This window comes from Arachis ipaensis, chromosome B9 (genome assembly GCF_059453495.1).
Source record: "Arachis ipaensis isolate K30076 ecotype BB chromosome B9, ASM5945349v1, whole genome shotgun sequence".
Lineage (NCBI taxonomy): Eukaryota > Viridiplantae > Streptophyta > Magnoliopsida > Fabales > Fabaceae > Arachis > Arachis ipaensis.
The window spans coordinates 79,825,521-79,897,609 of record NC_142444.1 but is presented as its reverse complement, the minus strand read 5'-3'; the positions used below and the strand labels follow the sequence as shown (position 1 = coordinate 79,897,609).

Sequence of the window (72,089 nt, the reverse complement as noted above, 5' to 3'; positions counted from 1 at the left end):
CTCCTTCTATCCCTCTCCTTTCTTTTCTTTTGCTTGAGGACAAGCAAACCTCTAAGTTTGGTGTGTTTATCCGTGATCACTAAACCATACCCACTAAGATCATGGCTCCAAAAGGAAAACAACCCACTCCAAGAGGCAAGAAAGAGAGTGTTCCAAAACCACTTTGGAATCAAGGGAAGTTCTTAACTAAAGAACATTCAGACCATTATTACAAAATAATGGGTCTAAGATCAGTGATCCCGGAAGTTAGATTCGATCTGAAAGAAGACGAATATCCAGAGATCCAGGAGCAAATTCGAATCAGGAACTGGGAGATCCTAGCTAATCCTGAAACGAAAGTGGGTAGGAATATGGTCCAGGAGTTCTATGCTAATATGTGGCAAACAGACAAGCAAAGACTATCTGGATCTGCTCTCTATGACTATCGGACCTTGGTCAGAGGAAGGATTGTTCATACCCACCCTGACAAGATCAGGGAGATCTTAAAGCTACCTCAGCTGAAAGATGATCCAGACTCCTTCAATAGGAGAATGATGAGAACAGACAAGGGCCTGGATAAGATTCTAGAGGATATATGTATCCCTGGAGCCAGGTGGACCACCAGCACGAAGGGTATCCCAAATTAACTCAAAAGAGAAGATCTCAAACCAGTCGCCAGAGGATGGTTGGACTTCATTTGGCATTCTCTGCTGCCCACTAGCAACCGTTCTGAAGTCACTATTAGAAGAGCAGTGATGATCCATTGCGTCATGATGGGAAAAGAAGTGGAAGTTCATCAACTGATTTCAACTGAATTTTACAAAATTGCAAACAAAAATTCCAAAGATGCCAGGTTGGCTTATCCAAGCTTGATTTCTATGCTCTGCAAGGACGCTGGAGTAAGGATGGGAATAACTGAGTATATCTCAGTTGAGCGGCCAATCACCAAAGCATCAATGGAAAAACAACAAGCACAGGATGACCCCATCAAGAAGAGAACACAGAAAATTCTCCCAGAAATCCCTCAATCTGAAAACTGGGAGTATCTTGAAACATCTATTACCAAGATGCAAGAAGCTATAGAACAAATAAAGAAAGAACAGAAGGAACAAAGTAGCATTCTTTGCTATTTGCTTAAAGAACAGGAGGAGCAAGGGCGTGATTTAAGGGAATTGAAGCGCCAGAAATTATCTCTTGAAGGACCAAGCACCCCGCAGATTAGAGGAACATCCACTTCCCAGAACACAGGTTGTTAAATTCCAATCTTAGCCTTAACTCTGTGATAACTGTTTTTATTTTAGTTTTACCTTAGGAGTCATATATAGTAGTAATTAGTATCTATATTTTTGATTTTATCTCCAATTAAGCTATAATTTAATTTTATCATCATCATTAAACATGAATAAAATAGAAGAATTTCTTTAGAATAAGAGGCAATAAATTTCGAGTTTTTTTTTACAAGAAAAATTCTAATTATTTACATGTGGTGGCAATGCTTTCTGTCTCCTGAATGAATGCTCGAACAGTGCATATGTCTTTTGAATTTGATGTTTAAGACTGTTAAATATGTTGGCTCTTGAAAGAATGATGAACATGAGACATGTTATTGATAATCTGAAAAATCATAAAAATGATTCTTGAAGCAAGAAAAAGCAGTGAATACAAAAGATTGTAGAAAAAAAATAGAGAAAGAAAAAGAAAAAGCAAGCAGAAAAAGCCAAAGCTCTTAAAACCAAAAGGCAAGAGCAAAAAGCCAATAGCCCTTAAAACTAAAAGGCAAGGGTAAAAAGGATCCAAGGCTTTGAGCCTCAGTGGATAGGAAGGCCTAAAGGAATAAAATCCTGGCCTAAGCGGCTAAACCAAGCTGTCCCTAACCATGTGCTTTTGGCGTGAAGGTGTCAAGTGAAAACTTGAGACTGAGCGGTTAAAGTCAAGGTCCAAAGCAAAAAGAAGAGTGTGCTTAAGAACTCTGGACACCTCTAATTGGGGACTTTAGCAAAGCTGAGTCACAATCTGAAAAGGTTCACCCAATTATGTGTCTGTGGCATTTATGTATCCGGTGGTAATACTGGAAAACAAAGTGCTTAGGGCCACGGCCAAGACTCATAAAGTAGCTGTGTTCAAGAATCATCATACTGAAATAGGAGAATCAATAACACTATCTGCATTCTAAGTTCCTATAGATGCCAATCACTCTGAGCTTCAATGGATAAAGTGAGATGCCAAAACTATTCGGAAGCAAAAAGCTACTAGTCCCGCTCATCTAATTAGAATCTGAGCTTCACTCAAAAACTCTGAGATATTATTGCTTCTTGACTTATTAGTAGTTTATTTTATTTATCTAGTTGCTTGGGGACAAGCAACAGTTTAAGTTTGGTGTTGTGATGAGCGGATATGTTATACGCTTTTTGGGGTTACTTTCATATAGTTTTTAGTATGTTTTAGTTAGTTCTTAGTTTATTTTCATTAGTTTCTAGGCAAAATTCATATTTCTGGACTTTACTATGAGTTTGTGTGTTTTTCTGTAATTTCAGGTATTTTCTGGCTGAAATTGAGGGAGCTGAGCAAAAATCTTATTCGGCTGAAAAAGGACTGCTGATGCTGTTGGATTCTGACCTCTCTGCACTCGGAATGGAATTTCTGGAGCTACAGAAGTCCAAATGGCGCGCTTCCAATTGCATTGGAAAGTAGACATCCAGGGCTTTCCAGCAATATATAATATTCCATACTTTTCTCAAGGATAGATGACGTAAACTGGCGTTCAACACCAGTTCTATGTTGCAGTCTGGCGTCCAGCGCCAGAAACAAGTTACAAGTTGGAGTTCAACGCTAGAAATAGGTTACAACCTGGCGTTGAATGCCCAAAACAGCCCATGCACGTGAGAAGCTTAAGTCTCAGCCCCAGCACACACCAAGTGGGCCCCAGAAGTGGATTTCTGCACCATCTATCATAGTTTACTCATTTTCTGTAAACCTAGGTTACTAGTTTAGTATTTAAACAACTTTTAGAGATTTATTTTGTATCTCATGACATTTTAGATCTAAACTTTGTACCTTTTGACGGCATGAGTCTCTAAACTCCATTGTTGGGGGTGAGGAGCTCTGTTGTGTCTCGATGAACTAATGCAAGTATTTCTGTTTTCCATTCAAACATGCGTGTTCCTATCTAAGATATCCATTCGCACTTCAATATGAATGTGATGAACGTGACAATCATCATCATTCCTCCACGAACGCGTGCCTGATAACCACTTACGTTCCACTGTAGAATGAATGAATATCTCTTATATCTCTTAATCGAAATCTTCGTGGTATAAGCTAGATTGATGGCAGCATTCAAGAGAATCCGGAAAGTCTAAACCTTGTCTGTGGTATTCCGAGTAGGATTCAGGGATTGAATGACTGTGACGAGCTTCAAACTTGCGAGTGCTGGGCGTAGTGACAGACGCAAAAGGATAGTAAATTCTATTCCGGTACGATTGGGAACCTGCAGATGATTAGCCATGCGGTGACAGCGCACCTGGACCCTTTTCACTGGAAGGATGGATGGTAGCCATTGACAACGGTGATCCACCAACACATAGCTTGCCATAGGAGGACATGCGTGCGTGAATCAGAAACAGAGGAAAGCAGAATTTCAGAAGACAAAGCATCTCCAAAACTTCAACATATTCTCCATCATTGAATACATGTATAATTTGTGTTCTGCCCTTTTATTCCTTGCAATCAAATTTGATAAGTGAATTATTTTATTATTTTCCTTACTAAGAGTTACAAGATAACCATAGATTGCTTCAAGCCAACAATCTCCGTGGGATCGACCCTTACTCACGTAAGGTATTACTTGGACGACCCAGTGCACTTGTTGGTTAGTTGTGCGAATTTGTGAAGAACTGTGATTTCCAATTTCGTGCACCAACTACTTTGAGATGAGTTGTGCTGAATGTCAGTTAGAAAAGCATCAAAAAATGGGTAGAAGACAACCAAGAAGCTGGGCATGTGAAACTGGCGTGCCACTTGAAGAAAATGCCACAAAAATGCACTGGCGTGGCATGCCAGGAGCTGGGCGTGGCACGCCAGTACTAAACTCCAGATAAGAAGTCCAAGCATGCAAATGGGCGTTGCACGCCAAAAACTGGGCGTGGCACGCCAAGAACTGGGCGTGGCATGCTAGTACAAAATCCCAGAGAGCAAAATGGAGGACACAAAAGGGGCGTGGCACGCCAGGTTGGGTGTGGCATGCCTGACCCATCAACTACTATGGGCGTGCCACTTGAGCAAATGGGCGTGGCACGCCAACTTACCATTCCAAGAAGAACCTCCACTATGGCGTGCCACTTGGTATCGAAGGTGTGGCACGCCAGCTCCAAGAAGTCACTTGGGCGTGCTACTTGAGAACCCAGGCGTGGCATGCCAAGCTTGCAGAGTTCACAAATCCATGAGCGTCCCACTTGAGCAGCATGGCGTGGCACGCTGGTACAACAATCCAGAGAAGGGGCTGAAGGCAATTGAAAACTGGGCGTGCCACTTAGTATCGAAGGCGTGGCACGCCAACCTTAGCATTTCACTATGGCATGCCACTTGAAGGCTGAGGTGTGGCATGCCAACTACTGGAACCAAGATAAGATCATGGGCGTGGCACGCCAGCCTTTAGGCATGGCACGCTGGTATAAGTTTCCAGAGAGGATGAAGGAGGCCAATTACATGGGGCATGCCACTTGGTATCGAAGGCGTGGCATGCTACTCACCATTCTTCATTTAGGCGTGCCACTTGAGCAACCAGGCGTGGCACGCCAGTGTCATTCAGAGAGCAAAGAAGCATTGGGGCGTGCCACTTGAGTTCGTGGCATGGCACGCCAAACAGAGGAACCACTCACTCACAAAAAGGGCATGGCACGCCAGACCCTGGGCGTGCCACGGTAGTTCAACTTTCCAGAGAAGCCTAGTCAAGTATAGAGCAAGAGCGTGGCACGCTAGACCTTGGGCATGGTACGCCAGTTCAAGTTTCCAGAGGCAAAGAGAAGTGAGAAAGGCAAGGGGTGTGCCACTTGAGTTCAAAGGCGTGGAACGCCAAGGTTGTTAGAGGGACGAGCGTGCCACTTGAAGGATTGGGCGTGGCATGCCAAGCTAGAAATGAAGGGCACGTGACATGCCAGAAAAGTGCCAGCCACACGCCAGCTGAGAAGTCACGCTTATTGAGTGTTTTTTTTTCCCTTCAAAATGTAATTTTCCTTTTTCACTTTTATAATTCTTTTATTTTACTAGGAGTAGTATAAATACCCCCAAGGAGTACTGAAGAAGGGGGTTAAGCAGTCAGTTTTAGATCCACTTTTACACTTCACTTTTGAGTACTTTTTGAGCTATGAGTAGCTAACTTTCCTCTCATAGAGAGAGGGAGCTCTGCTGTACTTGATGAATTGATAATAGTGAAATTCTTCTTCTCTTTATCTTCTCTTTGATTTTCTAGAAGGAATTTCGTTCTTAATGCTTAGTGTTCAATCATCTTGGAAAAGAGATTGAATGCAATTGGGTTTCATGGGAACCTTGGGAAAGGAAACATGAAATCATGCTTGAAATCCCTTCTCACACTAGAGTAGAATCTGGGTTTTGGTGTTTGGATATGTGACATATAATCCTCCCTCTACTTGGACCTATAATGGTGTGTTGTATAATCAGGGACCAAGCATATCTCTCTTCATGAGAAATTAGACCAAGGAATTGGCTATTGATTAAGATCTGAGAGATTGAGTCACCAAGGGATTGGGGCTCAATCAATCATGATTGCCAAGAGGTCAATGAGTTGCATGATTGAAGAGGATATAAGCTGGATTAATCCAAAGAGACAACATCTCCCAATCTCAATGAATTTCCCCATTCTTATCTATCCATTTCTTTACAGCTTACTTTTACATTCAGCAATTTCCCATTTCCATTTACATTCAAGTCATTTATGATTCTGCACTTTATATTCTGCCATTTATATTCCTGCACTTTCTTGCTTTTCTTTATATTCTAGCCCTTTACATTTGTGTCATTTACAATTCCGCACTTCACAATCCTATTGATCCGCTTGACTAATTCATCAATTGATTAAAACTGCTCGAATTTGCCAATCTCTGTGGATACGATCCCACTCCATTGTAGGTTATTACTTGACGATAATTTTGGTGCGCTTGCCAAAAGAACTAATTCACCAATTTTGAATGGGGTGTGATTTAGACTCATCAAGTTTTATGGCGCCGTTGCCGGGGATTCGCTTAAATTTGACAGTGATTAAATCGATTGGAGAGCTAGATTAAGCAATTTAAATTCCTTGTTATTTTATTTAGCACCTTTTTATTTTCTTTTATTTTGAGTTCTATTTCTTTCTTCTTTGATTATTTTTATCATCCATATTTCCACTCTTTTAACTGTTTGTATAATTGCACCACTCACACTAACAACCACTCTAACAAGAGTGATTTGTTCATTCATCTTCTTTCTTGCTTTTTTTTTTGCCTTGTTGGTTGTATGACAGGTAAAAGAAGCGGTGCTTCAACTTCCTTTGATTTTGAACCTGAGAGGACCTTCCTCAGATTAAGGAGGGAAGCAAGAGAGAAAGGAATCGTTGGTGTTGAGGATGAGGAAGAGTATTTTGAAACAAACATGGAAGAAAACATGGAGAACCACCATGAAGAAGAAGCTCACAACCATGCCAGAGAAGGCCCAGTAAATCTTGATGGGCAAGAAAGGAGAGTCTTAGGCTCCTACATCAACTCAAACCCAGGAAATTGTGGCAGCAGCATCCTAAAGCCAACAATTCATGCCAATAATTTTAAGCTGAAACCTCAGCTCATCACACTTGTTCAGAAGAATTGCTCATATAGAGGAAGTGCCCAAGAAGACCCTAATCATAATCTCAGCACTTTCTTGAGGATATGTGATACTGTAAAATCCAACGGGGTACACCCAACATCTACAAACTACTCTTGAACAATGGACAAAACCAGCCAGCAACAAATACCATTCTTTCTTTGAACAATGGACAAAAATACTGGCTTAAAATACAACACCAAATCTGCCCAATGAACAGAGATAATGGATTCATGTAGCATGCTATTCATTGAATTCAATTTTCAAATACTATTCCAAGACAATAATCATTCCACTTGCAAGCAGCATGAATTCAAACAATTAAGCATGATTGAATCCAACAATGAAGTGCAAATTTAATCAGGAATTCAGCCAACAACACTCAGCAAAAGCAAATAACAAGGCAGCAGCATTCTTTCCTTTTATTGGACAAATAACAAGAAAAATAATGGCCTGAAAACATAGCACCAAAACAGTACAAGGAACAACAGTAATTGAATCAGTCAGCATTCCTTCCATTGAATTTAATAATCAATCACAAGTAGGCAGCATGAGTTTAACAATGACGCTCAAATTAAAACAGGAACTTAGCAGCAATAAGATCTTAAATTCAGAAATTGGTCAAGACTATCACTGCATAAGCAATCCAGCACTAGTGCCTTCCAATTAACAACCATCCACAAGGATAAAGCAGCAATAAAACTATGCAGCAGCATCAACAGATCAAATGAGCACAGGGCAAATCAATGAAATAGAATATTTCCAAACAGCAGCATTATTCAAAACAAACCTAAATCCACTATTCAGCCCAGATTTTCTAACCACCTAATCAACTAACATGCATTTCTAACTAAACTAAGCTAAGAAAAATTACTAACTAGCAAGAGTAAGGAAATGGAATGAAACAGGGGAAAGGGTATGGAATTGGAATGCAGAGGCAGAGAATGAGAGAATTTGGAAGAGGGAAGGGAAGAAGCAGCAGGACGGTGACGCTGCCCAGGAATGGTGGCGGCACAGTGGAGCTCGTGGCAGTGGGGCAGGTTGCTGGTGAGAGGGGACAGAGAAGAGACAGAGCAGGGGCAATGTGAGAAAGAGAGGAAAAAAAGAGAGAAGGAAGGAGGGAAGGAAGAGAGGGGGGCATGTGGCGACGGCGGGTGTTCGCCGAAGGTGGCCGATCGGTTGCTGGTAGCAGAGGCGATGGTGGTGGTTATGGGGGAAAGAAGAGGGAGAGACGTCGGGAAGGGGAGTGGTGCGGCTGCGCGAATGCGCTAGAGCTCTCGCGTCCCTGGGTAAGTGAAATTTTGAATCCACGCGTGCACGCACTGTGCACGTCCGCATGGATGAGAGGATAATGAAGTGGTGCGGAAGCGTCATATGCACCTGCGCATGGATGGGAGAATTGGGAATGGACACGGATGTGTACGGTGCGCGTCCGCGGGGGTGTGCTGGGCGAGAGGCACAAAATTGGCCCAGAGTTGGCAAAACTCTCTGATCTTTGGCCTGGGTGATGAAAGACTGCATTGACGTGCTTGCATACTATGCGCTTGCGCGTGGATGAGTTCAATGATGATAGGGCGCGGAGGCGCCAGGTGCACCTACGCGTGGGTAGGGGGACACAAAGGGACGCGGACACGTACAGCGTGCGTTCGCGTGGGTTAAGGCACAGAGTTGGCCCAAAAGTGGCACAACTCTCTGGTCCTTGGCCCAGAAAGCTCAGATGCACAGCCCACGCGCGCGCGCAATGTGCGCTTGCGCGTGCTTGGCTTTCTCCTTTTTTTTTCAAGAGCACCAAAAAGAGCTCATAATCCTCCCAATCTCCTCTAAGATTCTAAAACCAGCTAAGATGCAAAATTAAACATATTTTTGAATTTTTGGAGATTTTTCAAACAAATCAAGAGAACTTGCAATCCAAGCAAAAACTCAAATTCAAAGAATCATCCCTAATTAAGGCATAGAATCTATAAACACCTTAGCAAGCAAAGCAAAATATAATGAGAAGTAAAGAAATTATATACAATGGAACTCAATTCATTCATTCATTATATCTACAAGAGAATGGAAAGAGTTTACCATAGTGGGGTGTCTCCCACCAAGCACTTTTAGTTTAAGTCCTTAAGTTGGACATTTGGAAGGTTCCTTGTCAAGGTGGTTTATGCCTGTATTCATCCTTGAACCTCCAAGAGTGCTTGTCCTTCAATTGTTTGTCAGAAGTTCCAACCATTTTCACCAAGCTTTGGTGAGGTTCTTTCCAAGATATGAGCTCCCAGAATTGGTTCTCGTAGTGTGATTCAGGGTCCCATATCTTATCTTCGCGTCTTCTAGTTTATCACCTTGATTCTATCCGGGTGACAAGAAAGCAGAATTCTCATGAAAGTACCAAACTATCCTCCTAGACCCATTTAATTGAGTATGACACCAGCCTTTCCTCCTTGAAACTTCAACCATAATGAGCCTAGACTTACAACGCCAACTACTAAGCATCCTCCTCTTTCGCTTAATTCCACAAAGCGCCCTAAGTTGGCCATCCATCTCAAGAAAACCATACTCAAGAGGGATAATAAAGCGAAGAGTTAGAAGTTTTACCCACTCAAATGAAAGATTGGATGACAACCTAGGTGGAAGAGTTCCCTAAGATCCTGATAAAGCATGCTCTACTCCCATCCATCCTCTACTAGAGGCTTCCACCACTTGGCAAGGTTCTTCGAGATTTACCTCTCGTCAAGCTTCCTCAAGTTCACACTCTTCTTCACCAATTTCTTCTATCTCTTCCCCATCACTCTCATCATAGACAGGTTTAGTGAAGTCTACAGATGATCAGTTTTTCTACCGTAAAGAAATATAAAAATATAATCGCATTGTAAGTATAGCTTCTAAACCACCAGAAAATCCTTTCGTACAAACGTTTTGGTTGTCACAAGTAACAAACCCCTTTAAAATTGATAACCGAAGTATTTAAACCTCGGGTCGTCTTCTCAAGGAACTGCAGGGAGGTATGTTCTTATTAATGGTTATGAGTTTTGTAAATTGGGGGTTTTGAAAGTAAGGAACAAGTAATTTAAATGACAACTAAAATAAATAAATAACTGTAAAATAAACTCTTGGCAAGGTATGAAAATTCGGAAGTCCTATCCTAGTTACTCCTATGAGAATGGAAGTTAATCCCACTTAGTTAACCTTTACGAAAACAAAGAAAAGTCAAGTGAACTAATTAGTTAGATTCCCAAGTCCTAGCCAACTCCTAAGGAAAGACTAGAGTTAGTGGAATTCCAGTCAATTAGTCGACATAACAACCAATCACGATAAGTTGATAACTCAAGAGCTTCCAGTTAATCAATTAAAGCCAAGAATATAAAAAGCTAAGTAAGAATCATAAATCTGAATTACCTTAATTGCATTAATAAGAGAAAATCAATCTAAACATAAAGAGTTCATAAGCCAATTTGGCAACATAAGTAATTAAATGAGAGCATTAAAGTATCTGAAAGTAAAAGAAAAATATAAAATAAAAGGAATATTGAACCTGATGAAGAGTTGAAATCCTAAATCCTTTAAGAGGAATCCTAATCCTAAAACCTAAGAGAGAGGAGAGAACCTCTGTCCAAAAACTACATCTAAATCATGAAAAGTGAATAATTGAAGGCATCCTTATGAATGGATGCATTTGCCCACTTTATAGCCTCTAATCTGTGTTTTCCGGGCCAAAAACTAGGTCAAAAATAGCCCAAAAATCGCCCCCAGCATATTCTGCTACGTACAGGTCGCGGGAAAGTGACGCGGAAGTGTCGTCCACACGTTTGGGTGGATTGCGTTTCTGCGAGGTCACGCGTCCGCGTGATCCACGCGTTCGCGTCACTTGGCTTCAGGGCAGCTATGGCAAATTATATATTGTTGCGAAGCCCCGGATATTAGCTTTCCATTGCAACTGAAATCATCTCATTTAGATCTTTGTATCTCAAGTTATGATCGTTTGAGTGCGAAGGAGTCAGGCTGGACAGCTTAGAAACTTCTTCAACTTCTTGTATTCCTTCCACTTTTGCATGCTTCCTTTCCATCCTCTGAGCCATTCCTTGTCCTGTAATCTCTGAAAATACTTAACACACATATCAAGGCATCTAATGGTAATGAGAGAGGGTTAATATTAGCAAATATAAGGCGAAAAAAGCATGTTTTCAATCATAGCATAAAATTAGGAAGAAAAATATAAAACATGCAAATAGTATGAATAAGTGGGTAAAGATTGATAAAATCCACTCAATTGAGCACAAGATAAACCATAAAATAGTGGTTTATCAACCTCCCCACACTTAAACATTAGCATGTCCTCATGCTAAGTTCAAGAGAAGCTATAAGGGTGAATGGGGAAAGTAAGAAAGTATGAAATGCAACCTATCTATATGAATGCAACTACATGCAAAAAGTTTCTACCTACTTGGTTAAAAGTAAATAAATCTTTCAAGAACAAATATGAACTGGATTTCACTAATTCAAATCACAAAAATGAAGTACAAGTAAACTTGCAAAAGAAAATAGCTCGTGAAAGCCGGGAACAAAGAATCAAGTATCGAACCCTCACTGGAAGTGTATGTACTCTAATCGCTTAGGTGTTTAAGGTTCGATCTCTCAGTTCTCTGCTAATCTTGCTTTCCAAGGCTTGCTCTTCATCTAACAATCAACATAAATTTAATGCACAGATACACATATGAAGAGGTCTTTTAAGGGTTGTAATGGGGTTAGAGTCAAGGTAGGATTGTATTTGGCCAAGTGGACTAAAATCTGAATGCTCAATTAACTTAAACTTTCCACCTAACTTTAGACAATCCATGTAATCATAATACCACATCTAACTATCCATTAACCATGTTTTCCACATATTCATGCATTCTTAAGTACATATGCATTGCTTTCACTACTTACTTTGGGGCATTTTGTCCCCTTTTTGCTTAATTACTCTTTTTTTCTTTTCTTTTTCTCACTTCTTTCTTTTTTTTATATATATATATATTTTTTTCTTTTCTTTTATTTTTCTCAATGCATATGATTAAATTATTGGATGCATGAATCATGTCCTAAACATTTTTTTCACATTTTCAGAAAATTCTAACATACTCAATTCTCAAACCAAATATTTCCAAATTCAACTTTCCCCATACTTAATTCATGAGCGCTCTCACTAGTCTAAGCTGACCAAGGATTCAAATTAAGGATATTATTGTTTTCCGCTTAGAGTTAATGATGTGCTAAAGTAAAGAACAAAGGGGTATAATAGGCTCAACATTGGTTTACAAAGAATAATGAAAAGGTAAGGCCATATGGGTATGTAAGCTCAGTGAATCAAAGGCCTCAATCATGTAAGTGTATGCATACATCAAACCATGGAAATATAGAATTAAGCAAGACAAAGATCACAATTTTAGAGAGAAAAATACATACTAAAACAGAATTTTGGTTGATAAAATGCAACCAATCAAATAGGCTCAAAATTCTCACTGGTTTTGTATGTTCGAGCTCTAAACCATGTTTCAGTATAATATTTCTTCAAACAAGTTTAACATTAAATTTTATTCAAATTAGTGAAATACTTTAAAAAGTTTCTTGAAAAAAAAGAAAATATTACTTCAACCAAGTCGTCAAATATGCACAAAAATCAAACAAACATGCAAATGCAACAACTAACTACAAAGAAAATTTAGACATTGGTGTTGAGACAAGAAAGTACTAACCCATGGAGATCGGTATTGACCTCCCCACACTTAAAGATTGTACCGTCCTCGGTGCATGCTGAGATGTGCAGGTGGATGGGGGTTATGGTTCCTTAGCTGGGGCTCTTTTTGTTCCTTTCCTTGATGGTGGTTAGGGAGTAGCTTTCTCTTTACCCTTCTTGGTGGCCATACTGAAAAGGGAAAAAGAAAGTAACTTTTAAAGCTAAGGGTTAGAGCAAGGAAGAGAGCAGGAAAGGTGGTAATCAATGCACAATAAAGAAGAATGACGTTAACACATGGTCATGACTACATGTGAAAAGTTAATCAATGGAAATATAGCAAGTTCATGTAATAACAATTAAATGCAAGATGTTTATTAGCATGCTGGCAAAGGCATGTGTAGCATAGATCAAGCATTCAATGTCCAAGTTAGATTACCAACTCTTTAAAACTGATACTCTGTTTGTATTGACAATTATATTTAATCAATAAAACATGAAAGGGATTTTGAGAAAAATAACAGGCATTAGTAGTAGAATAATTTAAAATAGTGTTCAATGCCATACGGGCTTTTTCACAAACATAGAGCATGCATGCTGAATATGTTATTGAAAGTATTAAATTGAACATGCAAGCAACCCTTTAAGAAGTAATATGAATTGTCAAACAATTCCATAATAATCCACAAAAATATAGAAAATAATGAACCAAATAAATTTCTAACACCAATGAAAATAATGCAATGAATGAAAGTATGCAAATAAAGTAAATGAAATAGAATGAAAGTGAAGAGGGATGAGAAGTTTGAAGAGATGAAGAAGAAGAAAGTAAGAAAAGGAAGAAGAAATTAGGATTAGAAAAGAAAAGATAAGATAATTGGCGCTGATCTGGATAAGTTGTACGGCGCAGGCGACGCGGACGCGTGAGTGACGCGGTCGCGTGGTGCGCGATAAGGTCAGGTGACGCAGACGCGTGAGTCACGCGATCGGGTGGCCTGATTTGTGCGATTGGCACGAGTGCAGCCTCACGTTCGCGCAACTCTCTGTTTCAAACTCATTTTGCCAAAAATCTAGGTGACGCGGTCGCGTGGTTGACGCGATCGCGTGAATGGCCATTTTTGAAAAACGATGCGGATGCGTGGGGCACGTGTTCGTGTGGTATGGCTTCTGCTTCTAGCATGGTTCCAGCCCCATTCCAGCCCAACTTACTGCCTTACACCCTTTTACGTCGATTTCACAGGGCCAAGGGTTTGCGTGGGTGACGCGGACGCGTGGGAGGCATTTTTCCCACATGACGCGAACGCGTCAGCGACGCGGTCGTGTGGATCAATTTGTGCCAAAGGCACGCCTCTAGCCATGCTCTCGCGTGACTCTCTGTTCTCTTTTCTTCCTAATGCACTTGTGACGCGGACGCGTCTGCGACGCTTACGCGTCGCGTGCATTTTTTTTTATGCATAAAAAATGCAGACTGCAAAATGCAATGCTGATATGGATGTTATGAATAATTCCAGGTTCAACAAAATAGAATAAAACTAAAAACAAACAAAACAAAATAAAATTAAAATTGAGAAAGGAACGATCATACCATGGTGGGTTGTCTCCCACCTAGAACTTTTAGTTAAAGTCCTTAAGTTGGACATTTGGGGAGCTCTTTGTTATGGTGGCTTGTGCTTGTACTGATCCTTGAATCCCTACCAATGTTTGTAATTCCAATGGCCTCCGGGATCCCAAACTAGGCGTAGAAAGCCTTCAAGCAGGTTAAAGCAAGTGACAAGGCCCCAAGAGTGTTGATTGCCATAATGAATTCCAGGGTCCCAATCCTTGCTTTTGCACCCGTCTTCTTGTTGATCATTATGATTCCATCCGGGTAGCAAGCAATCTGAATTCTCACTAAAGCGGCCAAACAACTTCCTAGACCCATTCAGTTGAGCTTTACACTAACCCTTGCATTTAAACTTTGAGCACACAACCATGTTGAACCTTAGTTGACAACTCCAACCACTAACCATCTTCCTCTTACTCTTAATGCCACAAAGAGCTCTAAGTTGACCATCCATCTCCAGTAGCCCATATTCAAGTGGAATTAGAAAGCTAAGGGATATGAATTTTACCCACTTGAATATTGTGAAGGATGATGGCAACTTAGGGGAAAGTATTTCTAACGAATTTGCAGGCTCCACTCCCTTGTTCTCTTCTCTGACAACTTCCACCTCTTTGCAAGTTTCTTCAATATCAACCTCTTCCTCTCGGTAGCTTTCTTCCAATTCAATCTCTTCTTCATTCCTCACCAAGGGCATGGGAGGCTGTGCTTCTTCTTCTATAATCTCCATCTCCTGACCAACCTCTTCCAAGTCTTCAACTATGATATGCCTTGGAGGTTGTACACCCTCCTCGACATCAAATGCAATTGTCTTGGAAGGAGGCTCTATGTCTTGACTTTTCCATGGAGGTTCAGCATCTCCCAAGTCTTCAACCACTTCTTCCTCTGCAACTATTATGGCTTCCTCCACTTGTTTCAATACAAAGCCATGTTCCTCATTGTCCACCAAAGTTTCCAGTGTTTCCTTCATGCTACACTCTTCTTTTGATTCTCCACATGTAACCATGGGAGTACTTTGAGTGCTCAGATGTCAGGAAGCTATTATATTTACTACCTCGGTTAAGGCAGTAGTGAGTTCCAGTATACTCCTTTGCATCTTCGTTTCCCCTTGAAGAAGACCACGAAGTTTGTCATCCATTGGAGATTGGGGTGGATATGAGGGTTCATTATTTTGGAGAAAGGATTCATAATAGGAAGGTGGTTCTTCTTGATAAGGATATGGAGATGGTGAATATTGAGGTGGTGGTTCTGGGTGTAGTTCATATGGTGGTTGGTGTGGTGGATATAGGTTAGGGTCATATGGTGGTGTTTGGTGGTAAGGGGCTTGTGAGTATGGTGGTTCAAAGTTGTGTTGAGGAGATGGTTCATAAGCATATGGCGGGGCTTGTTGGTAACGACAAGGGGGTCCACCATATCTATTGTCTTGGCATGCATTGTAGGATGGTCGTTGTCCATAGTATCTTGGATGGTGATGTTGCCGAAAGGGTTGATCAGATCCTCGTGGCTCCTTCCATCTCTGATTGTTTTGACCTTGATGCATGTTCCTGTTATAATTTCCATTCCTTGCAACAGCATTGGGACCAAACTCAAAGCGATGGGGTGAGAACTCATAATAGCAAATAAAAATTAAAAACGAAAATAAAAACAAATTTAAATTAAAAAGTTTTTGAAATTTAAATTTTGAATTTTGAAATTTGATTTTTGAAAAAGTCAACAATATAAGATAAGGCTTTGAAAAAGATTCAAAATTTGAAAAGGTTTGATTTTTAAAATTTTAAATTTTAAATTTTAAATTTGGATTTTGAATTTTGGAATTTAAATATTGAAAATTGAAATTTGATTTTTGAAATAAGATAAGATAAGGTTTTGAAAATGATATGATTTTTGAAAAATATTTGAATTTTGAAATTTAAAACTAAGATAAGATAAGATAAAAATTTTAAAATCAAAATCTGAATTTTTTTTAATGGAAATTTCGAAAATTCAATAAAAATATAGAGAAAATATATTTTTGATTTAAATGAGGAAAGATAAAAACAATAAAATGACACTAAACTTAAAATTTTTAGATCAAAACGAAGAAAACAACTAAGAACAACTTGAAGGTTAAGATGAACACGAAGAACAAATTTTTGAAAAAATTTTTAATAACTAAATAAAAACCAATAACCTCTTAATTTATGAAAAAGCAAAAATAAAAAACAAAAATAAAAAAAAATAAACAAGCAAACAACAAATATTTACAATAACCAATAATAAGGCACACGTTTGCAATTCCCCAGCAACGGCGCCATTTTGACGATCAGTTTTTCTATCGGTAAAGAAATATAAAAATATGATCGCGTTGTAAGTATAGCTTCTAAATCAACTGAAAATCCTTTCGTACAAACGTTTTGGTTGTCACAAGTAACAAACCCCTTTAAAATTGATAACCGAAGTATTTAAACCTCCGGTCGTCTTCTCAAGGAACTACAGGGAGGTATGTTCTTATTAATGGTTATGAGTTTTGTAAATTGGGGGTTTTGAAAGTAAGGAACAAGTAATTTAAATGACAAGTAAAATAAATAAATAACTGTAAAATAAACCCTTGGCAAGGTATGAAAATTCGGAAGTCCTATCCTAGTTACTCCTATGAGAATGGAAGTTAATCCCACTTAGTTAACCTTTACGAAAACAAAGGAAAGTCAAGTGAACTAATTAGTTAGATTCCCAAGTCCTAGCCAACTCCTAAGGAAAGACTAGAGTTAGTGGAATTCCAGTCAATTAGTCGACATAACAACCAATCACGATAAGTTGATAACTCAAGAGCTTTTAGTTAATCAATTAAAGCCAAGAATATAAAAAGCTAAGTAAGAATCATAAATCTAAATTACCTCAATTGAATTAATAAGAGAAAATCAATCTAAACATAAAGAGTTTATAAGCCAATTTGGCAACATAAGTAATTCAATGAGAGCATTAAAGTATCTGAAAGTAAAAGAGAAATATAAAATAAAAGGAATATTGAACCTGATGAAGAGTTAAAATCCTAAATCCTTTAAGAGGAATCCTAATCCTAAAACCTAAGAGAGAGGAGAGAACCTCTCTCTAAAAACTACATCTAAATCATGAAAAGTGAATCATTGAAGGCATCCTTATGAATGGATGCATTTCCCCACTTTATAGCCTCTAATATATGTTTTTCGGGCCGAAACCTGGGTCAAAAACAGCCCAAAAATCGCCCCTAGCGTATTCTGGTACGTACAGGTCGCGGGAAAGTGACACGGAAGCGTCGTCCATGCGTTTGCGTGGATTGCGTTTCTGCCAGGTCACGTGTCCGCGTGATCCACGCGTTCGTGTCACTTGGCTTCGAGGCAGCTATAGAAAATTATATATCGTTGCGAAGCCCCAGATGTTAGCTTTCCAACGCAATTGAAACCATTTCATTTGGACCTCTGTAGCTCACGTTATGACCGTTTGAGTGCAAAGAGGTTAGGCTGGACAACTTAGCAACTTCTTCAACTTCTTGTATTCCTTCCACTTTTGCATGCTTCCTTTCCATCCTCTGAGCCATTCCTTGCCCTGTAATCTCTAAAAACACTTAACACACATATCAAGGCATCTAATGGTAATGAGAGAGGGTTAATATTAGCAAATGTAAGGCCAAAGAAGCATGTTTTCAATCATAGCTCAATTAGGAAGAAAAATATAAAACATGCAAATAGTATGAATAAGTGGGTAAAGATTGATAAAATCCACTCAATTGAGCACAAGATAAACCATAAAATAGTGGTTTATTATCTACCACGTCATCAATTCCAAGCACAGTGGGGAAGGACTCATCAAGCTCAAAAGGATCATATGTTGATTCGGAATCATCATAAATAGGAGGGCTTATTGCTTGGGACAATTCTTCCAATTCTTCATTCACAATATGCCTTGGAGGTTGCACGTCCTCCTCAACATTGCTTTTTAATTCACTGGAAGAAGGCTCAACAAGATCATCAAGGGGATTGATCAATGTGGACAAAAAATCACTAATGATGGAATCCACTTCTTGATCAATTTCCTTCGACTCTCTATCCACTTCTTCAACATTACTCTCCTCTTTAACATCCCTTCCAAACTTCGTGGAAGAGGGCTCTTCAACTTGAGATTCCTTTATGTGCTCAACATATCCTAAACATCCAACCACTACTTCCTTTGTTCACTAATTTCTACCTCCTCCTCTCATTGTACTTCTTGTTTTAACTCCTTCTCCTCACCATGGAGCTTCAAGTTCACTCCCTCACTAAGCTCTTTGGTTGCTTCTCCATATTCAACAATGGGAGCACCTTGATCGCATAGGTTTAGGCGAGATGAGACCATGTTACCAATGGCTTCTACCATGATAGCCATTTTTGCTCTTAACTCCGCAAACTTCTTTTCATCCTCCTCTTGTCGCCTTAAGATATGAGATTCGAGATCTCTCAATTCCAACAAGAGGGCTTCATCGGGAGGTGATGGTGGAAGAGAAGGTTCATTGTTTGAGGGAAAGTTGTTGTAATTGGAAGGTGGTTCATATTGGTGAAATTCTTGACGTGGTGTGTATGGACTTTGTGGTTCATGGGAGTATTGGTGTTAGAATGGTGGTGGTTCTAGATGTGGTTCATATGGTTGTTGGTATGGTGGGTATGGATTGGGGTCATATGGAGGTAAATGGTGGTAGAAAGCTTGTGAGTAAGGTGGTTTAAAATTATGTTGCAGAGGGGGTTCATATGCATGTGGTGGTTGTGGTTGACAATCACAATAAGGGTCATCACACACATTGGATTGGTATGCATTAGGATTAGGATTATACCCATAAGAGTTCGAAGGGGGTTGTTGCCAAGAAGGTTGTCCATAAGCTTGGGGCTCCTCCCATCCTTGATTTCCAAATCCTTGATGCACATCCTCATTGAAGCTTCCATTTCCTACAACATAGTTTGAAACACATTCATAGCCAAAGTGATGAGAATTCATGGTGATAAGAGAAGACAAACACAAAACTAACAAGAAATAAAGAAAACAAAGTCCTACAACTAGCAAAAGCCAACAAACAAACCAAAAATCAAGCTATTCACAATATATACAATAGCCAATAACATAGCACCATTGCTATCCCCGGCAACGGCACCATTAATTTGATGCTGGGATTTATACCGGTTTGGAATACCATAAAATAATTCCATTGTTAGTATAGTCCAAACCAATAGACAATCCTCAGATCAAATTAAATTTGGTTTTGTTACATGTACATACCCCAAATAAGAATTAACCGAAGTATTTAGACTCCGGGTCGTCTCAGGAGGATGGCAATGAAGTGGTCAATTATTGGCTATGAGAATGCAAGGGGGTTTGATTAATAAGAGGGCAAGAAATTAAATGACAAAATGCGTAAATCAAGCAAGTAATTAAAGGAAGCAAGATAAAGGACTGTTGGCTAAGACTTAAGTAATTGAGATCACTATCCTTGTCAACAATTCAAATATTGATAATTATGCGGAACCGAGTTCATTAGGTCTACTCATCAAAGCCTTAAGTACATAATGCCTACTCCTAGGCTTGGAGTACATCAAATGGCTTGATCAACATCAATCCATAAGTCTCAACCTAGCTGCTAATTAACTTAGTAGTAGGCTAGAGTTAATGGTTATCAAATTAATCCCCAAGGGTTTTGGAATTACCAATTCAATAAAGCCCAAGGACTCAAGATCACTCAATCCCCTTAGTCTAGGCCAAGGGTCAAGAGAACTACTCAAAAACTATAGGAAGTATTATATCAAACACCTAATGTGCAATAAAGGTAAACATCACAAACTGCTAAAATTAAGGAGACCCATAACTTTCATAAGCGAGAAACCAATAAAAGCAAGCAAGATCAACATAAAAGAAAGATAGAAACATGGAATTGCATTAAAAGGAAATTGGGTCTAACAATGTTCATCAACATACAAGAGAGAAAAATGAGAAATTGACTTTGCAACTAATGAAATCAAGATGTAGAAGTTAGAAATTGTAAAAGAAACAAGATGAAATCAAGTAATTAACTAAAGATCCAAGACAATTTAACCTAATCCTAACCTAATTCTAGAGAGAAGAGGGAGCTTCTCTCACTAGAAAACTAACTAAAGGCTCATGTTGACTAACCAATTGCTCCCCCTTTGCTTGGACTTCAATTCTGCATGAAATACACTCAGAAACAAGTTGGATTTGGGCGTGGACAGCTCAGAAATTGCCCTCAGCATTTTGCCTTTAAGTGAGTCACGTGCTGGTATCGGCGCGTATGCGCCATGTGTGCGTGCGTGTCGATTGGTTGTTTCTTCATCCGCGCTTACGCAGTATGTACGCGTGCACGTCTCCATGTGAAATCACTTATGCGCGTGTGCGCCCAAAGATGCGTTCCCAATTCTTGTTTCCTCATGCATTCTCTACTTTGTATGCTTTTCTCCTCATTTCTTCCTTCCAATATTTGCCTTATGAACCTGAAATCACTCAACAAACACATCAAGGAATCAAATAGAATTAAAGTGAGTTAAAATCACCAATTTAAGGACCTAAAAAGCATGTTTTTACACTTAAGTACAATTCAAGGGAGAATTACAAAACCATGCTATTTCATTGAATAAATGTGGGAAAAGGTGGTAAAATCCCCTAAAATAAGCACAAGATAAACCACGAAATCGGGGTTTATCAGCTCTCTGCTATGATCTGTGGGATGTTAATTTCTCCTCATCTGAGTATGTAATATGTTAGAATTGATCTCTTTATTGTGACCTTTGAGGTATTTCCAGTGGGGAGTATGGATCTTCTTACTATCTCATACCAACCTTTCGCTTCAGGTAAGAGATCAATCCTCTTCAAATCGCTTGGTTCTCCATCTGAATCCCTTTCCCAGTCTTTGCCTTCCAAGCATAAACCATTTAGTAGCTCATCAAGAACGTTTTCACCCTTCATTCTCTCATCAAAGCTAGGTTCTCTAAAGGGTATTACTCTTATCTGCAAGACCCTCATGATGGATTATGGGCTGAAATCCACATCAATCCCTCTAACATAGCTCTTGTAAGGAGGGCTGGTTTTGCTTGGCCTCACGGCATTTGCATAGAACTCTCTTATCATGGTTGCACTTATGTCAGTGAGAGGTTCACACAGGAGTTCCCACCTTCTCTATGTAACTATCCTTCTCATGATGGGGTATTCTCCTTCCCTCAATCGGAAACCAATCTCTGGGATAACTTCTTTTGCTTCCATCATCCTATGATATCGTGACTCATGAAATTGAGACTTAAATCTTTTGTCATCATAGGTTGGTGGTTTAGCTTCGACTGGTTGCTTCCCTTTCCTTCTTCTAAAACTTGATGAAGCCATTAATTAGGGAGGGATGAGGCCGAGTGGAGACTTGCAGAATGGTGAGGGAGAGATGATTTATGTGACTCTTAGAATGACTGTTTGGCTTACTAGTGAAGCAAGAAGAAAATATTAAGGAGACAAGATTGGTTTGGATCTCACAAAACACGGTTGCTAGGCCTTTTCCTAAGGGAACCGAAATATTTGTGTGGAAGCTTGAGTTATGTAGCATGGTTTAAATGAGGCTATTTATAACAAGCTTCAATGAAGGTTGGAGGGTCAGGATGGTTTATGGGGGGATTGGAATGGACGGTGTGCATGTAAGGAAGGATGAGGACAAGGACCACCTCTTCCTTGGGCATATGCTTCGGTCTCCTGGGTGCTGAACTTTGCAGATTTTTTTTGCTTCCCAAAAAGCAATTCCCAAGCACATGTGACTTACTTTTCCTCCTTGTGACACCCGTACTTGCATGGTGTTGTCCTTTCTTCAATTTTTTTGTTTTTCTTCATACCCATCCATTCCAATCAAGTCAATAGTGAGCTTAAAATTTGGATTTAACACGGTGGTGTTTATCAAGTGAAAAGTAAAAATAAAATTTGATACATATTCCTTGTTTATGAATAACCAACTATACCATTTTTGAATTTAAACAAAAAAAATTGGTCAACACCAAACTTGTTTTCTGCTATGGTTGGTATATTCATTACAAGGAACATTTTATTTTCTACCTTAGCAAAATAAATTCACAAGAACGATGCAGATATGATTTATCTTTCATAAACTTGAATCTCTAAGTAAAAGTGACTTTCCTGAAATTCATAGCATCTGTGGACACCAAACTTAATGTTTGGCTATATACTTTAATAGAATGACTGAGTGTATATTCTAAAATGGTTATATAATCAATATGCTCGAAAAACCATTTTAGAGTGCCTTTAGGCACACCAAACTTAGGAGTTAGACATATGCTTCAAAACAATATGTGCTGTAATCAAATTTTCCCATGAGTGTTCAAATTTATGCTAGAGAGACCATTAATTATTGAAATTAAAACAAAAGCAAGAACATTAAATCATGGGCTGCCTCCCATGGAGCGCTCTTTTATTGTCACTAGCTTGACATTGGTTCCTTGTTAGGGTGGATGATGATTATGGTGCCTCAACTTGTCCCCTCTCACTGTGAGCTTTCTTCCTGTAATTTGATGAACAATCTCTATATGCTCTAGCGAGAGTATCTTATTAACAGTATAATAATCATCAGATTGTGTGTCTGTCTCCAACTGTTGGTAGATCAATTTCACTTTGTCTCCTTCTGAGAATCCATCGGTTGGTATTTTCTTGTTTTTCCACCCTTGTGGAACCTGTTTCTTGCCCTTCTTTCCTTTCTTCAGTGGTCCACCCTTCTTGGTAGCAGTTTTTATATCAGGATCTTTCTTCCTAGTGTTCAACTTCTCTATCTCTCCCTGCCTTCTCTTCTCAGTCTTTGCTTCTTCATTCCCCTTTTGTTCTTCTCCACTGTTTGTCTTTTGCTTCAAAGGTGAGCTGATGATTGCCTCCTTGGGCTTTTCCTTCCAATTCAAGTCTTCTTTTTCAACTCTCATGTAGCTTTTCTCTTCAACAGTATGCTGGATTTCCTTAAAGACATTTAAAGTGATCTTCTCATCATATGCTCTCAGAGTCATTTCTCCCTTTTCCACATCGATGATGGCTTTTGCTGTGGCCAGGAAAGGTCTTCCCAATATGATGGAATCACCTTCCTCCTCATCTAGATATAAGATCACAAAATCTGCTGGAAATATGAACTTATCTACCTTGACCAAAAGGTTCTCAACCACTCCATTAGGGATGACCATTGATCTATCAGCAAGTTGCAAAGTCATCCTTATAGATTTCACTCCTTCTATGGACAGCTTCCTCATCATGGATAAGGGCATCCGATTGATGCTTGATTCTAGATCACACAATGCCTTATCAATGATGATATTGGCAATGGTGCTAGGCAGAAAGAAGCTCCCGGGATCTTTGAGTTTTGGAGGAAGGCCTTTTTGAATCCTGCACTGCACTCTTGTGTTAAGATCACTGTTTCTTTCTCATTCTAGCTCCTTTTTTTGTTGATGAGCTCCTTGAGGAATTTAGCATATAGAGGCATCTGCTCCAATGCTTTAGCAAGAGGGATATTAATTTCCAGCTTCTTAAAAACTTCCAGGAATTTAGAAAACTGTTGATCATTGAGCTCTCTTTGCAATCTTTGAGGGTATGGCTAATGAGGGATGTAGTGTTTAACTTCCTTCCTCTATTCTTGTGGATGCTCTATCATGATTTGTTTTCCCTTATTTGAAGCTTGTGACTCTTTATCTTTCTTTTTAAGCTCTTCCTGGTCCTTTTCTCTAGTTGTCGTATCTCCCTTGTTGTTGGCCTTATCATCTTCTGCTGGCTTCTTGTTAGCTTCTTTGTTATTCTCCAATGTCTTTCCACTCCTAAGCTGAATTGCTTTACAGACCTTTGGGTTGGGAATAGTATTGATAAACCATTATTTTATGATTTATATTGTGTTTAATTGTGTGATTTTATCAAATCTTTACCCACTTATTCATATGATTAGCATGTATTTACAATTCCTTCCCAAAATCATTCCATGGTTGAAAACTTGCTTCCTAGAGACTTTTAATTATGTATTTTAATTCTCCTTTATCCCATTCGATGCCGTGATCCGTGTGTTAAGTGTTTCAGGATTCATAGGGCATGAATGACATGGAAATTGGAGAGGAGGCTTGCAAAAATGGAAGAAACACAAGAAACTAAGGAGATGACCAGCGAGCAATGGCGCGAGCGCATGGCCCACGTAAATGCGTGAATTGGAAAATTCACAGCGACGCGAACGCGTGCCTGACGCAAATGCGTGGATTGGAGTCTGCACGAATTACACGAATGCGTGAACCATAGAACGCGTGACAAGGAAAATCGTTGAATGACGCGAACGCGTGGACGACACGTACGCGTGACCTGCGTGATCTGCAGAAATAACAGAATACGCAGGGGGCGATTTCGGGCCGCTGATGAGCGGATAATTTATACGCTTTTTGGCATTGTTTTTATATAGTTTTTAGTCTAATTTAGTTAGTTTTTAGTATATTTTTATTAGTTTTTAAATAAAAATCACATTTATGGACTTTACTATGAGTTTGTGTGTTTTTCTGTGATTTCAGATAATTTCTGGCTGAAATTGAGGGACTTGAGCAAAAATCTGATTCAGAGGCTGAAGAAGGACTGCAGATGTTGTTGGATTCTGACCTCCCTGCACTCGAAGTGGATTTTCTGGAGCTACAGAAACCCAATTGGCGCGATCTCAATTGTGTTGGAAAGTAGACATCCGGGTCTTTCCAGCAATATATAATAGTCCATACTTTGCACGCGTTTTGACGACGCAAACTGGCGTTCAAACGCCAACTCCCTGCCCTATTCTGGAGTTAAACGCCAGAAACAGGTTGCAAATCAGAGTTAAATGCCAGAAACAGGCTACAACCTGGCGTTTAACTCCAAAAAGAGTCTCTACACATGAAAGCTCAATGCTCAGCCCAAGCACACACCAAGTGGGCCCGGAAGTGGATTTCTACATCATTTACTTATCTTATGTAACCCTAGCTACTAGTTTAGTATAAAAACTACTTTTAGTGATTTATTTTACATCTCTAGTTAGTCTTTGACTAATTTTATGTTCTGAGATCACGTTTAGGGGGCTGGCCATTCGGCCATGCTTGAACCTTCATCACTTATGTATTTTCAACGGTAGAGTTTCTACACACTATAGATTAAGGTGTGGAGCTCTGCTGTTCCTCATCAATTAATGCAAAGTACTATTGTTTTCTTATTTAATTCAAGCTTATTCCTATTCTAAGATATTCGCTTGCACTTCAACATGATGAATGTGATGATCCATGACACTCATCACCATTCTCAACCTATGAACACCTACCTGACAACCACTTCCGTTCTACCTTGGATTAAGCGTTTATCTCTTATCCTCAATTTTGAAAGATCAGAGTCTTCATGGTATAAGCTAGAATTATTGGTGGCCATTCTTGAGATCCGGAAAGTCTAAACCTTGTCTGTGGTATTCCGAGTAGGATTTGGGATGGGATGACTGTGACGAGCTTCAAACTCGCGAGTGTTGGGCGTGTGATAGACGCAAAAGGATCAATGGATCCTATTCCAACATGATCGAGAACCGACAGATGATTAGCCGTGCGGTGACAGCGCATTTGGACCATTTTCACTGAGAGGACGGGAAGTAGCCATTGACAATGGTGATGCCCAACATACAGCTTGCCATGGAAAGGAGTTTGAATGATTGGATGAAAGCAGTAGGAAAGCAGAGGTTCAGAAGGAACAAAAGCATCTCCATACGCTTATCTGAAATTCTCACCAATGAATTGCATAAGTATCTCTATCCTATTTTATATTTTATATCATAATTATCAAAATCCCATAACCATTTGAATCTGCCTGACTAAGATTTACAAGGTGACCATAGCTTGCTTCAAGCCGACAATCTCCGTGGGATCGACCCTTACTCACGTAAGATTTATTACTTGGACGACCCAGTGCACTTGCTAGTTAGTTGTGCGGAGTTGTGACAAAGAGTTGAGATTACAATTGTGCGTACCAAGTTGTTGGCGCCATTGATGATCACAATTTCGTGCACCAAGTTTATGGCGCCGTTGCCGGGGATTGTTCGAGTTTGGACAACTGACGGTTCATCTTGTTGCTCAGATTAGGTAATTTTATTTTAATTTTAAGTTTTTTTATTATTTTTATTTTCAAAAAATTTTCAAAAAAAAATAAATTATGCTATGACTTCAGAATTTTTAAGAATGAATTTTAGAGTTTCATGGTGATATGCTGAATCCTGGCTGGCTGTTAAGCCATGTCTAATCCTTTGGACCGAGGTTTCAACTATCATTAGAAGAGCTTCTTTGTCTTTCTCAGCAATTTAGCTTTTGTATGTAATGATCTGCTAAAGCTTGGTTGGCCATTGGCCATGTCTAGTGTTTTGGACCGGAGCTTTCACTGAAAGCTTGGCTGGCTAGTAAGCCATGTCTAATTCCTGGACCGGAGTTTTAGACTAACATTGCATGATTCCTGGAATTCTTTTTAAAAATTTTGAATTTCCTTATTTTCCTTTTCCAAATAATTTTCAAAAAATACAAAAAAATTTTTAAAATCACAAAACCAAAAATAATTTGATGTTTCTTGTTTGAGTCTAGTGTCAATTGCATCTTTTTAATTTTTCTTTAAAATTTTCGAAGAACACCTGCATGAAACTATTCTTCATGATCTTCAAGTTGTTCTTGATGATCTTCTTTGTTTGATCTTTGCATTTTCATGTTTTGTGTCTTTTCTTATTTTTCATATCCATTTTCAATTTGTTAGCGTCTAAAGTTTGAAAATTTCGAATATTTGAGTTGACTTTTTCAAAAAATTTTCAAAATTTAGTTGTTTCTTATGAGTCAATCAAATTTTCAATTTAAAAATTCTATCTTTTTCAAATCTTTTTCAAAAATCAAATCTTTTTCATTTTTTCTTTCATATTTTCAAAAATTTCAAATTTATTTTCAAAAATCTTTTTCTTATTTTGTTTCATATTTTCGAATTCTTTGCTAGCACTTAATATTTTGATTCAAGAAAATTTCAAGTTGTTACTTGCCTATTAAGAAAGGATCAATCTTTAAATTTTAAAATCATATCATTTATTTTCTTGTTAGTCAAGTAATCAACTTTAATTTCAAAAATCAAATCTTTTTAAATTTCTTTTTTTCCAATCTTTTTCAAAATGATTTTCAATCATATCTTTTTAAAAAATCAGTTTCAAAATCTTTTCTAACTTCTCACCCTTTCAAATTTGATTTTCAAATCTTTTTCAATTAACTACTTGACTTTTTGGTTTATTTTTAAAAGTTTTCTATTTCAATCATATCTTTTTCAAAACCACCTAACTATTTCTCTCTCTCTAATTTTCGAAAATCACTAACACTTTTTCAAAATTCTTTTTAATTAACTAATTGTTTCAAATTTTAATTTTAATTTTATTTCTCTTTTTTATTTTTGAATTCTAACTACATTTTAAAATAAAAACAAAAATATTTTTCCTTTTAGTTTAAATTAAATTTGAATTTTCTCCCCCCCTCCTCTCTCATCTCCTTCTATTTACTTATTTATCTACTAACGCTTCTCTTCTACTCATAATTCAAACCCCATCTTCTTCTCTGTGTTCGAGTTTTTCTCTTCTCCTCCTTCTATTCTTCTCCTCTTATACTCACCTAAGGAATCTCTATACTGTGACATAGAGGATTCCATATTTTCTTTTCTGTTCTCTTCTTTTTCATATGAGCAGGAACAAGGATAAGAACATTCTTGTTGAAGCTGATCCTGAACCTGAAAGGACTCTGAAGAAGAAGCTAAGGGAAGCTAAAGCACAACTCTCTGGAGAGAACGTGACAGAAATTTTTGAAAAAGAAGGAGACATGGCCGAACCTAATAACAATGGTAGAAATTCAAGGAAGATGCTTGGTGACTTTATTGCACCCTCTTCCAAATTCTATGGAAGAAGCATCTCACTCCCTGCAATTGGAGCAAACAATTTTGAGCTTAAGCCTCAATTGGTTTCTCTAATGCAGCAGAATTGCAAGTTTCATGGACTTCCAATGGAAGATCCTCATCAGCTTTTAGCTGAATTCTTGCAAATCTATGACACTGTCAAGACCAATGGAGTTGATCCCGAGGTCTACAGGCTTATGTTTTTCCCTTTTGCTGTAAGAGACAGAGCTAGAACATGGTTGGATTCACAACCTAAGGATAGCCTGAACTCTTGGGATAAGCTGGTCAGTACTTTCCTGGCCAAATTCCTTCCACCTCAAAAGATGAGCAAGCTTAGAGTGGAAATCCAAACCTTCAGACAGAAGGAAGGAGAATCCCTCTATGAAGCTTGGGAAAGATACAAGCAACTGATCAAAAGGTGTCCTACTAACATGCTACCAGAATGGAGTATCATAAATATATTCTATGATGGTCTCTCTGAGTTGTAAAAAATGTCATTGGACCATTCTGTAGGAGGATCTCTTCATGTGAAAACCCCTGCAGAAGCTCAGGAACTCATTGAAATGGTTGCAAATAACCAGTACATGTACACCTCTGAGAGGAATCCTGTGAACAATGGGACGCCTCAGAAGAAGGGAGTTCTTGAAATTGATACTCTGAATGCCATATTAGCTCAGAACAAAATATTGACTCAGCAAGTCAACATGATTTCTCAGAGTCTGAATGGATTGCAAGCTGCATCCAACAGTACTAAAGAAGCATCTTCTGAAGAAGAAGCTTATGATCCTGAGAACCCTGCAATAGCAGAGGTGAATTACATAGGAGAACCCTATGAAAATACCTATAATCCTTCATGGAGAAATTATCCAAATTTCTCATGGAAGGACCAACAGAAGCCTCAACAAGGCTTCAATAATAATGGTGGAAGAAATAGGTTTAGCAATAGCAAGCCTTTTTCATCATCTTCTCAGCAACAGACAGAGAATTCTGAACAGAGCCATTCTGGCCTGGAAACCATAGTCTCTGATCTATCCAAGACCACACTATATTTTATGAATGAAACAAGGTCCTCCATTAGAAATTTGGAGGCACAAGTGGGTCAGCTGAGTAAGAAGATTACTGAAACTCCTCCCAGTACTCTCCCAAGCAATACAGAAGAAAATCCCAAGAGAGAGTGCAAGGCCATAACCTTACTTGGTGTGGCCGAATGCCCAGAGGAGGAGGAGGACGTGAATCCTAGTGAGGAAGACCTCATAGGACGCCCTTTGGACAGAAAGGAGTTTCCCTTTGAGGAACCAAAGGAATTTGAGGCTCATACAGAGACCATAGAGATTCCATTGAACTTCATTCTTCCATTCATGAGCTCTGATGAATATTCTTCCTCTGAAGAGGATGAAGACATCACTGAAGAGCAAGTTGCTAAATATCTAGGAGCAATCATGAAGCTGAATGCCAAGTTATTTGGTACTGAGACTTGAGAGGATGAACCCCCTTGTTTAACCAATGAACTGAATGCATTAATGAGGCAGACATTACCTCAAAAGAAACCGGATCCCAAAAAATTCTTCATACCTTGTACCATAGGCACTATGACCTTTGAGAATGCTCTATGTGACCTGGGGTCAGGGATAAACCTCATGCCCCTCTCTGTAATAGAGAAACTGGGAATCTTTGAGGTACAAGCTGCAAGAATCTTACTAGAGATGGCAGACAAATCTATGAAACTGGCTTATGGACTAGTAGAGGACGTGCTAGTGAAGGTTGAAAGCCTTTACATCCCTGCTGATTTCATAATCCTAGACACTGGGAAGGATGAGGATGAATCCATCATCCTTGGCAGACCTTTCCTGGCCACAGCAAAAACTGTGATTGATGTGGACAGAGGAAAGTTGGTCCTTCAGTTGAATGAGGACAACCTTGTATTTAAGACTCAAGGTTCTCTTTCTGTAACCATGAAGAGGAAGCATGAGAAGCTTCTCTGAGAACAGAGTCAAACAAAACCCCCACATTTAAACTATAAGTTTGGTGTTAGGAGGCCACATCCAAACTCTAAGTTTGGTGTTGAGGGGCCCCAAAATTGCTTTGATTTTCTGTGAGGCTCCATGAGAGCTCACTGTCAAGCTATTGACATTAAAGAAGCGCTTGTTGGGAGGCAACCCAATGTTATTTAATTATATCTATTTATTTTCCATTGCTATTTTATGTTTTCTTTAGGTTGATAATCATGTGAAGTCACAAAAACAACTGAAAAACAACATTAAAAATAGCTCACCCTGGAGGAAGAGCTTACTGGCATTTAAACGCTAGTAAGAAGCATCAAACTGCCGTTTAACGCCAGAAAGAAGCATCAAGCTGGCGTTAAACGCCAGAAACAAGCACCAGACTGGCGTTTAACGCCAGAACAGAGCATGGAATTGGCGTTTAACACCAAGAATGGGAGAAAAGATGGCGTTAAACGCCAAAAATAAGCAGCAAGCTGGCGTTTAACGCCAGACATGCATTCTAGGGGCGTTTTGCACGCCTAAATGGATATGTGGACCCCACAGGATCCCCACCTACCCCACCTCTTCTTATCTCCTCTTCACACCTTTTCATAACACTACTTCCCCCTTGGCTGAATACACTCTCCCACTCTATCTCCTCCATTTTCTTCTTCTTCTACTACTTTCTTTCTTCTTTTGCTCGAGGACGAGCAAACCTTTTAAGTTTGGTGTGGTAAAAGCATTGCTTTTTGTTTTTCCATAACCATTAATGGCACCTAAGGCCAGAGAAACCTCAAGAAAGAGGAAAGGGAAGGCAATTGCTTCCACCTCTATGTCATGGGAGATGGAGAGCTTCATCTCAAAGGTCTATCAAGACCACTTCGATGAAGTTGTGGCCAAGAAAAAGGTGATCCCTGAGGTCCCTTTTAAGCTCAAAAAGAGCGAGTATCCGGAGATCCAACAAGAGATTAGAAGAAGAGGATGGGAAGTACTCTCCAATCCTATATGTGTGGAAGGAGCTCAATGGAAAGTTGACTCAAGAGGTAACCCGGTTCGATTGAGAAGACCGGACCTTAAGCCTGTAGCTAGAGGATGGTTGGAGTTCATCTAACGCTTTAACATTCCTACTAGCAACCGTTCCGAAGTAACTGTGGATCGGGCCATCATGATCCATAGTATCATGATTGGGGAGGAAGTGGAAGTTCATGAGATTATACCTCAAGAACTCTACAAGGTGGCGGACAAGTCCTCCACTTTGGCAAGGTTAGCCTTTCCTCACCTCATTTGCCACCTCTGCAATTCGGCTGGGATTGACATAGAAAGAGATATCCTCATTGATGAGGACAAGCCCATCACTAATAAAAGGATGGATCAAACAAGAGATCATGGACCTCAACAAGAGCAAGAGGAAATTCCTCACCATGAAATCTCTAAGATGCCTCAAGGGATGCACTTTCCTCCATAAAACTATTGGGAGCAAATCAACACCTCCCTAGGAGAATTAAGTTCCAACATGAGACAACTAAGGATGGAACACCAAGAGCACTCCATCATTCTCCATGATAATAGAGAAGACCAAAAAGCTATGAGGGAGGAGCAAAAAAGACATGGAAGAGACATAGAGGAGCTTAAGAACACCATTGGTTCTTCAAGAGGAAGAAGATACCACCCTTACTAAGGTAGACCCGTTCCTTAATCTCCTTGTTCTTATTTTTCTGTTTTTTGGTTATTGAGCCTTATGTTTTATTTATGTTTGTGTCTTTACTAAATGATTACTAGTGTCTAAGTGTCTATGTCTTAAAGCTATGAATGTCCTATGAATCCATCACCTTTCTTAAATGAAAAATATTTTAATTACAGAAGAACAAAAAGTACATAAATTTCGAATTCATCCTTGAAATTAGTTCAATTATTTTGATGTGGTGGCAATACTTTTTGTTTTCTGAATGAATGTGATGAGCGGATAATTTATACGCTTTTTGGCATTGTTTTTACATAGTTTTTAGTATGATTTAGTTAGTTTTTAGTATATTTTTATTTGTTTTTAATTAAAATTCACATTTCTGGACTTTACTATGAGTTTGTGTGTTCTTCTATGATTTAAGGTATTTTCTGGCTGAAATTGAGGGACCTGAGCAAAAATCAGATTCAGAGGTTGAAGAAGGACTGCAGATGCTGTTAGATTCTGACCTCCCTGCACTCAAAGTAGATTTTCTGGAGATACAAAACACCAAATGGCGCGCTCTTAATTTCTTTGGAAAGTAGACATCCAGGGCTTTCCAGCAATATATAATAGTCCATACTTTGCCTGAGTTTAGATGACGCAAACTGGCGTTGAACGCCAGTTCCATGCTGCATTCTGGAGTTAAACGCCAGAAACAGGTTGCAAAGTGGAGTTAAATGCTAGAAACAGGTTACAAACTGGCGTTCAACTCTAAGAGAAGCCTCTACACGTGTAAAGCTCAATGCTCAGTCCAAGCACACATCAAGTGGGCCCCAGAAGTGGATTTCTGCATCATTTACTCAATTTTGTAAACCCTAGTAACTAGTTTAGTATAAATAGGACTTTTTACTATTGTATTTACATCTTTGGATTATCTTTTGATCCTTTGATCACATTTTGGGGGCTGGCCATTCGGCCATGCCTGGACCTTATCACTTATGTATTTTCAATGGTAGAGTTTCTACACTCCATAGATTAAGGTGTGGAGCTCTGTTGTTCCTCATGAATTAATACAAAGTACTATTGTTTTTCTATTCAATTCAAGCTTATTCCTATTCTAAGATATCGATTCGCACCCAAGAACATGATAAACGTGATGATTATGTGACGCTCATCATCATTCTCACCTATGAACACGTGCATGTCAAACACTTCCGTTCTACATGCAAACAAGCTAGAATGAGTATCTCTTAGATATCTAATACAGAAGACCGAGTCCGAGATATTATAATCTTCATGGTATAAGTTAGAACCCATGGATGGCCATTCTTCAGATCCGGAAAGTATAAACCTTGTCTGTGGTATTTCCAGTAGGATCTGGGAAGGGATGGCTGTGACGAGCTTCAAACTCGCGAGTGCTGGGCGTAGTGACAGACGCAAAAGGATAGTAAATCCTATTCCAGTATGATCGAGAACCGACAGATGATTAGCCATGCAGTGACAGCGCATTGGACCATTTTCACAGAGAGGATGGGATGTAGCCATTTACAACGGTGATGCCCTACATAAAGCTTGCCATGGAAGGAAGTAGGAATGATTGGATGAAGACAGCAGGAAAGTAGAGGTTCAAAGGAACGAAAGCATCTCTATGAATTATGTAATGACCCAATTTTCAGTACGCCTAGGACATACCGGAAGATGAGTGCTACCAATTTGTCATCCTAGTTATTATCTATTATTTATTATATGAGCCTGATTCGTTGTTAAAAGCATAGTTAGTTTGCGAGGTACATTTTTTTTGAAAACGTTTGAATTAATAAACAGAATCATTTATAATCAATTCACAAATAATAACAGATAAAACAGTTATAAACAACCACACATAAATGCATCACAAGTAGTTGACAACATTCGGTGATTTAGCCTTTATTAGAATATGGACTGTTAGTTAGAACACCCTAGATATAGCTAAATAATATCTATATACATATATATACATACAACATCCCAGGCCCTGACCTGTTCAAGAGGTCCCTAAGCTGGCACCTAGGCTAGCCTATACTCTATACTCACCTAGTCCCTCTAAACTACTAAAGCGAGGGAAAGTACGTTCTAGGTCTTCAAAACTCAAGTCAGGTGGAACGTCACCAAAAGGTAGAACATCATCTGCTACTCCTCTGCACGATCAGTCATTGCCACATGACGTCTCTCTGGTACCTCATCAAGTATCCACACAACAGGAGTCTCGTACATAGGATTTAGGTTAAAGTTCACGTACAAACGGGGTGCAGACATTGGCTAGTCTCACAGTATATACATATAAACAGAGAACGGGATTCACCCTAGACTCAGAAGACTACCTAGAGCGGAATCTTTTTTGCAAACGGTCGTCAGCGAACTACGGAAAGTAACTCTTGCTTCCATCTGAAGGGGGAAGGGAGAGAGAAGGGGTAAGAACTGGGGAGTTCTTAGTAGGGTCGGGGTTATTAGTTACGTTCATTAATTATATGTTGTTTTGCAAACGAATAGTAAAATACAGAAAGCAGTAAATAGAAGATGAAGATAAATGGAGGAAATAGAGAAAATAGAAAACAGAACACAAACAGAAGGATACAAGAAAATACAAAACAGACACAGAGAATAGAATACAAACAAGGAAAGCATACATTCATAACGCAATCATAACAAAGGAAATGCACAACAAGTATGATGCATGTCTAGCCCTAGTGCAGGTAATGAGCTCATTTGTCGGTTACATACCCGCTCCCGACGTTACCCGGAGTCCTTTGACCAGGTAAGGCTTCCCTGTTGGCAATGCCCCTCGCAAGAGTCCTTTGACTTACAGGGCGGCACTAGCAACCCACTGCAAGAGTCCTTTGACTTGCATGGCGGAGCTAGTTAACTTATATCTGCCCAACACACTCACTGTAAGAGTCCTTTGACTTACAGGAGCATACACACACTCTCACTGTAAGAGTCCTTTGACTTAGAGGAGCATACACACACTCTCACTGTAAGAGTCCTTTGACTTACAGGATTATATGCTAGTCGTGTGTTCTCGATACCTCTGTAAGAGTACTCTGACTTACAGAATAGCATTATAGCTAAGTATCCCAAGAAAGCACTCTCAGTGGTTGTACCACCATCTATCTGACTGCCTTCACGCAGCAGATCATCACATAATCATTTTCATTATCATCATTCATTATCATTCTCATTATTCATCATCACTTTCACATTCTTATGCAATACCTCTTTCTTTCTCTGTTCAATCATGCTATACACACTTTACTGCTTTTCCTTTTACAACATCGTAACTCAAACCATTTCTCTTTATCACATTACTCTTTTCTCTTTGTCTTTTTACTCTGCTCTGATTACTCTTTTCTCTGTATCTCTTTACTTTCTCTGGTTACTTTGTTCTCTGTGTTTTTTTACCCTGCTTTAATTTCTCTTCATAACATATGTATTTAAAGCTTATGTAAATTTCGGTATGAATAGTTAGCCTGTCCCAAGTATAGGTTCATTAAGTCTATACTGAAATAGTTTAACTTTTCATATAATACCTAATCCTAGTCGCAACTCAAAGACTAACTATGTTGCTCCTAGTTCGTTTACTAATCTCTGTCTGTTTTTCTGTCATTAAAATTTTACAGACTTGTTCTTTGGTTTTTATCTTTTCTTTAACTTTTTATCTTTTCTTTATCTTTGCCTAACTATCATGTTATTACCACTCCGTAAGTGTGTTATGAAGGTAATTATGAGATTCTGCACTTAAAGTTGTCTTTCTAAAGCTTTTACAGAAAACTGACTTTTCCGCATTATTTTATTATTTTTATTAAAATATTATTTTTAATTAAATATTATTATTTATTATTTTAATACTAAATTTTCGAAAATTAACTTACCTTTTATTTTTAACTTTTAAAATTCACTTTTTACCACCTGTAACTTTTAATATTTCTATTTTTACCACCCTAACTTCCAGAAATTACCATATAACCCCTTAAACACCAAAAAATTTACTTCCTTGCCCTTTCTAAGATCTAAAAGGTGTTCTTCAATGTTCTTCACCACACTCAAAGTGTTCTTCGTATATTCTTCAAATTCTTTCTCTATTTTTACCCTTTTTTCAGTCTTTTCAGCAACCGATTTTTACCAAAATTCAAAATAAATTTCCAGCCACTAAAATCCCATCTTTTCTACATGGTTTTAACACAAATTGAACCTCAATTTAAGCTCTAGGGTTTCGTTTTCCAGCAACCACAAGAACACACATTCATAGCTTGAATTTCATCAAATTTTCACCAAAATTTCAACAAGAATTACTCATACAAACAATCAATTTCAAGCACAGCCAAACCATATCATAATCACACAACTCAAACACAATCAATCAAGATTAAATTCATCAATCCCTACCTAGTTTTGCTGCTCCTAATTCAGTTAGACTTTCAGGTGATCCTTTAGCACTTTTTCCTCCTAAATCACATCAAGAACAACTTTAAATCCAGAAACCCTGAACTAACCAAATCTCCCTCAGCACATTAGGAGGTGATTTCTAACCTTACACTTGCTGGAAAATCACGTTTCTTGGCCCTCAAGTCAAGTTAAGCATGATTCCTAAGGAAGAACATCAAGAAAACACATGTTTAAGCATGTTTCCTTAAAAACCGAATTGAAAGGGGAAAGGAACAGCCATCTCACCTTATTTCCAGCCTTGATAAGTTACATGGTTATGTAGAGAAAGAAGATAGGATCATTTTGGTGAAATTGGAGTTTTGATTTGAGTTTTGGTTCAGAAGAAATTAAGCTTTGAAGATTAAGTGTTCATGAAGTTTTCTCTCTTTTCTCTCCTTTCAATTTTGGCCAAAGGGAGTAAATGACCAGCCTTGGAGTGTCTTGGGGGTGTAAGGTGAGTTCTGATTGGTTGGCTTGGAGGTGGGTTAAAATAGTATTAAAATATCTCAGGTGTATAACTACTGAAACTAGATGTATCGGAACACTTGTAAAAACATCTCTAAAAATTATTTTTTTAGCTACTAGCATAAATACAACTAGTAACATATTTATTATAAGAATAAAAGATTTATAATGAGGCCTTAGCATTGCTAAATTCATCAGAGAGTGCCGGTGCTAAGCTGCACCAGTAAACTGTGAAACCGGTTAAACCGATTTCCTGTTTTTAACTAAAACAGACCAGGTAACCTTATAATATCATTCAAGCATCTTTTAATACTAATATAATGATAATATTATACTATTATCTCTCTTCTCTCATGAGTCGAGTCTGGTTCGTCAAACTGAGACTATTTTACGAAAACTACAATCAGAATTCCTAACCGATACGGTTCAAAAACTAGGTTCTTCGCGATTGCGTTGTCGGGCTTGTCTAAATAAGGTTCTGAGTTAAACATAATATAATGACAATGAGGATTGAGATGCTTGATGATACAGAAGAGGTATTCCCTTTACTTATCTTTTGGAGAAATCCATGTCTTCAGAAATGATCTCGCGTACTCAAAAATTAGGGTTGTTACATTCTACCCTCCTAAAAGAAAATTTTGCCCTCAAAATTTCAGCCGCGTGCAAGAATTCATTTTCAAGCGGTCTATTTCCTTCAAGCCGTCCTAACGAAGAGATTGGTTTGTTCCTTACAGCACCCAAATCTCACATAGCCATAGCCATGAAGATCATAACAGCTATGAAGATAGTTGTGGCTCACGTCGATTCATCGTTCGGAGCTCGATTAAACCATGCCTATTCATAGCCATTGAGGTCTTATCCGCACCAAACAATCAACATTAAGGTGATCAGTCTTAATATCTCAAGTTAAGCACGAACATTCCTAAAATGAGCACTCATAGACATTCATGCCAAATGTATCTTGAAGATACCCTAACAGAATGGGACACACAATAGAGTATGCAATGAAGCATAGTCAGTCCACTCCCCAGGCTCTACTGGGAACGAACTACTTTGATACCAAATTGTAACGACCTAATTTTCAGTACGCCTAGGACATACCAGAAGCTAAGTGCTACCAATTTGTCATCTTAATTATTATCTATTATTTATTATATGAGCCTGATTCGTTGTTAAAAGCGTAGTTAGTTTGCGAGGTACTTTTTTTTTTTAAATGTTTGAATTAATAAACAGAATCATTTATAATCAATTCACAAATAATAACAGATAAAACAGTTATAAACAACCACACATAAATGCATCACAAGTAGTTGACAACATTCAGTGATTCAGCCTTTATTAGGATATAGACTGTTAGTTAGAACACCCCTAGATATAGCTAAATAATATCTATATACATATATATACATACAACATCCCAGGCCTTGACCTGTTCAAGAGGTCCCTAAGATGGAACCTAGGCTAGCCTAGACTCTATACTCACCTAGTCTCTCTAAACTACTAAAGCGAGGGAAAGTACGTTCTAGGTCTTCAAAACTCAAGTCAGGTGGAACATCACCAAAAGGTAGAACATCATCTGCTACTCCTCTACACGATCAGTCATTTCCACATGACGTCTCTCTGGTACCTCATCAAGTAGCCACACAACAGGAGTCTCGTACATATGATTTAGGTTAAAGTTCACGTACAAACGGGGTGCAAACATTGGCTAGTCTCACAGTATATACATATAAACAGAGAATGGGATTCACCCTAGACTCAGAAGACTACCTAGAGCGGAATCCTTTTTGCAAATGGTCGTCAGCAAACTACGAAAAGTAACTCTTGCTTCCATCTGAAGGGGGAAGGGAGAGAGAAGGGGTAAGAACTGGGGAGTTCTTAGTAGGGTCGGGGTTATTAGTTACATTCATTAATTATATGTTATTTTGCAAACGAATAGCAAAATACAGAAAGCAGTAAATTGAAGATGAAGATAAATAGAGGAAATAGAGAAAATAGAAAACAGAACACAAACAGAAGGATACAAGAAAATACAAAACAGACACAGAGAATAGAATACAAACAAGGAAAGCATACATTCATACCACAATCATAACAAAGGAAATGCAAAACCAAGTACGATGCATGTCTAGCCCTAGTGCAGGTAATGAGCTCATTTGTCGGTTACATACCTGCTCCCGACGTTACCTGGAGTCCTTTGACCAGGTAAGGCTTCCCTGTTGGCAATGCCCCTCGCAAGAGTCCTTTGACTTGTGAGGCAAACCACTGCAAGAGTCCTTTGACTTGTAGGGCGGCACTAGCAACCCACTGCAAGAGTCTTTTGACTTGCATGGCAGAGCTAGTTAACTTATATCTGCCCAACACACTCACTGTAAGTGTCCTTTGACTTACAGGAGCATACACACACTCTCACTGTAAAAGTCCTTTGACTTACAGGAGCATACACACACTCTCACTGTAGGAGTCCTTTGATTTACAGGAGTATATGCTAGTCGTGTGTTCTCGATACCTCTGTAAGAGTCCTCTGACTTACAGAATAGCATTATAGCTAAGTATCCCAAGAAAGCACTCTCAGTGGTCGTACCACCATCTATTTGACTGCCTTCACGCAGCAGATCATCACATAATCATTCTCATTATCATCATTCATTATCATTCTCATTATTCATCATCACTTTCACATTCTTATGCAATACCTCTTTCTTTCTCTATTCAATAATGCTATACAAACTTTACAGCTTTTACTTTTACAATATCGTAACTCAAACCATTTCTCTTTATCACATTACTCTTTTCTCTTTGTCTTTTTACTCTGCTCTGATTACTCTTTTCTCTGTATCTCTTTACTTTTCTCTGGTTACTCTGTTTTCTGTGTTTCTTTACTCTGCTTTGATTTCTCTTCATAACATATGTATTTAAAGCTTATGTAAATTTCGGTATGAATAGTTAGCATGTCCCAAGTATAGGTTCATTAATTCTATACTAAAACAGTTTAACTTTTCATATAATACCTAATCCTAGTCGCAACTCAAAGACTATCTATGTTGCTGCTAGTTCATTTACTAATCTCTGTCTGTTTTTCTGTCATTAAAATTTTACAGACTGTTTCTTTGGTTTTTATCTTTTCTTTAACTTTTAATCTTTTCTTTATCTTTGCCTCACTATCATGTTATTACCACTCTCTAAGTGTTTTATGAAGGTAATTATGAGATTCTGCACTTAAACTTGTCTTTCTAAAGCTTTTACAGAAAACTGCCTTTTTCGCATTATTTTATTATTTTTATTAAAATATTATTTTTAATTAAATATTATTATTTAATATTTTATTATTATTAATTATTTTAATACTAAATTTTCAAAAATTAACTTACCTTTTACTTTTAACCTTTAAAATTCACTTTTTACCACCCGTAACTTTTAATATTTCTATTTTTACTACCATAACTTCCAGAAATTACCATATAACCCCTTAAACACCAAAAACTTTACTTCCTTTTCCTTTCTAAGATCTAAAAGGTGTTCTTCAATGTTCTTCACCACACTCAAAGTGTTCTTCGTGTTCTTCGTATATTCTTCAAATTCTTTCTCTGTTTTTACCCTTTTTTTAGTCTTTTCAGCAACCGATTTTTACCAAAATTCAAAATAAATTTTCAGCCACTAAAACCCCATCTTTTCTACATGATTTTAACATAAATTGAACCTCAATTTAATCTCTACGGTTTCGTTTTCCAGCAGCCACAAGAACACACATTCATAGCTTAAATTTCATCAAATTTCATCAAATTTTCACCAAAATTTCAATAAGAATTACTCATACAAACAATCAATTTCAAGCACAGCCAAACCATATCATAATCACACAACTCAAACACAATCAATCAAGATTAAATTCGTCAATCCCTACCTGGTTTTGCTGCTCCTAATTCAGTTAGACTTTCAGGTGGTCCTTTAGCACCTTTTCCTCCTAAATCACATCAAGAACAACTTTAAATCCAAAAACCCTCAACTAACCAAATCTCCCTCAGCACATTCGGAGATGATTTCTATTCTTAGACTTGCTGGAAAATCACGTTTTTTGGCCCTCAAGTCAAGTTAAGCATGATTCCTTAGGAAGAACATCAAGAAAATACATGTTTAAGCATGTTTCCTTGAAAACCGAATTGAAAGGGGAAAGGAACAGCCATCTCACCTTATTTCCATCCTTGATAAGTTACATGTTTATGTAGAGGAATAAGAGAGGATCATTTTGGTGAAATTGGAGTTTTGATTTGAGTTTTGGTTCAGAAGAAATCAAGCTTTGAAGATTAAGTGTTCATGAAGTTTTCTCTACTTTCTCTCCTTTCAATTTCGGCCAAAGGGAGTAAATGACCAGCCTTGGAATGTCTTGGGGGTGTAAGGTGAGTTGTGATTGGTTGGCTTGGAGGTGGGTTAAAATAATATTAAAATATCTCAAGTGTATAACTACTGAAACTAGATGTATCAGAACACTTATAAAAACATCTCTAAAAATTATTTTTTGAGCTACTAGCATAAATACAACTAGTAACATATTTATTATGAGAATAAAAGATGTAAAATGAGGCCTTAGCTTTGCTAAAGTCATCAGAGAGTGCCGGTGCTAAGCTGCACCAGTAAACTGTGAACCCGGTTAAACCGATTTCCTGTTTTTAACTAAAACAGACCAGGTAACCTGATAATATCATTCAAGCATCTTTTAATACTAATATAATGATAATATTATACTATTATCTCTCTTCTCTCATGATTTGAGTCTGGTTCATCAAACTGAGACTATTTTACGAAAACTACAATCAGAACTCCTAACCGATACGGTTCAAAAACTAGGTTCTTCGCGATTGCGTTGTCGGGCTTGTCTAAATAAGGTCCTGAGTTAAAGATAATATAATGACAATGAGGATTGAGATGCTTGATGATACAGAAGAGGTATTCCCTTTACTTATCTTTTGGAGAAATCCATGTCTTCAGAAATGATCTCGCGTACTCAAAAATTAGGGTTGTTACATTCTACCCTCCTAAAAGAAAATTTTGCCCTCAAAATTTCAGCCGCGTGCAAGAATTCATTTTCAAGCGGTCTATTTCCTTCAAGCCGTCCTAACGAAGATATCGGTTTGTTCCTTACAGCACCCAAATCACACACAGCCATAGCCATGAAGATCATAACAGCTTTGAAGATAGCTGTGGCTCACGTCGATTCATCGTTCGGAGCTCGATTAAACCATGCCTATTCATAGTCATTGAGGTCTTATCCGCACCAAACAATCAACATTAAGGTGATCACTCTTAATATCTCAAGTTAAGCACGAACATTCCCAAAATGAGCACTCATAGACATTCATGCCAAATGTATCTTGAAGATACCCTAACAGAATGGGACACACAATAGAGTATGCAATGAAGCATAGTCAGTCCACTCCCCAAGCTCTACTGGGAACGAACTACTTTGATACCAAATTGTAACGACCTAATTTTCAGTACCCCTAGGACATACCAGAAGCTAAGTGCTACCAATTTGTCATCTTAATTATTATCTATTATTTATTATATGAGCCTGATTCGTTGTTAAAAGCGTAGTTAGTTTGCGAGGTACTTTTTTTTGGAAAACGTTTGAATTAATAAACAGAATTATTTATAATCAATTCACAAATAATAACAGATAAAACAGTTATAAACAACCACACATAAATGCATCACAAGTAGTTGACAACATTCGGTGATTCAGCCTTTATTAGGATATAGACTGTTAGTTAGAACACCCCTAGATATAGCTAAATAATATCTATATACATATATATACATACAACATCCCAGGCCTTGACCTGTTCAAGAGGTCCCTAAGCTGGCACCTAGGCTAGCCTAGACTCTATACTCAGCTAGTCCCTCTAAACTACTAAAGCGAGGGAAAGTACGTTCTAGATCTTCAAAACTCAAGTCAGGTGGAACATCACAAAAAGGTAGAACATCATCTGCTACTCCTCTACACGATCAGTCATTGCCACATGACGTCTCTCTGGTGCCTCATCAAGTAGCCACACAACAGGAGTCTCGTACATAGGAATTAGGTTAAAGTTCACGTACAAACAGGGTGCAGACATTGGCTAGTCTCACAGTATATACATATAAACAGAGAATGGGATTCACCTTAGACTCAGAAGACTACCTAGAGCGGAATCCTTTTTGCAAACGGTCGTCAGCGAACTACGAAAAGTAACTCTTGCTTCCATCTAAAGGGCGAAGGGAGAGAGAAGGGGTAAGAACTGGGGAGTTCTTAGTAGGGTCGGGGTTATTAGTTACATTCATTAATTATATGCTGTTTTGCAAATGAATAGCAAAATATAGAAAGCAGTAAATTGAAGATGAAGATAAATAGAGAAAATAGAAAACAGAACACAAACAGAAGGATACAAGAAAATATAAAACAGACACAAAGAATAGAATACAAACAAGGAAAGCATACATTCATACCACAATCATAACAAAGGAAATGCACAACCAAGTATGATGCATGTCTAGCTCTAGTGCAGGTAATGAGCTCATTTGTCGGTTACATACTCGCTCCCGACGTTACCTGGAGTCCTTTGACCAGGTAAGGCTTCCCTGTTGGCAATGCCCCTCGCAAGAGTCCTTTGACTTGTGAGGCAAACCACTGCAAGAGTCCTTTGACTTGTAGGGCGGCACTAGCAACCCACTGCAAGAGTCCTTTAACTTGCATGGCGGAGCTAGTTAACTTATATCTGCCCAACACACTCACTGTAAGAGTCCTTTGACTTACAGGAGCATACACACACTCTCACTGTAAGAGTCCTTTGACTTACAGGAGTATATGCTAGTCGTGTGTTCTCGATACCTCTGTAAGAGTCCTCTGACTTATAGAATAGCATTATAGCTAAGTATCCCAAGAAAGCACTCTCAGTGGTTGTACCACCATCTATCTGACTGCCTTCACGCAGCAGATCATCACATAATCATTTTCATTATCATCATTCATTATCATTCTCATTATTCATCATCACTTTCACATTCTTATGCAATACCTCTTTCTTTCTCTGTTCAATCATGCTATACAAACTTTACAGCTTTTACTTTTACAATATCGTAACTCAAACCATTTCTCTTTATCACATTACTCTTTTCTCTTTGTCTTTTTACTCTGCTCTGATTACTCTTTTCTCTATATCTCTTTACTTTTCTCTGGTTACTCTGTTCTCTGTGTTTCTTTACTCTGCTTTGATTTCTCTTCATAACATATGTATTTAAAGCTTATGTAAATTTCGGTATGAATAGTTAGCCTGTCCCAAGTATAGGTTCATTAAGTCTATACTGAAATAGTTTAACTTTTCATATAATACCTAATCCTAGTCACAACTCAAAGACTAACTATGTTGCTCCTAGTTCGTTTACTAATCTCTATCTGTTTTTCTGTCATTAAAATTTTAAAGACTTTTTCTTTGGTTTTTATCTTTTCTTTAACTTTTTATCTTTTCTTTATCTTTGCCTCACTATATTGTTATTACCACTCTCTAAGTGTTTTATGAAGGTAATTATGAGATTCTGCACTTAAAGTTGTCTTTCTAAAGCTTTTACAGAAAACTGCCTTTTCCGCATTATTTTATTATTTTTATTAAAATATTATTTTTATTAAAATATTATTTTTTATAAAATATTATTATTTAATATTTTATTATTATTTATTATTTTAATACTAAATTTTCAAAAATTAACTTACCTTTTACTTTTAACCTTTAAAATTCACTTTTTACCACCCGTAACTTTTAATATTTCTATTTTTACCACCCGAACTTCCAGAAATTACCATATAACCCCTTAAACACCAAAAATTTTACTTCCTTGCCCTTTCTAAGATCTAAAAGGTGTTCTTCAATGTTCTTCACCACACTCAAAGTGTTCTTCGTGTTCTTCGTATATTCTTCAAATTCTTTCTCTGTTTTTACCCTTTTTTTAGTCTTTTCAGCAACCGATTTTTACCAAAATTCAAAACAAATTTCCAGCCACTAAAACCCCATCTTTTCTACATGATTTTAACACAAATTGAACCTCAATTTAAGCTCTAGGGTTTTGGTTTTCCAGCAGCCACAAGAACACACATTCATAGCATAAATTTCATCAAATTTCATCAAATTTTCACCAAAATTTCAACAAGAATTACTCATACAAACAATCAATTTCAAGCACAGCCAAACCATATCATAATCACACAACTCAAACACAATCAATCAAGATTAAATTCGTCAATCCCTACCTAGTTTTGCTGCTCCTAATTCAGTTAGACTTTCAGGTGGTCCTTTAGCACTTTTTCCTCCTAAATCACATCAAGAACAACTTTAAATCCAAAAACCCTCAACTAACCAAATCTCCCTCAGCACATTCGGAGGAGATTTCTATCCTTAGACTTGTTGGAAAATCACGTTTTTTGGCCCTCAAGTCAATTTAAGCATGATTCCTAAGGAAGAACATCAAGAAAACACATGTTTAAGCATGTTTCTTTGAAAACCGAATTGAAAGGGGAAAGGAACAGCCATCTCACCTTATTTCCAGCCTTGATAAGTTACATGGTTATGTAGAGGAAGAAGAGAGGATCATTTTGGTGAAATTGGAGTTTTGATTTGAGTTTTGGTTCAGAAGAAATCAAGCTTTGAAGATTAAGTGTTCATGAAGTTTTCTCTCTTTTCTCTCCTTTCAATTTCGGCCAAAGGGAGTAAATGACCAGCCTTGGAGTGTCTTGGTGGTGTAAGGTGAGTTGTGATTGGTTGGCTTGGAGGTGGGTTAAAATAATATTAAAATATCTCAGGTGTATAACTACTAAAACTAGATGTATTAGAACACTTGTAAAAACATCTCTAAAAATTATTTTTTGAGCTACTAGCATAAATACAACTAGTAACATATTTATTATGAGAATAAAAGATGTATAATGAGGCCTTAGCATTGCTAAAGTCATCAGAGAGTGCCGGTGCTAAGCTGCACCAGTAAACTGTGAACCTGGTTAAACCGATTTCCTGTTTTTAACTAAAACATACCAGGTAACCTTATAATATCATTCAAGTATCTTCTAATACTAATATAATCATAATATTATACTATTATCTCTCTTCTCTCATGAGTCGGGTCTGGTTCGTCAAACTGAGACTATTTACGAAAACTACAATTAGAACTCCTAACCGATACGGTTCAAAAACTAGGTTCTTCGCGATTGCGTTGTCGGGCTTGTCTCAAATAAGGTCCTGAGTTAAAGATAATATAATGACAATGATGATTGAGATGCTTCATGACACAGAAGAGGTATTCCCTTTACTTATCTTTCAGAGAAATCTGTATCTTCAGAAGTGATCTCGCGTACTCGAAAATTAAGGTTGTTACAAATTACATAAGTATCTCTATCCTAGTTTATGTTTTATTTATCTTTTAATTATTAAAAATATATAACCTTTTGAATCCGCCTGAATGATATTTACAAGGTGACCATAGCTTGCTTCAAGGCGACAATCTCCGTGGGATCGACCCTTACTCACGTAAGGTTTATTACTTGGACGACCCAGTACACTTGCTGGTTAGTTGTATCGAAATTGCGAAAAAGAAATAAAATTATGAACGTGCGTATTAAGTTTTTAGCGTCGTTACCAAGGAATGAACGATCACGATTTCGTGCACCATGTTTTTGACGCCGTTGCCAGCGATTGTTCGAGTTTGGACAACTAACGGTTCATCTTGTTGCTCATATTAGGTAATTTTATTTTAATTTTAAGCTTTTTATTTCTTATTTTCGAAAAATACAAAAAAAATTTCTTCTTTTTTCATTTTTCCCAAAATAATTTTCGAAAAAACCAAAAAAATTTATAAAATCATAAAATCAAAAATATTTTTGTGTTTCTTGTTTAAGTCAAGAGTCAAGTTTTAAGTTTGGTGTCAATTGCATCTTTTTAATTTTCTAAAAAAAATTATTTTCGAAAATTTCATGCATTGCATTCTTCATGATCTTCAAGTTGTTCTTGGCCAGTCTTCTTGTTTGATTTTCATATTTTCTTGTTTTGTGTCTTTTCTTGTTTTTCATATGCATTCTTGAAACATTAATGCCTAAAGAATAAAAATTTTTAAGTTTGGTGTCTTGCATGTTTTCTTTTCTTGAAAACGTTTCAAAAATAAGTTCTTAGTGTTCATTGATGCCAGGGCATTTTGGCCAGTTTCACTGACCTTTTCTTTACTGTTTTTAGGTTAGTTTCATGCATTTCTTTAGGAAATAAGCTAGTTTTGGGTAAATATTCACTTATGCCTTCACTCAAGCATACATTGTGCATTTTACATGATTTCATGAGGATTTTGCATAAGTTTAGTGACAAATATTATGTTGCATTACTCATGACTTGGACTAGAGCTTTGATGCACTTTGTTGCTTGATTTCAGGACCAAAAAGGAGCAAGAAAAGGGGAGGTAACTTGCAAAGATTAATGAGAAAAGTGATTGCCAATAACACTCTCAAAAAGCCATCAATGCCCACGTTAGAGAGTCACGTTAACCAAGTTAACGTGAACTCTAACGTGGAGAAAAGAAGTTGAGCCAACGTTAGTGACACTCAACATTGTCACTAACGTTGGCAATCACTCATAAGTGGCCACGTTAGAAGCCACGTTAACCTAGTTAACGTGGCCTCTAACGTTAAGGGGGAGGGAGACAAGCCAACGTTAGTGACAGTCAACATTGTCACTAACGTTGGCCTATGGTGCTAAGTACCACGTTAACTCCCATGTTAACTTGGTTAACGTGGGAACTAACGTAGAGAATGAAGAGTTGTCGACAACGTTAGTGACACTCAACATTGTCACTAACGTTGAAGCAACCACACAACCCCCAAGAGTCACGTTAACTTCCACGTTAACTTAGTTAACGTGGAAGCTAACGATGAGAAATGAAAGATGAGCCAACGTTAGTGACACTCAACATTGTCACTAACGTTGGGATGGCTAAAAGATGGCCACGTTAGAAGCCACGTTAACCTAGTTAACGTGGACTCTAACGTGAGACCTAGGGGCACATTGGAACGTTAGTGACAATGTTGAATGTCACTAACGTTCTCGAAGGATGGCAAAGGCCACGTTAGAAGCCACGTTAACCTAGTTAACGTGAGCTTTAACGTGAAGCAAGAAGGGGCACACTGGAATGTTAGTGACAATGTTGAGTGTCACCAACGTTATCGAAGATTGACAAGGCAACGTTAAAAGCCACGTTAACCTAGTTAACGTGGGTTTTAACGTAAGGCAAAAGGGGTGCATTGGAACGTTAGTGACAATGTTAAGTGTCACTAACGTTCCCGAACTTGGACTTTCACTAAATGATTAACACTCCTTACGCCCTGAGCTTAAGTCTCTGCCCACTCCGCACTTTCTCTCTGCAAGTAAAGCCAAGCCCAAATAAAGAAAGGAACTGCTTCAAACTCAAGATCCAAAGGCCCAAGACTTGAAGAGTGAACTAGAAGTTGAGAAGAGTAGTATATATAGGAGTAGCTTTGAATTGTAAAATAGTTCTGGAGGCTAAAGAACCACTCTCTGTATTTTACTTTCTTTGCAATTTCTAGTTTATGATGTATTCTCCATCTTTGTTTTCATTTTCAAGAGCTATGAACAACTAAACCCCTTTCATTGGGTTAGGGAGCTCTGTTGTAATTTGATGGATCAATACTAATTTTCATTGTTCTTCTTCTATCTTTCCTCTTGATTTTACTTGAAAGCTTTCGATCTTCATCCAATTGAGTAGTTATCTTGGAAGAGAAGCTATTCAAACTTGGATCTCTTTTGAACCTTGGAAGAGGAATGAAGAGATCAAGCTAGAAATGCTTTCTCATGCTGGACCAAATTGGGTTTGGATGGGTATGTGACTGTAACCCTCTCAATACTTGGTTTGGGAAATGCATGTGGTATAATCAATGACCATACCTCATCTCTTCTCATGAGCAATTGACCAAGGAATTGGCTATTGATCAAGATTTGAGAGATTGAATTGCAAGGAATTTTTAATTCAATCACTTAAGATTGCCAAGGAGATCAATGAGTGCATTGATTGAGGAAGAGATGAAAATGAACTTGATCCGGAGAATTGCAACATCTCCTAAGCCCAATGAACTCCCCATCTCTAATCTCACCCATTCTTTTTAATTTCTGTGATTTACTTTTATGAGCAAATCCCCCATTCCCATTTACAATTCTGCAATTTATTTTCAGTCATTTACTTCCAGTCCTTTAGTTCTAACATTTACTTTTCTGTTATTTACATTCCCGCCATTTTATTTTCTGCAACTTTCAACCCAAATTCTGGATTCGCTCAACTAGAACATTCTTCTAATTAAAGTTGCTTGATCAATCAATCCCTGTGGGATTCGACCTCACTCTATTGTGAGTTTTTACTTGACGACAACTTCGGTACACTTGCCGATTCATCTTGACATTCAAAATGTTCTCGGTGTTCATCTTGACATTCATAGTGTTCTTGCATGCATCACATGTTTTGATCCAAAATTTTCATGCATTGAGTCTTTTTGATGTTTTTCTCTTTCATCATTAAAAATTCAAAAAATCAAAAAAATATCTTTCCCTTATTCTATCATAAAATTTCGAAAATTTAGGTTGACTTTTTAAAAAATTTTTCAAAATTAGTTGTTACTTATGAGTCAAATCAAATTTTCATTTTAAAAACTCTATCTTTTTCAAATCTTTTTAAAAAAAAATTAAATCTTTTTCATTTTTCTTTCATAATTTTTGAAAATTTCAAATTGATTTTCAAAAATGTTTTTCTTATTTCTATTTCATATTTTCGAATTTAATACTAACAATTAATGTGATTAATTCAAAAATATTAGGTTGTTACTTGCCTATTAAGAAAGGTTCAATCTTTAAATTTTAAAATCATATCTTTTAGTTTCTTGTTAGTCAAGTAATCAACTTTAATTTTCAAAATCAAATCTTTTTAAATTTCTTTTTCAAATATTTTTCAAAATAAATTTCAATCACATCTTTTTCAAAATCAATTTCAAAATCTTTTCTAACTTCTTATCTTTTCAAATTTGATTTTCAAATATTTTTCAATTAACCACTTAACTTTTTTATTGATTCTTATCTTCTTCAAAACTGCCTAACTAATTCTCTCTCTCTAATTTTCGAAAATCCCTTCCCTCTTTTTCAAAATTCCTTTTTTTAACTAATTGTTTTAATTTTTAATTTAATTTGATTTCAATTTTAATTTTCGAAATTTAACTTTAAATTTTATTTTTTAATTTAATTAATTTTTGAAATTCCCTCTCTCTCATCTCCTTCTATTTATTTATTCATCTACTAACACTTCTTTTCCACCCAAGATTCGAACCCCATCTTCCTCTCTGTGTTCGAATTTTACCTCTTCTCCTTCTTACATTCTTCTCTTCTTATACTTGCATAAGGAATCTCTATACTGTGACATAGAGGATTCCATATTTTCTTTTCTGTTTTCTTCTTTTTCATATGAGCAGGAACAAGGATAAGAACATTCTTGTTGAGGCTGATCCTGAACCTGAAAGGACTCTGAAGAGGAAGCTAAGGGAAGCTAAAGCACAATTCTCTAGAGAAAATCTGACAGAAATTTTCAAAAAAGAAGGAGACATGGTCAAAAATAATAACAATGCAAGGAAGATGCTTGGTGACTTTACTGCACCAAATTCCAATTTACATGGAAGAATCATCTCAATTCCTGCCATTGGAGCAAACAACTTTGAGCTTAAACCTCAATTAGTTTCTCTGATGCAACAGAACTGCAAGTTTCATGGACTTCCATTTGAAGATCCTTTTCAGTTCTTAACTGAATTCTTGCAGATCTGTGATACTGTTAAGACCAATGGGGTTGATCCCGAGGTCTACAGGCTTATGCTTTTCCCGTTTGCTGTAAGAGACAGAGCTAGAGTATGGTTGGACTCTTAACCTAAAGATAGCCTGAACTCTTGGGATAAGCTGGTCACGACTTTCTTAGCCAAGTTCTTTCCTCCTCAAAAGCTTAGCAAGCTTAGAGTGGATGTTCAAACCTTCAAACAAAAGGAAGGTGAGTCCTTCTATGAAGCTTGGGAGAGATACAAGAAACTGACCAAAAAGTGTGCTTCTGACATGCTTTCAGAATGGACCATCCTGGATAAATTCTATGATGGTCTGTCTGAGCTATCAAAGATGTCATTGGACCACTCTGCAGGTGGATCCATTCACCTTAAGAAAACGCCTGCAGAAGCTCAGGAACTCATTGACATGGTTGCAAATAACCAGTTCATGTACACTTCTAAAAGGAATCTTGTGAGTAATGGGATGCCTATGAGGAAGGGAGTTCTTGAAATTGATACTCTGAATGTCATATTGGCTCAGAACAAAATATTGACTCAGCAAGTCAATATGATCTCTCAGAGTCTGAATGGATTGAAGGAATCATCCAACAGTACTATAGAGGCATTTTCTGAAGGAGAAGCTTATGATCCTGAGAACCCTGCAGTAGTAGAGGTGAATTACATGGGTGAACCCTATGAAAACACCTATAATACCTCATGGAGAAATCATCCAAATTTCTCATGGAAGGATCAACAAAAGCCTCAACAAGGCTTTAATAATGGTGGAAGAAACAGGTTTAGCAATAGCAAGCCTTTTCCATCATCCACTCAGCAACAGACAGAGAGTTCTGAGCAGAATCCATCTAGCTTAGCAAATATAGTCTCTGATCTATCTAAGGCCACTGTAAGTTTCATGAATGAAACATGGTCCTCCATTAGGAATTTGGAGGCACAAGTGGGCCAGCTGAGTAAAAGAGTCACTGAAACTCCCCCTAGTACTCTCCCAAGCAATACAGAAGAAAATCCAAAGAAAGAGTGCAAGGCCATTGATTTAACCATCATGGCCGAACCTACAAGGGAGGAGGAGGATGTGAATCCTAGTGAGGAAGACCTCCTGGGACGTCCAGTGACCAATAAGGAGTTTCCCTTTGAGGAACCAAAGGAATCTGAGGCTCAATTAGAGGCCATAGAGATTCCATTGAACCTCCTTCTACCCTTCATGAGCTCTGATGAGTATTCTTCTTCTGAAGAGAATGAGGATGTTACTGAAGAGCAAATTGCCAAGTACCTTGGTGCAATCATGAAGCTGAATGCCAAGTTATTTGGTAATGAGACTTGGGAAGATGAACCTCCTTGCTCATCAATGAACTGAGTGATCTGGATCAACTGACATTGCCTCAGAAGAAACAGGATCCTGGAAAATTCTTAATACCTTGTACCATAGGCACCATGACCTTTGAGAAGGCTCTATGTGACCTTGGATCAGGGATAAACTTCATGCCACTCTCTGTAATGGAGAAACTGGGAATCTTTGAGGTGCAAGCTGCCAGAATCTCATCAGAAATGGTAGACAACTCAAGAAAACAGGCTTATGGACTGGTAGAGGATGTGCTAGTAAAGGTTGAAGGCCTTTACATCCCTGCTGATTTCATAATCCTAGACACTGGGAAGGAAGAAGATGAATCCATCATCCTTGGAAGACCCTTCCTAGCCACAGCAAGAGCTGTGATTGATGTGGATAGAGGAGAATTGATCCTTCAACTGAATGAGGATAACCTTGTGTTTAAAACTCAAGGATCTCCTTCCGTAACCATGGAGAGGAAGCATGAAAAGCTTCTCTCACTGCAGAGTCAACCAAAGCCCCCAAAGTCAAACTCTAAGTTTGGTGTTGGGAGGCCACAACCAAACTCTAAGTTTGGTGTTGAACCCCCACATTCAAACTCTAAGTTTGGTGTTGGGAGGTTCCAACAATGATCTGAACATCTGTGAGGCTCCATGAGAGCTCACTGTCAAGCTATTGACATTAAAGAAGCGCTTGTTGGGAGGCAACCCAATGTTATCTAATTATATCTATTTTATTTTCTCTTTGTTATTTCATATTTTATTAGGTTGATGATCATGTGGAGTCACAAAAACTACTGAAAAAAATCAAAAACAGAATGAAAAATATCATTAAAAATAGCACACCCTGGAGGAGAGGCATACTGGCATTAAACACCAGAAACAAGCATCTGTCTGGCATTTAACGCCAGAAACAAGCACCAAGCTAGCGTTTAACGCCAGAACCAAGCATCTACCTGGCGTTAAACGCCAGAAACAAGCTGCATTTGGGCGTTTAAAACCAGAAACAGGAAGCAGTCTGGCATTAAACACCAGGATTGCACAGCAAGGGCGTTTTACACGCCTAATTGGAGCAGGGATGTTAAGTCCTTGACCCCACTTGATCTGTGGACCCCACAGGATCCTCTCAGGATCTATGGACCCCACAGGATCTTCTCAGGATCTATGGACCCCACAGGATCCCCTCAGGACCTGTGGACCCTACAGGATCCCCACATCTTCTTCTCTCTCCTCTTCACACCTTTTCATAACTCTCTTCCCCAAATACCCTTCACCAATCAACTCAATCACTCTTCTCCATCACCTCTTCACCACTCACATCCATCCTCTCTTCCACAAAAATCCCACCCACCTTCAAAATTCAAACTATTTTCCCTCCCAAACCTAACCCTCCCCCCATTCCTATATAAACCCCTCATTCTTTCTTCATTTTCACACAACACAAACCTCTCTTCTCCCCCTTTGCCGAAACAACCTCTCTCTCCCTCTCCTCCATTTCTCTTCTTCTTCTCCTTCTTCTTTCTTTCTTCTTTTGCTCGGGGATGAGCAAAAATTTTAAGTTTGGTGTGGTAAAAAGCATTGCTTTTTGTTTTCCATAACCATCAATGGCACCTAGGGCCAGAGAAACCTCAAGGAAGAGGAAAGGGAAGGCAATTGCTTCCACCTTTGAGCCATGGAAGATGGAGAGATTCATCTCAAGGGTCCATCAAGACCACTTTTATGAATTTGTGGCCAAGAAAAAAGTGATCCCTGAGGTTCCTTTCAAGCTCAAAAAGAATGAGTATCCTAAGATCCGACTTGAGATCCAAAGAAGAGGTTGGGAAGTTCTCACCAACCCCATTCAACAAGTCAGATCCTAATGGTTCAAGAGTTCTATGCAAATGCATGGATCACTAGGAACCATGATCAAAGTGTGAACCCCAATCCAAAGCATTGGCTTACCATGGTTCGGGGGAAATTCTTAGATTTCAGTCCAGAAAATGTAAGGCTGGCGTTTAACTTGCCAATGATGGAAGAGAAGGCACGCCCCTACACAAGAAGGGTCATCTTTGATCAAAGGTTGGACCAAGTCCTCATAGACATATGTGAGGAAGGAGCTCAATGGAAAATTGACTCAAGAGGCAAGCCGGTTTAACTAAGAAGGCATGACCTCAAACTAGTGGCTAGGGGATGGTTAGAGTTCATTCAATGCTCAATCATTCCTACTAGCAACCGGTCTGAAGTTATTATAGACTGGGCCATCATGATCCATAGTATCATGATTGGAAAGGAGGTGGAAGTTTGGTGCACGAATTGTGAACCACACTTTTCACACTCGTACCACTAACCAGCAAGTGCACTGGGTCGTCCAAGTAATACCTTACGTGAGTAAGGGTCAAATCCCACGGAGATTGTTGGTTTGAAGCAATCTATGGTTATCTTGCAATTCTTAGTCAAGAAGTCAATTATATTTATCAGTTGAATTGCGAACAAACAAGAGAGCATGGATTAAAGGTTACTTGTTATGCAGTAATGGAGAATATGTTGGAGTTTTGGAGATGCTTTGTCTTCAGAATCTCTGCTTTCCTCTGTCTTCTGATTCACGCACGCACGTCCTCCTATGGCAAGCTGTGTGTAGGTGGATCACCGTTGACAATGGCTACCATCCATCCTTCCAGTGAAAAGGGTCCAAGTGCGCTGTCACCGCACGGCTAATCATCTGCAGGTTCTCAGTCGTACCGGAATAGGATTTACTATCCTTTTGCGTCTATCACTACGCCTAGCACTCGCGAGTTTGAAGTTCGTCACAGCCATCCAATCCCAGAATCCTACTCGGAATACCACAGACAAGGTTTAGACTTTCCGGATTTTCATGAATGCCGCCATCAATCCAGCTTATACCACGGAGATTTTGATTAAGGAATCTAAGAGATATTCATTCAATCTGATGTAGAACGGAGGTGATTGTCAGACACACGTTCATGGATTGAGGAAGGTGATGAGTGTCACAGATCATTACCTTCTCCATAGTTAGGCACAAATGGATATCTTAGGTAGGAACACGCATGTTTGAATGGAAAACAGAAATACTTGCATTAATTCATCGAGACACAGCAGAGCTCCTCACCCCTAACAATGGAGTTTAGAGACTCATGCCGTCAAAGAGTACAAAGTTCAGATCTAAAATGTCATGAGATACAAAATGAATCTCTAAAAGTTGTTTAAATACTAAACTAGTAACCTAGGTTTACAGAAAATGAGTAAACTATAATAGATAGTGCAGAAATCCACTTCTGGGGCCCACTTGGTGTGTGCTGAGGCTGAGACTAAAGCTTTCACGTGCCTGGGGCTGTTTTGGGCGTTCAACGCCAGCTTTGGATCCTTTTCTGGCGTTGAACTCTAACTTGCAACATGTTTCTGGCGCTGGACGCCAGATTTGGGCATAGAACTGGCGTTGAACACCCGTTTACGTCGTTTATCCTTGAGCAAAATATGGACTATTATATATTTCTGGAAAGCCCTGGATGTCTACTTTCCAACGCAATTGGAAGCATGCCATTTGGAGTCCTGTAGCTCCAGAAAATCCATTTTGAGTGTAGGGAGGTCAGAATCCAACAGAATCAGCAGTCCTTTTTCAGCCTGAATCAGATTTTTGCTCAGCTCCCTCAATTTCAGCCAGAAAATACCTGAAATTACAGAAAAATACACAAACTCATAGTAAAGTCCAGAAATGTGGATTTTGCCTAGAAACTAATGAAAATAAACTGAAAACCAACTAAAACATACTAAAATCTATATGAAATTGACCCCAAAAAGCGTATAAAATATCCGCTCATCACAACACCAAACTTGAACTGTTGCTTGTCCTCAAGCAACTAGACAAATAAAATAGAAGACTAATAAGTCAGGAAGCGATAATATCTCAGAGTTTTTGAGTGAAGCTCAGATTCTAATTAGATGAGCGGGACTAGTAGCTTTTTGCTTCCGAATAGTGTTGGCATCTCACTTTATCCATTGAAGCTCAGAGTGATTGGCATCTATAGGAACTTAGAATTCAGATAGTGTTATTGATTCTCCTATTTCAGTATGATGATTCTTGAACACAGCTACTTTATGAGTCTTGGCCGTGGCCCTAAGCACTTTGTTTTCCAGTATTACCACCGGATACATAAATGCCACAGACACATAATTGGGTGAACCTTTTCAGATTGTGACTCAGCTTTGATAAAGTCCCCAAATAGAGGTGTCCAGGGTTCTTAAGCACACTCTTTTTCTTGCTTTGGACCTTGACTTTAACCGCTCAGTCTCAAGTTTTCACTTAACACCTTCACGCCACAAGCACATGGCTAGGGACAGCTTGGTTTAGCCGCTTAGGCCAGGATTTTATTCCTTTAGGCCCTCCTATCCACTGATGCTCAAAGCCTTGGGATCCTTTTTATTACCCTTGCCTTTTGGTTTTAAGGGCTATTGGCTTTTTCTGCTTGCTTTCTCTTCTCTTTTTTTTTTTTTTTAATGGAAGCTTTGTTCTTTGCTGCTTTTTCTTGCTTCAAGAATCATTTTTATGATTTTTCAGATTATCAATAACATGTCTCATGTTCATCATTCTTTCAAGAGCCAACATATTTAACAGTCTTAAACAACAAATTCAGAAGACATATGCACTGTTCAAGCATTCATTCAGAAGACAGAAAGCATTGCCACCACATGTTACTAATTAGAATTTTTTTTCTTATTAAAAAAAACTCGAATTTTATTGCCTCTTATTCAAAAGATCTACTATTTTGTTCATGTTTGCTGATGATGAGAAAAATAGACTATAACTTAATTGGAGGTAAAATCAAAATAGACATTAATTACTACTATATGACTCCTAAGGTAAACTCTTATAACGACAACTATCACAGAGTTAAAGCAGAAATTAGAATTTAACAACCTTTGTTCTGGGAAGTGGATGTTCCTCGAATCTGTGGGGTGCTTGGTCCTTCAAGAGATAACTTCTGGCGCTTCAATTCCCTCAAGTCACGCCCTTGCTCTTCCTGTTCTTTAATCAAATAGCAAAGAATTTGACTGTGTTCCTTCTGTTCCTTTATTATTTGTTCCATAGCTTCTTGTATCTTGGTAACTGATGTTTCAAGATACTCCCAATATTCAGATTGAGGGATTTCTGGGAGAAATTCCTGTGTTTTCTTCTTGATGGGGTCATCCTGCACTTGTTGTTCTTCCATTGATGCTTTGGTGATTGGTTTCTCAATTGAGATATACTCAGTTATTCCCATCCTTATCCCAGCGTCCTTGCAGAGCAGAGAGATCAAGCTTGGGTAAGCCAACCTGGCCTCTTTAGAATTTTTATTAGCAATTTTGTAAAATTCAGTTGAAATTAGTTGATGAACTTCCACTTCTTTTCCCATCATGATGCAATGGATCATCACTGCTCTTTTAACAGTGACTTCAGAACGGTTGCTGGTGGGTAGCAGAGAATGCCCAATGAAATCCAGCCATCCTCTGGCGACTGGTTTGAGATCTTCCCTTTTGAGTTGATTTGGGACACCCTTCGTGCTAGTGGTCCACCTTGCTCCAGGGATACATATATCCTCTAGAATCTTATCCAGGCCCTTGTCTGTTCTCATCATTCTCCTGTTGAAAGAGTCTGGATCATCTTTCAGTTGAGGTAGCTTTAAGATCTCTCTGATCTTGTCAGGGATGGTATGAACAATCTTTCCTCTGACCATGGTCCGATATTCATAGAAAGCATTTCCAGATAGTTTTTGCTTGTCTGTCTGCCACATATTAGCATAGAACTCCTAGACCATATTCCTTCCCACTTTCGTCTCAGGATTAGCTAGGACCTCCCAGTTCCTGATTCAAATTTGCTCCTGGATCTCCGGATATTCGTCTTCTTTCAGATCGAATCTAACTTCCGGGATCACTAATCTTAGACCTATTATTTTGTAATAATGGTCTGAATATTCTTTAGATAAGAACTTCCCTTGATTCCAAAGTGGTTTTGGAACGCTCTCTTTCTTGCCTCTTGAAGTGGGTTGTTTTCCCTTAGGAGCCATGATCTTAGTGATCACGGATAAACACACCAAACTTAGAGGTTTGCTTGTCCTCAAGCAAAATAAAAGAAAGGAGAGGGATAGAAGGAGAGCTAGGTGCAATTGTTGATGGAGGGGGGTGAAGGCCGAACCCATATTTAAAGGGAGGGGGGGTGGGTTCGAAAATTTTAGGAAAGATATGATAAAAAAGATTGATTTGGAAAAGATAAGATAGAAGATATGATAAAAGAGGATATAGTTTAAAATTGAAAAGATATGAAAAATTTTTGAAAAAGATAACTCTAGATTTTGAAAAAGATAATGTGGAGATTTGAAAATGATATTAGTTGAAAAGATAGATTTGTTTTGAAAATTTGAAAAAGAGTTGAATTGAATTGAAAAAGAGGGTTTGTGCTTATGGATTAAGATACATTTGATATTTTTAAGGTAGGGTTTTTAGAAATTAGGGATTTTAGAAACCAGGGTTCTTAACATGTTTATGGAAGAAATCATGAATTAAAGCATGAAAATTAAGATTAGAATGAAAAAATATGAAGAAAAAATGAATTTACCCCCTCCCCACCATCCTAGCATTTGAACGCCCAAACGCTGCATGTTTTGGGCATTCAGTGCCCAAATGCTGCCTCTCCTGGGCGTTCAACGCCCAGCTACTGCTTCTTTCTGGCGTTGAATGCCAGAAAGTCTTTTGTTACTGGGCGTTTTTCTGAACGCACAGAATGCTGTAAATCTGGCGTTAAACGCCCAGATGGCTATCCTCACTGGCGTTCAACGCCCAGTAGATGCTTCTGTTGGTCGTTGAATGCCCAAAACAGACTTTTACTGGCGTTTTCTTGCCAGTGAGCTCTTTTTCTCTGTTTTGTGTGCAGAATCCTTCTGTAACCCTGTGAACTTATACAATTGACTCTTTACCTTAGGATCAGTGAACTTTATATAAACAAATAAAAATAAAAATAGGGCAAAATGCTTAGAGGATTGATGCCCCATGGCTGGGTTGCCTCCCAGCAAGCGCTTCTTTATTGTCTTTAGCTGGACCTTGCTGAGCTTTTAGTCTAGCTTCAGCCTTGAGCACTCTTGCTCAACATTGCCTTCAAGATAGTGCTTGATTCTCTGTCCATTGACAATGAACTTCTTATCAGAATCAATATCCTGAAGCTCCACATAACCATATGGTGATACACTTGTAATCACATATGGTCCCCTCCACCGGGACTTCAGTTTCCCGGGGAATAGCCTGAGCCTAGAGTTGAACAACAGAACCTTTTGTCCTGGTTTAAAGATTCTAGATGACAGCTTTCTGTCATGCCACTTTTTTTATTTTTCTTTATAAAGCTTGGCATTTTCGAAAGCAATGAATCTGAATTCCTCTAGCTCATTTAGCTGGAGCAATCTTTTTTCTCCAGCTAATTTGGCATCAAAGTTTAGGAATCTGGTTGCGCAATAGGCTTTATGTTCCAGTTCCACGGGCAGGTGACATGCCTTACCGTAGACCAGTTGGTATGGAGAGGTCCCTATAGGAGTCTTGAATGCTGTTCTGTATGCCCACAGAGCATCATCCAAGTTTTTTGCCCAATCCTTTCTACGGGTATTTACTGTCCGTTCTAGGATTCTTTTTAGCTCTCTGTTAGAGACTTCAGCTTGTCCATTAGTCTGTGGATGATATGGAGTCGCCACCTTGTGGCGAATCCTATACCGGACCATGGCAGAGTAAAGCTGTTTGTTGCAGAAGTGAGTGCCCCCATCACTGTTTAGTACTCTAGGGACCCCAAACCTGCTCAAGATATATTTCTGGAGGAACTTCAGCATTGTTTTAGTATCATTGGTGGGTGTGGCAATGGCCTCAACCCATTTTGATACATAGTCAACTGCCACCAGAATATAAGTGTTTGAGAATGATGGTGGGAAAGGTCCCATGAAGTCAATTCCCCATACGTCAAACAACTCAATCTCCAAGATTCCTTGTTGAGGCATAGCGTAACCATGAGGCAGATTACCAGCTCTTTGGCAACTGTCACAGTTACGTATAAACTCTCGGGAACCTTTATAGAGTGTGGGCCAATAGAACCCACATTGGAGGACCTTGGTGGCTGTTCGCTCACCTCCGAAATGGCCTCCATATTGAGATCCATGGCAATGCCATAGGATCCTCTGTGCTTCTTCTCTAGGAACACACCTACGGATTATTCCGTCTGCACATCTCTTAAAGAGATAGGGTTCATCCCACAAGTAGTACTTTGCATCAGTGATTAATTTTTTCTTTTGTTGCCTGTTGTACTCTTTGGGTATGAACCTTGCAGCTTTATAGTTTGCAATATCGGCAAACCATGGTGTTTCCTGAATGGCAAATAAATGCTCATCCGGAAAAGTCTCAGAGATCTCAAGAAAGGGAGGGGACGTCCCTTCTACTGGCTCTATCCGGGACAGATGATCAGCCACTTGGTTCTCTGTCCCTTTTCTGTCTCTTATTTCTATATCAAACTCTTGCAGAAGCAACACCCATCTGATGAGCCTGGGTTTTGAATCCTGCTTTGTGAGTAGATATTTAAGAGCAGCATGGTCAGTATACACAATCACTTTTGGTCCTACTAAGTATGACCTAAACTTGTCAATGGCATAGACCACTGCAAGTAATTCTTTTTCTGTGGTTGTGTAATTTTTCTGGGCATCATTTAAAATGCGACTAGCATAATAAATGACGTGTAGAAGCTTGTCATGCCTCTGTCCCAATACTGCACCAATGGCGTGATCATTGGCATCACACATTAGCTCAAATGGTAATGTCTAGTCTGGTGCAGAAATAACTGGTGCTGTGACCAGCTTAGCTTTTAGCATTTCAAACGCCTGTAGACACTCTGTGTCAAACACAAATGGCGTGTCAGCAGCTAGCAGATTGCTTAGAGGTTTTGCAATTTTTGAAAAATCCTTTATAAACCTCCTATAGAATCCTGCATGCCCCAGAAAGCTTCTGATTGCCTTAACATTGGCAGGTTGTGGTAATTTTTCAATTACCTCTATTTTTGCTTGATCCACCTCTATTCCCTTGTTTGAGATTTTATGCCCAAGGACAATCCCTTCAGTCACCATGAAGTGACATTTTTCCCAGTTTAAAACTAGGTTGGTCTCTTGGCATCTCTTCAGAACAAGTTTCAGGTGATCAAGACAGGAGCTGAATTAGTCTCCATATACTGAGAAGTCATCCATGAAGACTTTCAGAAATTTTTCCACCATATAAGAGAAAATAGAGAGCATGCATCTCTGGAAGGTTGCAGGCGTATTACATAGCCCAAATGGCATCCTTCTATAAGCAAACACTCCGGATGGACATGTGAATGCTGTTTTCTCTTGATCCTGGGGATCTACTGCAATCTGGTTATAGCCTGAGTAGCCATCAAAAAAGCAGTAATAATCATGACCTGCCAGTCTTTCTAGCATCTAGTCTATGAATGGTAAAGGAAAATGATCCTTTCTGGTGGCTGTATTGAGCCTTCTGTAGTCAATACACATGCTCCACCCTGTAACTGTTCTTGTTGGAACTAGTTCATTTTTTTCATTATGAATCACTGTCATGCCCCCCTTTTTTGGGACAATTTGGACAGGGCTCACCCAGGGGCTATCAGAAATAGGATAAATAATCCCGGCCTCTAGTAATTTGGTGACCTCTTTCTGCACCACTTCCTTCATGGCTGGATTTAGCCGCCTCTGTGGTTGAACCACTGGTTTAGCATTATCTTCCAATAAGATTTTGTGCATGCATCTAGCTGGGCTTATGCCATTAAGGTCACCTATGGACCACCCAAGAGCTGTCTTGTGTGTCCTTAGCACTTGAATAAGTGCTTCCTCTTCCTGTGGATTTAAAGCAGAGCTTATGATCACTGGAAAAGTGTCACCTTCTCCCAGAAATACATATTTCAGGGATGGTGGTAATGGTTTGAGCTCGGGTTTAGGAGGTTTTTCCTCTTCCAGAGGAAATTTCAGAGGCTCTTTCATCTCCTCTGAATCCTCCAAATCAGGCTGAACATCTTTAAAGATGTCTTCCAATTCTGATTCGAGACTCTCAGCCATGTTGATCTCTTCTACCAAAGAGTCAATAAGATCAACTTTCATGTAGTCTTTTGATGTGTCTGGATGCTGCATGGCTTTGACAGCATTCAACTTAAACTCATCATCATTGACTCTCAGGGTTATTTCCCCTTGTTGGACATCAATGAGGGTTCGTCCAGTTGCTAGGAAGGGTCTTCCTAGAATGAGAGTAGCACTCTTGTGCTCCTCCATTTCCAGTACTACAAAGTCAGTGGGAAAGGCGAAGGGCCCAACTCTGACAATCATGTCTTCAATCACGCCTGATGGGTATTTAATGGAGCCATCAGCAAGTTGGAGACATATCCGGGTTGGTTTAACTTCTTCAGTTAAGCCAAGCTTTCTGATAGTGGATGCAGGTATTAGGTTGATGCTTGCCCCAAGATCACATAAAGCTGTCTTGGTGCAATTACCTTCTAATGTGCATGGTATCAGAAAACTCCTAGGGTCTTTAAGCTTTTCAGGAAAGCTTTTTAGAATGACTGCACTGCATTCTTCTGTGAGGAGAACTCTTTCTGTTTCTCTCCAATCCTTTTTATGACTCAAGATCTCTTTCATGAACTTGGCATAAGAAGGTATTTGCTCAAGTGCCTCTGTAAATGGAATCTTTATTTCAAGAGTCCTGAGATAATCTGCAAAGCGAGCAAATTGCTTATCCTGCTCTTCTTTTCGGAGTTTTTGAGGATAAGGTATCTTTGCTTTATATTCCTCAACCTTAGTTGCTGTAGGTTTATTGCCTACAGAAGTGGTTGAAGAAGCCTTTTTAGAGGGGTTGTCATCAGCATTTGTGTGTGTCTGATCCCTCACTGGCAATTGAGTGCCAGAGTTAGGGGCTGGAGTGACGTTAGACGCCAACTCCTTGTTTGTTCCTAGCGTCTGAACGCCAGAACTGTGCCTATTTTGGGCGTTCAACGCCAGATCCTTGCTTGTTTCTGGCGTTGAACGCCAGTCCTTGTTTGTTACTGGCGTTGAACGCCAGTCTTGGCCATGGTCTGGGCGTTCAGCGCCATCCTTCCACCAGATTTCTGGCGTTTTAGTGCCAGAATTACTTTTCCTTGGGCTCTTACTGTCCTCAGGTGAATTTTGGGTGGTTTGCTCATTCCTTAGCTCTTTGCTGCCTTGAGGTGGGGTATTTAATGTTTTCCCACTTCTTAATTGAACTGCTTGGCATTCTTCTGTTATTTGTCTTGACAGCTGCTGCTTTGTTTGCTTCAATTGTTCTTCCATGTTTATATTAGCCATCCTTGTCTCTTGTAGTTTATCCTTGAATTCGGCTAACTGCTTTGTTAGAAAGTCCAATTGCTGATTGAATTCAACAGCTTGTTTTACAGGACTGAGTTCAGCAGTTACTATTTTAACCTCTTCTTTCATGGAAGGGTCACTGCTTAGGTACAGATGCTGATTCCTGGCAACTGTATCAATGAGCTCTTGAGCCTCTTCAATTGTCTTTCTCATGTGGATAGATCCACCAGCTGAGTAATCTAGAGACATCTGAGCTCCTTCTGCAAGCCCATAATAGAAGATGTCTAGCTGAACCCACTCTGAAAACATTTCAGAGGGGCATTTTCGTAGCATCTCTCTATATCTCTCCCAGGCATCATAAAGAGATTCATTATCTCCTTGTTTAAAGCCTTGGATGTCCAGCCTTAGCTGTGTCATCCGTTTTGGGAGAAAGTATTGATACAGGAATTTTTCTGTCAGCTGTTTCCATGTCCTTATGCTGGCCTTAGGTTGGTTATTTAATCACCTCTTAGCTTGATCTTTTACAGCAAACGGAAATAGTAATAGTCTGTAGACATCCTAATCTATTTTCTTATCATGTATTGTGTCAGCAATTTGTAAAAATTGTGCCAGAAACTCTGTAGGTTCTTCCTGTGGAAGACCGAAATACTGGCAACTTTGCTGCACCATGATAATGAGCTGAGGATTCAACTCAAAGCTACTGACTCCAATGGAGGGTATGCAGATACTACTCCCAGATGAAGCAGTAGAAGGGTTAGCATATGACCCTAGAGTCCTCCTGGACTATTCATTTCCACTTAGCTCCATGATGGAGAAAGGGAGATGATGTGAAATAAAAAATTTATTTTTATTTATTTATTTATTTGTTATTTCGAAAATGAAATAAATTAAAATAAAATAAACAAAAATGGTTGAAGATTTTCGAAAAAATGAGGAGAGAGAAAGCGGTTAGGAAGTTTTGAAAAGGATATAATGATTTTTTTGAAAAAGGTTTTAAATTTAAAAAAAAATATGAATTTTAAAGGTAAGTTTCGAAAATTTGCTTTAAAATAGAGAGAAAAGATATTTTTGAATTTAAAGAGAAGAGAGAAAAACAATAAGATAGCACAAGATTTAAAATTTTTAGATCTAATGCTCCTTGTTTTTGAAAATTTTGGAGGGAAAACACCAAGGAACACCAAACTTAAAAATTTTAAGATCAAGACACACGGAAAACTCAAGAACACTTTGAAGACTCACAAGAACACAAGAATTTGAAGAAAGAACACCAAACTTAAAATTTTTAGAAAACCAACTAAAATTTTCGAAAACCAAAGGGAAATCAACAAGAAAACACCAAACTTAAAGTTTGGCACAAAATTTAATAGAGAAATTATTATTTTTGAAAAAGATTTTTTAAAAAAAAAGAATATACCAAACTGCCACGGACTTAGACCAACGCTCTAGCCAATTGGGCAGTAAATGTAACACTTGTTTTGAAGAAGTATAGAATTTTAACCAAGAACAATAATAAGAGACTCTAAACCAAAAAGAAAAATTTTTCCTAATCTAAGCAACAAAATAAACCGTCAGTTGTCCAAACTCGAACAATCCCCAGCAACGGCGCCAAAAACTTGGTGCACGAATTGTGAACCACACTTTTCACACTCGTACCACTAACCAGCAAGTGCACTGGGTCGTCCAAGTAATACCTTACGTGAGTAAGGGTCGAATCCCATGGAGATTGTTGGTTTGAAGCAATCTATGGTTATCTTGCAATTCTTAGTCAAGAAGTCAATTATATTTATCAGTTGAATTGCGAACAAACAAGAGAGCATGGATTAAAGGTTACTTGTTATGCAGTAATGGAGAATATGTTGGAGTTTTGGAGATGCTTTGTCTTCAGAATCTCTGCTTTCCTCTGTCTTCTGATTCACGCACGCACGTCCTCCTATGGCAAGCTGTGTGTAGGTGGATCACCGTTGTCAATGGCTACCATCCATCCTTCCAGTGAAAAGGGTCCAAGTGCACTGTCACCGCACGGCTAATCATCTGCAAGTTCTCAGTCGTACCGGAATAGGATTTACTATCCTTTTGCGTCTGTCACTACACCCAGCACTCGCGAGTTTGAAGTTCGTCACAGCCATCCAATCCCAGAATCCTACTCGGAATACCACAGACAAGGTTTAGACTTTCCGGATTCTCATGAATGCCGCCATCAATCTAGCTTATACCACGGAGATTCTGATTAAGGAATCTAAGAGATATTCATTCAATCTGATGGAGAACGGAGGTGACTGTTAGACACACGTTCATGGATTGAGGAAGGTGATGAGTGTCACAGATCATCACCTTCTCCATAGTTAGGCGCGAATGGATATCTTAGGTAGGAACACGCATGTTTGAATGGAAAACAGAAATACTTGCATTAATTCATCGAGACACAGCAGAGCTCCTCACCCCCAACAATGGAGTTTAGAGACTTATGCCGTCAAAGAGTACAAAGTTCAGATCGAAAATGTCATGAGATACAAAATGAATCTCTAAAAGTTGTTTAAACACTAAACTAGTAACCTAGGTTTACAGAAAATGAGTAAACTATAACAGATAGTGCAGAAATCCACTTCTGGGGCCCACTTAGTGTGTGCTGGGGCTGAGACTAAAGCTTTCACGTGCCTGGGGCTGTTTTGGGCGTTCAACGCCAGCTTTGGATCCTTTTCTGGCGTTGAACTCCAACTTGCAACGTGTTTCTGGCGCTGGACGCCAGATTTGGGCATAGAACTGGCGTTGAACGCCAGTTTACGTTATTTATCCTTGAGCACAATATGAACTATTATATATTGCTGGAAAGCCCTGGATGTCTACTTTCCAACGCAATTAGAAGCACGCCATTTGGAGTCCTGTAGCTCCAGAAAATCCATTTTGAGTGCAGGGAGGTCAGAATCCAACAGCATCAGCAGTCCTTTTTCAGCCTGAATCAGATTTTTGCTCAACTCCCTCAATTTCAGCCAGAAAATACTTGAAATTACAGAAAAACACACAAACTCATAGTAAAGTCCAGAAATGTGGATTTTGCCTAGAAACTAATGAAAATAAACTGAAAACCAACTAAAACATACTAAAATCTATATGAAATTGACCCCAAAAAGCGTATAAAATATCCGCTCATCAAAGTTCATGAGGTTATACCTCAAGAACTCTACAAGGTGGCTGACAAGTCCTCCACTTGGGCAAGGTTAGCCTTTCCTCACCTCATATGCCACCTCTGCAATTCGGCTGGAATTGACATAGAGGGAGACATTCTCATTGAAGAGGACAAGTCCATCACTAAGAAAAGGATGGAGCAAACAAGAGATAATGGACCTCAACATGAGCATGAGGATATTCCTCACCATGAAATCCCTGAGATGCCTCAAGGGATGCACTTTCCTCCACAGAATTATTGGGAGCAAATCAACACCTCCCTAGGAGAATTAAGTTCCAACATGGGACAACTAAGGGTGGAGCACCAAGAGCACTCCATCATCCTCCATGAAATTAGAAAAGATCAAAGAGCTATGAGGGAGGAGCAAGAAAGACAAGGAAGAGACATAGAGGAGCTCAAGAGCACCATTGGTTCTTCAAGAAGAGGAAGACGCCACCCTCACTAAGGTGGACTCATTCCTTAATCTCCTTGTTTATTTATTTTCCTGTTTTTTGATTTTTGAGCTTTATGTTTATTTATATTTGTGTCTTATTACATGATCATTAGTGTCTAAGTGTCTATGCCTTAAAGTTATGAATATGAATCCATCACCTCTCTTGAATGAAAAATGTTTTAGTTACAAAAGAACAAGAAGTACATGGTTTCAAATTCATCCTTGAAGCTAGTTTAATTATTTTGATGTGGTGGCAACACTTTTTGTTTTCTGAATGAATGCTTGAACAGTGCATGTCTTTTGAAGTTGTTGTTTATGAATGTTAAATATATTGGCTCTTGAAAGAATGATGGAAAAAGAGAAATGTTATTTGATAATCTGAAAAATCATAAAAATGATTCTTGGAGCAAGAAAAAGCAGTGAATACAAAAGCTTGCAGAAAAAAAAAGAGAAAAGAAAAATGGCGAAAAAAAAGAAAAAGAAAAAGAAAAAGCAAGCAGAAAAAGCCAAAAGCTCTTTAAACCAAAAGGCAAGAGCAAAAAGCCAATAGCCCTTAAAACCAAAAGGCAAGGGTAATAAAAAGGATCCAAGGCTTTGAGCATCAGTGGATAGGAGGGCCCAAAGGAATAAAATCCTGGCCTAAGTGGCTAAACCAAGCTGTCCCTAACCATGTGCTTCTGGCATGAAGGTGTCAAGTGAAAAGCTTGAGACTGAGCGGTTAAAGTCGAGGTCGAAAGGAAAAAAAAAACAGTGTGCTTAAGAACCCTGGACACCTCTAATTGGGGACTCTAGCAAAGCTGAGTCACAATCTGAAAAGGTTCACCCAGTTATGTGTCTGTGGCATTTATGTATCCGGTGGTAATACTGGAAAACAAAGTGCTTAGGGCCACGGTCAAGACTAATAAAGTAGCTGTGTTCAAGAATCAACATACTGAACTAGGAGAATCAATAACACTATCTGAATTCTGAGTTCCTATAGATGCAAATCATTCTGAACTTCAAGGGATAAAGTGAGATGCCAAAACTGTTCAGAGGCAAAAAGCTACTAGTCCTGCTCATCTAATTGGAGCTAAGTTTCATTGATATTTTGGAATTTATAGTATATTCTCTTCTTTTTATCCTATTTGATTTTCAGTTGCTTGGGGACAAGCAACAATTTAAGTTTGGTGTTGTGATGAGCGGATAATTTATACGCTTTTTGGCATTGTTTTTACATAGTTTTTAGTATAATTTAGTTAGTTTTTAGTATATTTTTATTATTTTTTAAATAAAAATCACATTCCTGGACTTTACTATGAGTTTGTGTGTTTTTCTATGATTTCAGGTAATTTCTGGCTGAAATTGAGGGACTTGAGCAAAAATTTGATTCAGAGATTGAAGAAGGACTGCAGATGTTGTTGGATTCTGACCTCCCTGCACTCGAAAAGAAAACCAATTGGTGCGTTCTCAATTGCGTTGGAAAGTAGACATCCAGAGCTTTCCAGCAATATATAATAGTCCATACTTTGCACGAGTTTTAACGATCCAAACTGGCGTTCAAACGCCAACTCCCTGCCCTATTCTGGAGTTAAACGCCAGAAACAGGTTGCAAATCAGAGTTAAACGCCAGAAACAGGCTACAACCTGGCGTTTAACTCCAAGAAGAGTCTCTACACATAAAAGCTCAATGCTCAGCCCAAACACACACCAAGTGGGCCCGGAAGTGGATTTCTACATCATTTACTTATCTTATGTAAGCCTAGCTACTAGTTTAGTATAAAAACTACTTTTAGTGATTTATTTCACATCTCTGGTTAGTCTTTGACTAATTTTATGTTCTGAGATCACGTTTAGGGGGCTGGCCATTCGGCCATGCCTGAACCTTCATCACTTATGTATTTTCAATGGTAGAGTTTCTACACACCATAGATTAAGGTGTGGAGCTCTGCTGTTCCTCATCAATTAATGCAAAGTACTATTGTTTTCTTATTCAATTCAAGCTTATTCCTATTCTAAGATATTCGCTTGCACTTCAACATGATGAATGTGATGATCTATGACACTCATCACCATTCTCAACCTATGAACACGTACCTGACAACCACTTCCGTTCTACCTTGGATTAAGAGTTTATCTCTTATCCTCTATTCCAAAAGATCAGAGTCTTCGTGGTATAAGCTAGAATTATTGGCGGCCATTCTTGAGATCTGGAAAGTCTAAACCTTGTCTGTGGTATTCCGAGTAGGATCTGGGATGGGATGACTGTGACGAGCTTCAAACTCGCGAGTGTTGGGCGTGTGACAGACGCAAAAGGATCAATGGATCCTATTCCAACATGATAGAGAACCGACAGATGATTAGCCATGCGGTGACAGCGCATTTGGACTATTTTCACTGAGAGGACGGGAAGTAGCCATTGACAACGGTGATGCCCAACATATAGCTTGCCATGGAAAGGAGTATGAATGATTGGATGAAAGCAGTAGGAAAGCAGAGGTTCAGAAGGAACAAAAGCATCTCCATACGCTTATCTGAAATTCTCACTAATGAATTGCATAAGTATCTCTATCCTATTTTATATTTTATATCATAATTATCAAAATCCTATAACCACTTGAATCTGCCTGACTGAGATTTACAAGGCGACCATAGCTTGCTTCAAGCCGACAATCTCCGTGGGATCGACCCTTACTCACGTAAGGTTTATTACTTGGACGACCCAGTGCACTTGCTGGTTAGTTGTGCGGAGTTGTGACAAAGCGTTGATATTACAATTGTGCGTACCAAGTTTTTGGTGCCATTGATGATCACAATTTCGTGCACCAGCCGCATTTTGACCCAGTTTTTGGCCCAGAAACACAGACTAAACCTAGGGAACATGCTGAGACTCAACACGCATCCACACACATTCAGATTCATCACATTAGGATTACGTCAGTTTTAGATCTGAGTTTTTAGATTTACATTACATTGATAGTTTATGCTTTTGCTTGGATTTTTGGATGCTGAGAGTCATTACCTCCTTTCAAGACATTACTTTAGTTTGTTTCCTTACTCCCTTACTTTTAATTAGTTACTCATTGACTCTGTTCAGATAATTATGTTGCATTTTGAATTTATTAATATATAGAGTTATTTTTATTTTAATTAATTTTAATTCTCTATTTTATTTTATTTAATTATGTCTTCTCATATTTTTATGATTATTAATTTGATGTCAATGGAGTAGAATTTCTACTTGACACGGGGATTGATTAAGAGGAGATACTTGAGTTGGAATGCTTAAGTGCTTAGTTGAATTGGACGTTGTTAGCTAATTCCATACCTACTAGCACTAGACCTCCCCAAGGGAGAGGACTAGGATTTGAGGGTAAGATTTAGTTTAATCACTATACTTTTTGTTATTTAGTAAGGGATAACCGAGTGAGAACAACACCCTTTTTACACTACACTTGAGAAGATCCCAACAAGGATAAAAATTTCATTTAATTATTCCCCCAGTCAAGGACTTTTACTTAGAGTATCAATAATTATTCTTAGTTTATTTTTATTGCTTTAATATTTAATCATTTTAATTACTCGTTATCAAAACTTAATTTTTCTGAAAACCCCTGGTTAATAAAATAGCACTCTTTCCTGCAACTCGTTGGGAGACGACCTGGGACTCACACTCCCAGTATTTTATTTCTAAAATTTGTGAAATCCCTTTTTAAATTGATGAGGCAGATCTTAGCTGGTTAAGAGCTATACATACAACGCTGTCCTCTTAATTGAAATCTCTAAATTTGTTAACTTCTGCCATGCATCAATTTTTGGCGCTGTTGCCGGAGAGTTGCAATAGTGTGCTAAATTATTAATTAGTGTATATATTTTATTTTTAATTGCATATTTTATTTTTATTTCTGTTACCATGATCTATTTGTTTTTCTCATTGAATGACGCGTTCATTACCTGATCCGAGTTTAGTCCCATTTGATCCTGAAATTGAAAGAACTCCTTCACATATTAGACAAACTCGACGTCGGTTAGCCTCCGAGGGTGGTGAAGTGATTATTATCGATTCACCAGTCTCATCTGAGGGCAAATCTGAACCGCCATCTGAGAGCGAAACAAGCTCCTTTACTACTGATTCAGTTGATTCACGTGCAGATACCATAGCAGCACCTAGAAGAATTACCCTCCAAGAAGCTGGAGCCCCAGATTTTACACTACAGCCGTATCAAGAGCATCACCTGACTGTAGCTGCAGATTTTGAACTAAAAACCACACTGATCAACTTGATGCCCAAGTTTCATGGCTTACCCGCTCAAGAGCCTATCAAGCACCTTAGGGATTTCCAAACAACCTGTTCTACTGTTAGGCGTCATGGTGCAGATGAATCTTCTATTCTGTTAACCGCTTTCCTATTTTCTCTTGAGGGAAAGGCAAGGGAGTGGTACTACTCCCAACCTGAAACAACAGTTACCAACTGGGATACACTCAGGAGAGAATTTTTGGAAAACTACTTCTCAGCTGAAGTCACAGATAGACTGAGAAAAGAGATCTCCTGCATTGTTCAAGGTGAATCAAAGACTCTCTATGAATATTGGGAGCACTTCAACAATCTCCTGGACGCATGCCCCCATCACATGATTGGTAAACTAGTATTGATCAGCTACTTCACTCAAGGTATGAACCCCCAGGATAAGACTATACTGGAAGGTGCTAGTAATGGTTCTCTGAAAAAGTACAAAACCGCAGATGAAGCATGGCAACTGATCAGCGACTTAGCTGAGTCCACTAGGAATCACAGACAGAGGCACAACCATCCCAAAGCTGTTGCAGAGATTTCCTCTAGCAAAGAGACTACTGCTCTCACCCAGAGTATATGTGAAATGACCAACCTACTGAAGCAGATGCAGTTAAATCAACAACAGGCACAACAAGCTCAGCCTTCACCACAACAAAGCCAACAGTTAGTTCCACAAAGAGTATGCGGGATCTGTGCTGATTATAGTCATTATACTGATGAATGTTCGCAGCTCCAGGAAGACAACATTGTGGCAGCCACTCACAACTTCTATGACTGCCCAAATCAAGGATACAATCAACAAGGTGGCAACTACAACCAAGGTGGCAACAATAACCATGGATGGCAGGACAACTCCAACCAAGGATGGAGAGATAATTCTAACCATGGCTGGAGGGACAACTATAATAGAAGAGGCAGAAACAATAATGGAAACCAGAGGTAGAATAACAATAATGACAACAGACAGCAGAATCAGAACCAACCGTACAGGGCATTGATGACTTGCATCAT

The 72,089-nt window shown here is 38.6% G+C and overlaps 2 non-coding genes across 2 annotated transcripts; both read right to left on the bottom strand.

Moving 5' to 3' along the window:
• Nucleotides 1-28,396: 28,396 nt before the first annotated feature.
• Nucleotides 28,397-28,500, bottom strand: LOC148545142 (small nucleolar RNA R71). Its single transcript, XR_015901507.1, has one exon. It is a non-coding gene; the product is annotated as a small nucleolar RNA R71 (small nucleolar RNA).
• A 22,189-nt stretch (nucleotides 28,501-50,689) lies between these two features.
• Nucleotides 50,690-50,797, bottom strand: LOC148545141 (small nucleolar RNA R71). Its single transcript, XR_015901767.1, has one exon. It is a non-coding gene; the product is annotated as a small nucleolar RNA R71 (small nucleolar RNA).
• Nucleotides 50,798-72,089: the final 21,292 nt, after the last annotated feature.